The 70,205-nt window shown below is 52.8% G+C and overlaps 3 protein-coding genes across 4 annotated transcripts in view; all 3 read left to right on the forward strand.

Annotated features, from left to right (window-relative positions):
* Positions 1 to 11,675: 11,675 nt before the first annotated feature.
* ESPL1 (extra spindle pole bodies like 1, separase) lies at positions 11,676 to 49,695 on the forward strand. Its single transcript, XM_038752051.1, has 29 exons — positions 11,676 to 11,722; positions 17,013 to 17,104; positions 17,973 to 18,989; positions 24,389 to 24,638; positions 26,271 to 26,407; positions 27,515 to 27,714; positions 27,803 to 28,042; positions 28,131 to 28,287; positions 28,373 to 28,511; positions 32,082 to 32,221; positions 32,309 to 32,443; positions 32,540 to 32,659; positions 32,745 to 32,916; positions 34,056 to 34,184; positions 34,282 to 34,438; positions 35,507 to 35,616; positions 38,081 to 39,057; positions 41,952 to 42,396; positions 45,098 to 45,434; positions 45,536 to 45,747; positions 45,923 to 46,050; positions 46,782 to 46,904; positions 47,217 to 47,372; positions 47,468 to 47,638; positions 47,767 to 47,871; positions 47,945 to 48,060; positions 48,247 to 48,330; positions 48,456 to 48,620; positions 49,485 to 49,695. The coding sequence occupies exons 2-29, from the start codon at positions 17,024 to 17,026 to the stop codon at positions 49,684 to 49,686; spliced, it is 6,405 nt and encodes a 2,134-aa protein (XP_038607979.1). The 5' UTR covers positions 11,676 to 11,722; positions 17,013 to 17,023; the 3' UTR covers positions 49,687 to 49,695.
* Positions 49,696 to 51,481: 1,786 nt separating this feature from the next.
* PFDN5 (prefoldin subunit 5) lies at positions 51,482 to 65,737 on the forward strand. Of its 2 annotated transcripts, none has more exons than XM_038752798.1 (6): positions 51,482 to 51,585; positions 55,388 to 55,440; positions 58,756 to 58,787; positions 61,249 to 61,323; positions 61,412 to 61,517; positions 65,544 to 65,737. In XM_038752798.1, the coding sequence occupies exons 1-6, from the start codon at positions 51,514 to 51,516 to the stop codon at positions 65,671 to 65,673; spliced, it is 468 nt and encodes a 155-aa protein (XP_038608726.1). In that variant the 5' UTR covers positions 51,482 to 51,513; the 3' UTR covers positions 65,674 to 65,737. The 2 variants fall into 2 exon arrangements, with proteins under 2 accessions (XP_038608726.1, XP_038608725.1); XM_038752797.1 differs by having other exon boundaries at positions 55,388 to 55,490; positions 65,544 to 65,736.
* Positions 65,738 to 68,863: 3,126 nt separating this feature from the next.
* MYG1 (MYG1 exonuclease) overlaps positions 68,864 to 70,205 on the forward strand; it is a 10,511-nt gene continuing 9,169 nt past the window's right edge. The window contains exon 1 of the mRNA XM_038752403.1: positions 68,864 to 68,974. Coding sequence (XP_038608331.1) covers positions 68,882 to 68,974 — 93 coding nt within the window. The 5' untranslated portion in view covers positions 68,864 to 68,881. The remainder of the gene's footprint in view (positions 68,975 to 70,205) is intronic.

Here is a 70,205-nt window from a genome sequence, read left to right on the forward strand (position 1 = left end):
TGTGCAGAGCACTGTACTAAGCGCTTGGGAGATGAAAATTCGACAATACGCAGATATATTCTCAAGGCCTCAGCTCGTAGAGGGGAGGCCTGGAGAAATCAGGGGAAGCAGCGTGGCTCAGTGGAAAGAGCCCGGGCTTTGGACTCAAAGGTCATGGGTTCCAATCCTGGCTCCGCCACTTGTCAGCTGTGTGACTTCGGGCAAGTCACTTCACTTCTCTGGGCCTCAGTTACCTCATCTGTAAAATGGGGATTAAGGCTGTGAGCCCGCCGTGGGACAACCTGATCACCTTGTAACCTCCCCAAGCACTAAGAGCAGTGCTTTGCACTTAATAAATGCCATTATTATCTTTTAGACTGTGAGCCCACTGTTGGGTAAGGACTGTCTCTAGATGTTGCCAGCTTGGACTTCCCAAGCGCTTAGTACAGTGCTCTGCACACAGTAAGCGCTCAATAAATACGATTGATGATGATGATGTTTTTTCCCCGTCCCCCAGGTCTCCGGCCCCGATGCCCACCCCCGTGAGGACACGGTGCGAGGGGGACCCCATTTTCCAGCTGGCCCACGAACACCCCGTTTGCTTCTCCGGCCCGCAAGCTTGAGAGTCTCTCACATCACCCCAACGAGTCTCAACACGCTCCCCTCTCCCCCAAGCCTTCCAGGCAGGGAGTGTGTCTACGCAAGGGTATGTGACTCGGCCTGTAGGCTTTTTGTGTGTGTATATGTCTGTGGGTCTGCATCAGTCGCATTTACTAAGCGCTCACTGCCACTGTACTAAGCACTCGGGAGAGCGTGCGCTACAACCACAGAGAGGGCCAATCCCCTTTTAATAATAATAATCATCATCATCATCATCAATCGTATTTATCGAGCGCTTACTATGTGCAGAGCACTGTACTAAGCGCTTGGGAAGTACGAATTGGCAATATATAGAGACAGTCCCTACCCAACAGTGGGCTCACAGTCTATTATTATTATTATTATTAATAATAAGGGCATTTATTAAGCGCTTACTATGTGCCAAGCACTGTTCTAAGCCCTGGGGAGGGTACAAGGTGATCAGGTTGTCCCACGGGGGGGCTCACAGTCTTAATCCTGTGATTATTTATAAATAAAGTTTATTTATTTTACTTGTACGTATCTATTCTATTTATTTTATTTTGTTAGTATGTTTGGTTTGGTTCCCTGTCTCCCCCTTTTAGACTGTGAGCCCGCCGTTGGGTAGGGACCGTCTCTAGATGTTGCCAACTTGGACTTCCCAAGCGCTTAGTACAGTGCTCTGCACAAAGTAAGCGCTCAATAAATACGATTGATTGATTGATTGATTAATCCTCATTTTACAGGTGATTTAACTGAGGCACAGAGAAGTTAAGTGATTTGCCTAAAGTCACACAGCTGACAATTGGCGGAGCCGGGATTTGAACCCATGACCTCTGACTCCAAAGCCCAGGCTCTTTGCACTGAGCCACGCTGCTTTTAGACTGTGAGCCCACTGTTGGGTAGGGACCGTTGCCAACTTGGACTTCCCAAGCGCTTAGTCCAGTGCTCTGCACACAGTAAGCGCTCAATAAATACGATTGAATGAATGGACTGTGAGCCCACTGTTGGGTAGGGACCGTCTCCAGATGTTGCCAACTTGGACTTCCCAAGCGCTTAGTCCAGTGCTCTGCACACAGTAAGCATTCAATAAATATGATTGAATGAATGGACTGTGAGCCCACTGTTGGGTAGGGACCGTCTCTGTATGTTGCCAACTTGGACTTCCCAAGCGCTTAGTCCAGTGCTCTGCACACAGTAAGCGCTCAATAAATACGATTGAATGAATAGACTGTGAGCCTACTGTTGGGTAGGGACCGTCTCTGTATGTTGCCAACTTGGACTTCCCAAGCGCTTAGTACAGTGCTCTGCACACAGTAAGCGCGCAAGAAATACGAATGAATGAATGAATGAATGACCCGATAACAGACACATTCCCTGCCCCGCCTTACCTCCTTCCCCTCCCCACAGCACCTGTATATATATATACATATATATATATATATATGTATATCTTTCCTCTCCCCCTCCTCCCCCTCTCCATCCCCCCAGCCTTACCTCCTTCCCCTCCCCACAGCACCTGTATATTTATATATGCATATATATAAATATATATATACATATATGTATACCTCCTTCCCTTCCCCACAGCACCTGTATATATGTATATATGGTTGTACATATTTATTACTCTATTTATTTATTTATTTTACTTGTACATTTCTATCCTACTTATTTTATTTTGTTGGTATGTTTGGTTCTGTTCTCTGTCTCCCCCTTTTAGACTGTGAGCCCACTGTTGGGTAGGGACTGTCTCTATGTGATGCCAATTTGTACTTCCCAAGCGCTTAGTACAGTGCTCTGCACATAGTGAGCGCTCAATAAATACGATTGATTGATTGATTGATTGATGTGTATATATACATATGTATATCTTTCCTCTCCCCCTCCTCCCCCTCTCCATCCCCCCCGCCTTACCTCCTTCCCCTCCCCACAGCACCTGTATAGATGTATGTACGGATTTATTACTCTATTTATTGATTTATTTTATTTGTCCACATTTATTCTATTTACTTTATTTTGTTAATATGTTTTGTTTTGCTGTCCGTCTCCCCCTTCTCGACTGGGAGCCCGCTGTTGGGTAGGGACCGTCTCTAGACGTTGCCAACGTGTACTATCCAAGCGCTTAGTCCAGCGCTCTGCACACAGTAAGCGCTCAGTAAAGACGATTGAATGAATCACTGAGTCAATCAATCAATCGTATTTATTGAGCGCTTACTATGTGCAGAGCACTGTACTATGCGCTTGGGAAGTACAAATTGGCAACACATAGAGACAGTCCCTACCCAACAGTGGGCTCACAGTCTAAAAGGGGGAGACAGAGAACAAAACCAAACATACCAACAAAATAAAAGAAATAGGATAGAAATGTACAAGTAAAATAAATAGAGTAATAAATATGTACAACCATATATACATATATACAGGTGCTGTGGGGAAGGGAAGGAGGTAAGATGGGGGGGGATGGAGAGGGGCACGAGGGGGAGAGGAAGGAAGGGGCTCAGTCTGGGAAGGCCTCCTGGAGGAGGTGAGCTCTCAGCAGGGCCTTGAAGGGAGGAAGAGAGCGAGCTTGGCGGAGGGGCAGAGGGATTGGGGGCATTCCAGGCCCGGGGATGACGTGGGCCGGGGGTCGACGGCGGGACAGGCGAGCACGGGGCCTAACGGTGAGGAGATTAGCAGCAGAGGAGCGGAGGTTGCGGGCTGGGCTGGAGAAGGAGAGAAGGGAGGTGAGGTAGGAGGGGGCGAGGGGATGGATGGATGGATGGACAGCCTGGAAGCCCAGGGTGAGGAGTTTCTGCCTGATGCGCAGATTGATTGGTAGCCACTGGAGATTTTTGAGGAGGGGAGTAACATGCCCAGAGCGTCTCTGGACAAAGATAATCCGGGCAGCAGCATGAAGTAGGCATCATGCATGAAGAATGAATGAATATATGTGTATATATATATATATATATGTATATGTATATGTGTGTGTACATATTTATTACTCTATTTATTTATTTATTTATTTATTTTACTTGTACATATTCTAGACTGTGAGCCCACCGTTGGGTAGGGACCGTCTCTCTATGTTGCCAACTTGTGCTTCCCAAGCGGTTAGTCCAGTGCTCTGCAGACAGTAAGCGCTCAATAAATACGATTGAATGAATGGATATCTATTATATTTATTTTATTTTGTTAATATGTTTTGTTGTCCGTCTATTTTACGTGGACATATTTATTCTATTTATTTTATTTCGTTAATATGTTTTGTTGTCTGTCTCCCCCTTCTCGACCGTGAGCCCGCTGTGGGGTAGGGACCGTCTGTAGAGGTTGCCAACTTGGACTTCCCAAGCGCTTAGTCCATTCATTCATTCATTCATTCAATCTTATTTATTGAGCGCTTACTGTGTGCAGAGCACTGGACTAAGCGCTTGGGAAGTACAGGTTGGCAACATCTAGAGACGGTCCCTACCCAACAAGGGGCTCACAGTCTAGAAGGGAGAGACAGACGCAGTAAGCGCTCAATAAATACGGTTGAATGAATGAATAAAGACGAATGAATGTGGGAGTGAATGAATGATTGACTGAGGGCGGGGATCCGGGCCAGGGGGCGTGGCCGGCCCGGGGCCCATCACGTGCCGGGGGCCATCATGGCACCGCCCGCAGTGGTCTCAAGCCCCCCCCCCCCCCCAGCAGGGCTCGGGGGAGGGGGCGTGGCCTGGGTTGGGCGCCCCCAGCACGTGACGGGGCCATCGTGGCGCTGCCCGCGGCGGCCTCAGCTCCTCGGCCGGAAGCGGGCGTGGCCTGGGGAGGTGGCACACGCCACGTGTCGGGGGCATCATGGCGCTGCCCGCGGCGGCCTCAGCCCCTCGGCCGGGAGCGGGCGTGGCCTGGGCGGCGGGCCCCACCACGTGATGGGGGCATCATGGCGCTGCCCGCAGCCGCCTCAGCCCCTCGGCCGGAAGTGGGGGGCGGGGTCCCGGAGGAGTGGAGCGTCGTCCGCTGCCCCAATCAGTCATCAATCAATCAATCAATCAATCAATCAATCAATCGTCTTTATTGAGCGCTGACTGGGTGCAGAGCACTGGACTAAGCGCTTGGGGAGTCCAAGTTGGCAACATCTAGAGACGGTCCCTACCCAACAGTGGGCTCACACAGTCTAAAAGGGGGAGACGGAGAACAAAACCAAACATACTCACAAAATAAAATAAATGGAATGGATCTGTACAAGTAAAATAAGTAAATAGAGTAAACCCTCCCGCCCAACCCCGCCGGCCAATAAACCGTTTCGACCACCCGACGGGCCTTCGGCTCTCCCCGCCGTTGCCCTTTTCGCTTACCACAACCCCGGGCCCTGAAGCAGCGTGGCTCGGTGGAAAGAGCCCGGGCTTTGGAGTCAGAGGTCCTGGGTTCGAATCCCGGCTCCACCAACTGTCAGCTGGGTGACTTTGGGCGAGTCACGTCGCTCCTCCGGGCCTCAGTGCCCTCGTCTGTAAAATGGGGGTGAAGACCAGGAGCCCCCCGTGGGACAACCTGATCACAAATCCCGGCTCCGCCAACTGTCAGCTGGGTGACTTTGGGCGAGTCACTTCGCTTCTCTGGGCCTCAGTTCCCTCGTCTGTAAAATGGGGATGAAGACTGGGAGCCCCCCGGGGAACAACTTGATCACAAATCCCGGCTCCGCCAACTGTCAGCTGGGTGACTTTGGGCAAGTCCCTTCGCTCCTCTGGGCCTCAGTTCCCTCGTCTGTAAAATGGGGATGAAGACTGGGAGCCCCCCGTGGGACAACCTGATCACCTTATAATAATAATAATGACATTTATTAAGCGCTTACTATGTGCAAAGCACTGTATCCCCATTTTCCAGTCTCTCCCCCTCGTCCCCCTCTCCATCCCCCCCGTCTTACCTCCTTCCCTTCCCCACAGCACCTGTATATATGGATATGTGTTTGTACAGATTTATTACTCTATTTATTGATTTATTTATTTTACTTGCACATATCTATTCTACTTATTTTATTTTGTTAGTATGTTTGGTTTTGTTCTCTGTCTCCCCCTTTTAGACTGTGAGCCCACTGTTGGGGAGGGACTGTCTCTAGATGTTGCCAACTTGGACTTCCCAAGCGCTTAGTCCAGTGCTCTGCACACAGTAAACGCTCAATCAATACGATTGATTGATTGATTGATTTTCCAGATGAGGTCACTGAGGCCCAGAGACGTGAAGTGACTTGCCCAGAGTCACTCAGCTGACAAGTGGCGGAGCCGGGATTTGAACCCATGACCTCTGACTCCAAAGCCCGGGCTCTTTGCACCGAGCCACGCTGCTTCTCTCGCAACCTCCCCAGCGCTTTTAGAACCGTGCTTCGCACATAGTAAGCGCTTAAAAAAATACCATCATTATTATTATTATTAACTAAGCGCTGGGATAGAAAGCAGCTCATCGGGTTGGACACGGTCCCTGCCCCATCTGGGGCTCGCGGGCCTCATCCCCATTTTCAATCCATCAATCAGTCGTATTGAGCGCTTACTGTGTGCAGAGCGCTGTACTGAGCGCTTGGGAAGTCCAAGTTGGCGACATATAGAGACGGTCCCTACCCAACAGTGGGCTCACAGGGAACCGAGGCCCAGGAAAGCGAAGAGGCTCGCCCGACGTCGCACGGCTGATGGGTGGAGGAGCCCGGGTGAGACTGCGAAGGACGCCCAGGCTCTAACCGTTAGGCCACCCTTGCTTCCTCCATCCTGCTGCGGCCACTATGGGTTCGGGAGACACGGGGGGACAACCGTGGCGAGGGGAACCGTCCCCTCGGGGACCTCGGCCTGATTTGTCCTCTTGTCCTCTCCCTGACTTTCCCAAATTTGTTGACGGCACTACCATCCTTCCCGTCTCACAAGCCCGCAACCTTGGTGTCATCCTCGACTCCGCTCTCTCGTTCACCCCTCACATCCAAGCCGTCACCAAAACCTGCCGGTCTCAGCTCCGCAACATTGCCAAGATCCGCCCTTTCCTCTCCATCCCAACCGCTGCCCTGCTCATTCAAGCTCTCATCCTATCCCGTCTGGACTACTGCACCAGCCTTCTCTCTGATCTCCCATCCTCGTGTCTCTCCCCACTTCAATCCATACTTCATGCTGCTGCCCGGATTATCTTTGTCCAGAAACGCTCTGGGCATATTACTCCCCTCCTCAAAAATCTCCAGTGGCTACCAATCAATCTGCGCATCAGGCAGAAACTCCTCACCTGGGCTTCAAGGCTGTCCATCCCCTCGCCCCCTCCTACCTCCCCTCCCTTCTCTCCTTCTCCATCGCAGCCCGCACCCTCCGCTCCTCCGCCGCTAATCTCCTCCCCGTACCTCGTTCTCACCTGTCCCGCCGTCGACCCCCGGCCCATGTCATCCCCCGGGCCTGGAATGCCCTGCTCCCTCTGCCCACCCGCCAAGCTCGCTCTCTTCCTCCCTTCAAGGCCCTGCTGAGAGCTCCCCTCCTCCAGGAGGCCTTCCCAGACTGAGCCCCTTCCTTCCTCTCCCCCTCGTCCCCCTCTCCATCCCCCCATCTTACCTCCTTCCCTTCCCCACAGCACCTGTATATATGTATATATGGTTGTACATATTTATTACTCTATTGATTGATTTATTTATTTATTTAACTTGTACATTTCTTTCCTATTTATTTCATTTTGTTGGTATGTTTGGTTCTGTTCTCTGTCTCCCCCTTTTAGACTGTGAGCCCACTGTTGGGTAGGGACCGTCTCTATGTGTTGCCAATTTGTACTTCCCAAGCGCTTAGTACAGTGCTCTGCACATAGTAAGCGCTCAATAAATACGATTGATTGATTGATTGATTGATTGATTTTTCTGGGGGGCCGCCCCGTCCCACGGCTTCTCGCCCGCGTGTCTCGCCCGGCCCTGGCGTGTCTCGGCCTGAGAGCGGAGATAAAATCGGGCCCGCGGGGAGAGTGCGAGGGCGGGCAGCCTTCCGCGGGGCGCGGCGGGGGACGGGGGTCCGGCCCAGGGGGGTCTCGGGTGGTGGGGAGGTGGCGAGGCGGAGCCGGATTCCCCCCGGCCCCTGGGCCGAAGCTGAAAACCCACCCGACCCCTTCAATCAATCAATCAATCAGTCGTATTTATTGAGCGCTTACTGTGTGCAGAGCACTGTACTAATCAATCAATCAATCGTATTTATGGAGCGCTTACTGTGTGTAGAGCACTGGCCTAATCAATCAATCATATTTATTGAGCGCTTACTGTGTGCAGAGCACTGGACTAATCAATCAATCAATCAATCGTATTTATTGAGCGCTTACTGTGTGCAGAGCACTGGACTAAGCGCTTGGGAAGTCCAAGTTGGCAACATCCAGAGACGGTCCCTACCCGACGGCGGGCTCACAGTCTAGAAGGGGGAGACAGAGAACAAAACCAAACATATTAACAAAATGAAATAAATGGAATAGATATGGACAAGTGAAATAGAGTAATAAATATGTACAAATGCCAAGGGGCGACGACAAACCGGCGGTTACAGAGGAGACTGTGAGACGTCTAGACTGTGAGCCCGCTGTTGGGTAGGGACCGTCTCTAGATGTTGCCAACTTGGACTTCCCAAGCGCTTAGTCCAGTGCTCTGCACCCAGTAAGCGCTCAATCAATACGATTGAATGAATGAATGAATGAATTTGTACTTCCCAAGCGCTTAGTTCAGTGCTCTGCACCCAGTAAGCGCTCAATCAATACGATTGAATGAATGAATGAATGAACTTGTACTTCCCAAGTGCTTAGTCCAGTGCTCTGCACCCAATAAGCGCTCAATCAATACGATTGAATGAATGAATGAATGAATGAACTTGTACTTCCCAAGCACTTAGTCCAGTGCTCTGCCCCCAGTAATCACTCAATCAATACCATTGAATGAATGAATGAACTTGTACTTCCCAAGCGCTTAGTCCAGCGCTCTGCACCCAGTAAGCACTCAATTAATGTGATTGAATGAATGGATGAATGAACTTGTCCTTCCCAAGCGCTTAGTCCAGTGCTCTGCACCCAGTAAGCGCTCAATCAATACAATTGAATGAATGAATAAACTTGTCCTTCCCAATCGCTTAGTCCAGTTCTCTGCACCCAGTAAGCGCTCAATCAATACGACTGAATGGATGAATGAACTTGTCCTTCCCAAGCGCTTAGTCCAGTGCTCTGCACCCAGTAAGCGCTCAATCAATACAATTGAATGAATGAATGAACTTGTCCTTCCCAATTGCTTAGTCCAGTTCTCTAGACCCAGTAAGTGCTCAATCAATACAATTGAATGAATGAATGAATGAACTTGTCCTTCCCAAGCGCTTATTCCAGTGCTCTGCACCCAGTAAGCGCTCAATCAATACGATTGAATGAATGAATGAACTTGTCCTTGCCAAGCGCTTAGTCCAGTGCTCTGCACCCAGTAAGCGCTCAATCAATACGATTGAATGAATGGATGAACTTGTCCTTCCCAAGCGCTTAGTCCAGTGCTCTGCACCCCAGTAAGCGCTCAATCAATACGATTGAATGAATGAGTGAATGAACTTGTACTTCCCAAGCGCTTAGTACAGTGCTCTGAAACCAGTAAGCGCTCAATACGATTGAGTGAATGAATTTGTCCTTCCCAAGCGCTTAGTCCAGTGCTCCGCACCCAATAAGCGCTCAATCAATACGATTGAGTGAATGAATGAATGCACTTGTCCTTCCCAAGCACTTAGTCCAGTGCTCTGCACCCAGTAAGCGCTCAATCAATATGATTGAATGAATGAATGAATGAACTTGTACTTCACAAGCGCTTAGTCCAGTGCTCTGCACCCAGTAAGCGCTCAATCAATACGATTGAATGAATGAACTTGTACCTCCCAAGCGCTTAGTCCAGTGCTCTGCACCCAGTAAGCGCTCAATCAATACGATTGAATAAATGAATGAACTTGTACCTCCCAAGCGCTTAGTTCAGTGCTCTGCACCCAGTAAGCGCTCAATAAATACGATTGAATGAATGAGTCAACAGGGTGGAACTGGGAAGGCTTCCTGGAGGAGGTTGGGTCCTGAAGTTCAGGAGGCTTCGGAGGGTTGCGTTGCCCTCCCGGATCCTCCCCTCTCGGGAATAATGATAAGTGTGGGATCTGCTAAGCGCTCACTATGTGCCAAGCACTTTTTATAAATAGTAATAATAATAATAATGGCCTTTATTAAGCGCTTACTATGTGCAAAGCACTGTTCTAAGCGCTGGGGAGTTTACAAGGTGATCAGGTTGTCCCGCTTCTAAGCGCTGGGGAGGTTACAAGGTGATCAGGTTGTCCCGCGGGGGGCTCACTCTGGGCCTCAGTTCCCTCATCTGTAAAATGGGGTTGAAGACTGGGAGCCCCACGTGGGACAACCTGATCACCTTGTACCCCCCCATTGCTTAGAACAGTGCTCTGCACATAGTAAACATTTAACAAATACCATTATTATTATTGTAATTATTATTATCTGGGCCTCAGTCCCCTCATCTATAAAATGGGGATGAAGACTGTGAGCCTCCCGTGGGACAACCTGGGCCTCAGTCCCCTCATCTATAAAATGGGGATGAAGACTGTGAGCCTCCCGTGGGACAACCTGATCACCTTGTAACCTCCCCTGTCTTAGAACAGCGCTTTGCACAGAGTAAGCACTTAATAAATAACATTATTATTATTATTTGGAGTCAGAGGTCATGGGTTCAAATCCCAGCTCTGCCAATTGTCAGCTGTGTGACTTTGGGCGAGTCACCTCAATTCTCTGGGCCTCAGTGACCTCATCTGTCAAATGGGGATGAAGACTGTGAGCCCCCTGAGGGGACAACCTGATCACCTTGCAACCTCCCCAGCGCTTAGAACAGTGCTATGCACATAGTAAGTGCTTAATACAGTGTGGCACAGTGGAAAGGGCCCGGGCTTTGGAGTCAGAGGTCACGGGTTCAAATCCCAGCTCCACCGCTTGTCAGCTGTGTGACTTTGGACAAGTCACTTCACTTCTCTGGGCCTCAGTTCCCTCATCTGTAAAATGGGGATGAAGACTGTGAGCCCCCCGTGGGACAACCTGATCACCTTGTAACCTCCCGAGCTTAGAATAGTGCTAGGCACATAGTAAGTGCTTAATAAATGCCATTATTATTATTATTATTATTATCCCTCATCTGTAAAATGGGGATGAAGACTGTGAGCCCCCCGTGGGACAACCTGATCACCTTGTAACCTCCCCCGAGCTTAGAACAGTGCTTTGCACATAGTAAGCGCTTAATAAATGCCATTATTATTATTATCCCTCATCTGTCAAATGGGGATGAAGACTGTGAGCCCCCCGTGGGACAACCTGATCACCTTGTAACCTCCCCAGAGCTTAGAACAGTGCTCTGCACATAGTAAGCGCTTAATAAATGCCATTATTATTATATTATCCCTCATCTGTAAAATGGGGATGAAGACTGTGAGCCCCCCGTGGGACAACCTGATCACCTTGTAACCTCCCCAGAGCTTAGAACAGTGCTTTGCACATAGTAAGCGCTTAATAAATGCCATTATTACTATTATCATCATTATTATTACTTTCTGAGGGAGGAGATGGTGGTGGTGGGGGATATTCCAGGCTGGGGGAGAAGCTCAGACCCTGGAGAGGGGCGGACCAAAAGGGAAGGGGGGGACGGGGACTCTCTCCTAAGGGGCTAAGGAGGACTTAAAGGGGTTTGAAGGGGGCGAGAGTTTAGCACAGGGTGTGAACGCTTTTATTAAAGAGGCGAGTCACTAAATACCAGTGCGGGTGACGGAATCGCCCCTCAAATCCCGCCTCTCTCCCCCTTAGCCCCCCCTCCCCGGGTGAATGGTTCCGTCCAACGGCCCGGGCCCCGCCCCTCCCTCCCTGGTCACGTGACGAGGGAGTGGACTACGTCTCCCGCCGTGCTCCGCGCGTGCTCCGCGCGTGCGCAGAGCGGGATATTAAAAAAAACCGCCGGGTGGGCGCGCATGCGTCGTTTGGGTGGTGCGCATGCGTAGCGTGGCGGCTTCCGATTGGGCGCCGGCGGCTATTTGAAAAGGGCGGGCGCGCGGGAAGCGCGTTTTACGTGCCGGGTTTCGCGCGTGCGCGCGTGGTTGTGCGCGCGCCCTGCTGAGGGAATTGGGTAGGACGCGGGGGTCGTCGTCGTCAGGGAGGGGGCTTTGTGGAAATTTGTGTGGTTTTGTGTGGATTTGTGTGTGTTTGTGAGTGTTTTTGGGTTGTCTTTTGAGGAGGGGGGGCGGTTTGAAGCAGCTCCCTGAGGGGTGGGGGTTGGGGGGGGGGGGGCTTGACGAATAGTCGACGAAGTGCACGCCCCCTAGCGCCTAGTGCAGTGCTCTGCACCCAGGAAGCGCCCACTCAACGTGCTTGAATGAATGAATGAAGGAATGGTACTTTCCCTAGCGCTTAGCGCAGTGTTCTGCACCCAGGAAGCGCTGAGTCAATGTGGTTGAATGAATGAATTGTACTTTTCCAAGCGCTTAGTGCCGGAAGCGCTCAGTCAACGCGGTTGAATGAATGAATTGTACTTTCCCTAGCGCTTAGTGCAGTGCTCTGCACCCAGGAAGCGCTCAGTCAATGTGGCTGGATGAGTGAATGAATTGAACTTTCCAAAGCGTTTAGTACAGTGCTCTGCACCCAGGAAGCGCCCACTCAACGTGCTTGAATGAATGAATGAATGAATTGTACTTTCCCTAGCGCTTAGTGCAGTGCTCTGCACCCGGGAAGCGCCCAGTCAGTGCGGTTGAATGAATGAATTGTACTTTCCCAAGCGTTTAGTACAGTGCTCTGCACCCAGGAAGCGCCCACTCAATGTGCTTGAATGAATGAATGAAGGAATGGTACTTTCCCTAGCGCTTAGCGCAGTGTTCTGCACCCAGGAAGCGCCCAGTCAATGCGGTTGAATGAATGAATTGTACTTTTCCAAGTGCTTAGGGCAGGAAGCGCTCAGTCAACGCGGGTGAATGAATGAATGAATTGTACTTTCCCTAGCGCTTAGTGCAGTGCTCTGCACCCAGGAAGCGCCCAGTCAATGTGGTTGAATGAATGAATGAATTGCACTTTCCCTAGCGCTTAGCGCAGTGCTCTGCACCCAGGAAGCACCCAATCAATGTGGTTGAATGAATGAATGAATTGTACTTTCCCTAGCGCTTAGCGCGGTGCTCTGCACCCAGGAAGCACCCAGTCAATGTGGTTGAATGACTGAATGAGCGAATTGTACTTTCCCTAGCGCTTAGTGCAGTGCTCTGCACCCGGGAAGCGCTCAGTCAATGTGCTTGAATGAATGAATTGTACTTTTCCAAGCGCTTAGTGCAGTGCTCTGCACCCAGAAAGCGATCAGTCAATGCGATTGAATGAATGAATTGTACTTTTCCAAGCGCTTAGTGCAGTGCTCTGCACCCAGGAAGCGCTTAGTCAATATGTGGTTGGATGAGTGAATGAATTGAACTTTCCAAAGCGCTTAGTGCAGTGCTCTGCACCCAGGAAGCGCTCAGTCAATGTGGTTGGATGAGTGAATGAATGAATTGTACTTTCCCTAGCACTTAGTGCAGTGTTCTGCACCCAGGAAGCGCTCAGTCAGTGCGGTTGAATGAGTTAATGAATGAATTGTACTTTTCCAAGTGCTTAGTGCAGGAAGCGCTCAGCCAACGCAGTTGAATGAATGAATGAATTGTACTTTCCCTAGCGCTTAGTGCAGTGCTCTGCACCCAGGAAGTGCTCAGTCAATGTGGCTGGATGAGTGAATGAATTGAACTTTCCAAAGCGTTTAGTACAGTGCTCTGCACCCAGGAAGCGCTCAGTCAATGCGGTTGAATGAATGAAGGAATTGTACTTTCCCTAGCGCTTAGTGCAGTGCTCTGCACCCAGGAAGCGCTCAGTCAATGCGGTTGAATGAGTGAATGAATGAATTGTACTTTCCCCAGCGCTTAGTGCAGTGGTCTGGACCCAGGAAGCGCTCAGTCAATGCGGTTGAATGAATGAAGGAATTGTACTTTTCCAAGTGCTTAGTGCAGGAAGAGCTCAGTCAATGTGGTTGAATGAATGAATGAATTGTACTTTCCCTAGCGCTTAGCGCAGTGCTCTGCACCCAGGAAGCGCTCAGTCAATATGTGGCTGGATGAGTGAATGAATGAATTGAACTTTCCAAGCGCTTAGTACAGTGCTCTGCACCCAGGAAGTGCTCAGTCGATGCGAATGAATGAATGAATTGTACTTTCCTTAGCGCTTAGTGCAGTGTTCTGCACCCAGGAAGCGCTCAGTCAATGTGGTTGAATGAATGAATGAATTGTGCTTTTCCAAGTGCTTAGTGCAGGAAGCGCTCAGTCAATGCGGTTGAATGAGTGAATGAATGAATGGTACTTTTCCAAGCGCTTAGTACAGTGCTCTGCACCCAGGAAGCGCTTGGTTGAATGAATGAATGAATTGTACTTTTCCAAGTGCTTAGTGCAGGAAGCGCTCAGTCAATGCGGTTGAATGAGTGAATGAATTGTACTTTCCCTAGCGCTTAGCGCAGTGCTCTGCACCCGGGAAGTGCTCAGTCAATGCTGTTGAATGAATGAATGAATGAATTGTACTTTCCCTAGCGCTTAGGGCAGTGCTCTGCACCCAGGAAGCACTCAGTCAATGTGGCTGGATGAGTGAATGAATTGAACTTTCCAAAGCGTTTAGTACAGTGCTCTGCACCCAGAAAGCGCTCAGTCAATGCGGTTGAATGAATGAATTGTACTTTCCCTAGCGCTTAGTGCAGTGCTCTGCACCCAGGAAGCGCTCAGTCAATGCGATTGAATGAATGAATTGTACTTTTCCAAGTGCTTAGTGCAGTGCTCTGCACCCAGGAAGCGCTCAGTCAATGTGGTTGGCTGAGTGAATGAATGAATTGTACTTTCCCAAGCGTTTAGTACAGTGCTCTGCACCCAGGAAGCGCTCAGTCAATGCGGTTGAATGAATGAATGAAGGAATTGTACTTTTCCAAGCGCTTAGTGCAGGAAGCGCTCAGTCAACGCGGTTGAATGAATGAATTGTACTTTCCCTAGCGCTTAGTGCAGTGCTCTGCACCCAGGAAGCACCCAGTCAGAGTGGTTGAATGAATGAATTGTACTTTCCCAAGCGTTTAGTACAGTACTCTGCACCCAGGAAGTGCTCAGTCAATGTGGTTGAATGAGTGAATGAATTGTACTTTCCCTAGTGCTTAGCGCAGTGCTCTGCACCCGGGAAGCGCTCAGTCAATGCAGTTGAATGAATGAATGAATGAATTGTACTTTCCCTAGCGCTTAGTGCAGCGCTCTGCACCCAGGAAGCACTTAGTCAATGCGGTTGAATGAATGAATTGTACTTTCCCAAGCGTTTAGTACAGTGCTCTGCACCCAGGAAGCGCTCAGTCAATGCGGTTGAATGAATGAATGAAGGAAGGAATTGTACTTTTCCAAGTGCTTAGTGCAGGAAGCGCTCAGTCAATGCGGTTGAATGAGTGAATGAATTGTACTTTCCCAAGCATTTAGTACAGTGTTCTGCACCCAGGAAGCGCTCAGTCAATGTGGTTGAATGAGTGAATGAATGAATTGTACTTTCCCTAGCACTTAGTGCAGTGCTCTGCACCCAGGAAGCGCTCCGTCAGTGCAGTTGAATGAATGAATTGTATTTTCCCAAGCGCTTAGGACAGTGCTCTGCACCCAGGAAGCGCTCAGTCAGTGCAGTTGAATGAATGAATTGTATTTTCCCAAGCGCTTAGGACAGTGCTCTGCACCCAGGAAGCGCTCAGTCAATGCAGTTGAATGAATGAATTGTATTTTCCCAAGTGCTTAGGACAGTGCTCTGCACCCAGGAAGCGCTCAGTCAATGCAGTTGAATGAATGAATTGTATTTTCCCAAGCGCTTAGGACAGTGCTCTGCACCCAGGAAGCGCTCAGTCAATGCAGTTGAATGAATGAATTGAACTTTCCAAGCGCTTAGGACAGTGCTCTGCACACAGGAAGCGCTTAGTCAATGCGGTTGAATGAGTGAATGAATGAATTGAACTTTCCAAGCGCTTAGTACAGTGCTCTGCACCCAGGAAGTGCTCAGTCAATGCTGTAGAATGAGTGAATGAATGACTTGAACTTTCCAAAGCGCTTAGTACAGTGCTCTGCACACAGGAAGCGCTCAGTCAATGCAGTTGAATGAATGAATTGTATTTTCCCAAGTGCTTAGGACAGTGCTCTGCACCCAGGAAGCGCTCAGTCAATGCAGTTGAATGAATGAATTGTATTTTCCCAAGCGCTTAGGACAGTGCTCTGCACCCAGGAAGCGCTCAGTCAATGCAGTTGAATGAATGAATTGAACTTTCCAAGCGCTTAGGACAGTGCTCTGCACACAGGAAGCGCTTAGTCAATGCGGTTGAATGAGTGAATGAATGAATTGAACTTTCCAAGCACTTAGTACAGTGCTCTGCACCCAGGAAGTGCTCAGTCAATGCTGTAGAATGAGTGAATGAATGACTTGAACTTTCCAAAGCGCTTAGTACAGTGCTCTGCACACAGGAAGCGCTCAGTCAATGCAGCTGAGTGAAGGAATTGAACTTTCCCAAGCGCTTAGTCCAGTGCTCTGCACCCAGGAAGCACTCAGTCAATGCGAATGAATGAATGCATGGATTGAACTTCCCCAGGCGTTTAGTCCAGTGCTCTAATGGTATTTGTTAAGCGCTTACTATGTGCAAAGCACCGTTCTAAGTGCTGGTCACACATCTGACAAATGGCAGAGCCAGGATTAGAACCCATGACCCCGACTCCCAAGCCCGTGCCCTTTCCAGTAAGCCACGCTAGTTGAGCGCCCATCATGTGCTGTGCTCTGTACTAAGTGCTTGGGGGGGGGATACAGTGGAGAGAGCAGTTAGCCAATCAGATGAATTTACTGAGCGCTTACCACGGGTGTAGTAATAATAATAATAATAATGTTGGTATTTGCTAAGCGCTTACTATGTGCGAAGCACTATTCTAAGCGCTGGGGAGGTTACAAGGTGATCAGGCTGTCCCAACGGGGGCTCACGGTCTTTAACCCCCATTTTCCAGTTGAGGTCACTGAGGCCCAGAGAAGTGAAGTGGCTTGCCCACAGTCACCCAGCTGACAGTTGGCGGAGGCGGGATTTGAACCCACGACCTCCGACTCCCAAGCCCGGGCTCTTTCCCCCGAGCCACGCTGCTTCTCCCAAGGCGGGCAAGGGTGGCAGAGGTGGCACATACACTCACCCTCCTCCTCCGATTGGGCAATCCCGCTCAGCACCCCCGACAGTCCCGCGTCGCGCCGGGCGCCGCCGTGTACCGAGCGCTCAGGGGCGCCCAGTAAGTACTGATCGAACGAATCCGTTCGATCGTATTTATTGAGCGCTTTCTGTGTGCGGAGAACCGGGCTTAACGATTCGGGCTGCCCGCTCTTGCCCTCAGCACGTGGCATCATGAAAACCCTGAAGAGAGCGGATTTTGAGAAGAGGACCAGCAGCCGGGAGGAGGTGGCCGCCCTGCTTTTGGACCTGAAGGTAATACTACTAATAATAATGATGCTATTTATTAAGCGCTTACTATGTGCAGAGCACTGTTCTAAGCGCTGGGGGGGATCCAAGGTAATCAGGTTGTCCCACGGGGGGCTCACAGTCTTAATCAGCGTGGCTCACTGGAAAGAGCCCGGGCTTTGGAGTCAGAGGTCATGGGTTCAAATCCCGGCTCCGCCACCGGTCAGCTGTGTGACCTTGGGCGAGTCACTTCACTTCTCTGGGCCTCAGTTCCCTCATCTGTCAAATGGGGATGAAGACTGGGAGCCCCACGTGGGACAATCTGATCGCCTTGTATCTACCCCAGCGCTTAGAACAGTGCTTGGCACATAGTAAGCGCTTAACAAATACCAACATTATTATTATTATTATTAATCCCCATTTTCCAGATGAGGGAACTGAGGCCCAGAGAAGCGAAGCGACTTGCCCCAAGTCACCCAGCGGACAGTTGGCGGAGCCGGGATTTGAAGCCCTGACCTCTGACTCCAGAGCCCGGGCTCTTTCCACTGAGCCACGCTGTGACCGGGCCACCCCCGGGGGGGTCAATCAATCCATCAATCAATCAGTCGTATTTATTGAGCGCTTACTATGTGCAGAGCACTGTCCTAAGCGCTTGGGAAGTCCGAATTGGCAACACACAGAGACAGTCCCGACCCAACGGTGGGCTCCCAGTCTAAAAGGGGGAGACGGAGAACAAAACCAAAGATACCAACAAAATAAAATAAATAGGATAGAAATGTACAAGTAAAATAGAGTGATAAATATGGGGCGGGGCGGGGCGGGGGGGGTCGCCCCGTTCTTCTCCCCGACCCGGGGGGTGACCACCGGCTCCTCTCCCGCCTCCCCCCCGCCGCAGGAGCTGCTGTCCGCCCCCGATGCCCGGGCCCCGGAGCAGCGGCAGGCCTGCGATGCCACCCTGCGGGCCTGCAACCAGCAAGTAGCCACCGGGCCGGGCCCCCCGGCCCACCTGCCCGGCCTCCTGGACCTGGCGGAGCTGGCCACGCGCGGCTACCTGGATGCCACCCCGCGACGGGCACCCCTCTACCTGGAGCGCATCCTGGCCGTCCTGCTGGGCAACGTGGCCGCCCGCGGGGCCCCCGAGGCCGCCCTGCGCGTGGCCGGGCCCCTGCACGCCTGCCTGGCGCGGAGCGGCCCCTCGCCCGCGGACCCCCGGGACCTGGGCGCCGTGGTCCGCACCACGTTCTGCGTCCTGTGGAAGGCGGCGGAGGCCCTCGGGGGGCGGCGGGCCGCCTGCTCCGCCCGCCTGCGGGCCGCGGCTTTCCTGGCCCTCCTGGAGGACCCCGGGCACCCGCCCCCGTTCGCCTCCCCGGCGGCCTGCCAGGCGGCGGCGGCCTGCCGGCTGTTCGACCACCCGCCCGGCGGCCCCCCGACCCGCGAGGACGCCCGCTTCCTCAGCCGGGAGCTGGCGGGCTGCCTGGAGGCGGCGGCGGCGGCAGCGAGCGGGGATGGGGCCCCGCTGTCCCGGCCCCGCGCCCTGTGCCTGCTGGAGCTGACGCTGGAGCGCTGCCACCGACTGTGCCGCGCCGGCTGCTTCCCGGAGGCGGGCGAGGCGGCGGAGGAGCCCCGCGCCCGGCTGGAGGAGGCCGGGCTGGGCGCCGGCGGGCGGCTGTGCCAGCTGGGCGTCGAGCTGCACCGGGACCGGGCGCGGGGCGGCCAGACGCTGGGGCGGGCGGCCGCCGAGCTCCGCGGGGCCCTGGCCGCCCCCGTGCCCCCGCTCTGGGCCCTGGCTGCCAGCGGCCAGTTCCTGCTGTCGGCCCTGGAGGGGGGTGCCCGCCGGGCACCGGACACGGCCGTCGGCCTCTCGGCCTTCCTGGGCCAGTATTGCCCTCTGCTTCGCCGCCTGAGGGGAAGCGTGAGTCCGGGCGGGTGGGCGGGCGGGCACGGGGTGGGCACCGGATGGCCGTTGCCCCCCGGACTGTGAGCTCGTTGAGGGCGGGGGTGAAAACAACGATAATAACTGTGGTATCTGTTAAGCGCTTACTATGTGCCGGGCACTGTACTAAGCATCAGGGTGGGGGATAATAATAACTGGTATTTATTAAGTGCTTACTACGATGAGGTAACTGAGGCACAGAGAAGAATAATAAGGATGGTATTTAAGTGCTTACTATGATGGGGTAACTGAGGCACAGAGAATATCAATCAATCAATCATTCATTGAGCACTTACTGTGTGCAGAGCACTGTACTAAGTGCTTATATAAGGATATAATAATGGTATTTAAGCGCTTACTATGATGAGATAACAGGCACAGGGAAGAAGAAGAATAATGAAGGATGATAATAATAATAATAACTGGTATTTATTAAGCGCTTACTACGATGAGGTAACTGAGGCGCAGAGAATAATAATAAGGGTGGTATTTGTTAAGCGCTTTCTATGATGAGGTAACTGAGGCACAGAGAATATCAATCAATCATTTATTGAGCACTTGCTATGTGCAGAGCACTGTACTAAGCGCTTATATAAGGATATAATAATAATAATAATGGTATTTAAGCGCTTACTATGATGAGCTAACAGGCACAGGGAAGAAGAAGAATAATGAAGGATGATAATAGTAATAATAACTGGTATTTATTAAGCGCTTACTACGATGAGGTAACTGAGGCGCAGAGAATAATAATAAGGGTGGTATTTGTTAAGCGCTTTCTATGATGAGGTAACTGAGGCACAGAGAATATCAATCAATCAATCATTTATTGAGCGCTTACTGTGTGCAGAGCACTGTACTAAGCGCTTATATAAGGATATAATAATAATAATAATGGTATTTAAGCGCTTACTATGATATAACACGCACAGGGAAGAAGAATAATAATGAAGGATAATAATAATAATAACTGGTATTTATTAAGCGCTTACTACGATGAGGTAACTGAGGCGCAGAGAATAATAATAAGGGTGGTATTTGTTAAGCGCTTTCTATGATGAGGTAACTGAGGCACAGAGAATATCAATCAATCAATCATTTATTGAGCGCTTACTGTGTGCAGAGCACTGTACTAAGTGCTTATATAAGGATATAATAATAATAATAATGGTATTTAAGCGCTTACTATGATGAGATAACAGGCACAGGGAAGAAGAAGAATAATGAAAGGATGATAATAATAATAATAACTGGTATTTATTAAGCGCTTACGATGAGGTAACTGAGGCGCAGAGAATAATAATAAGGGTGGTATTTGTTAAGCGCTTTCTATGATGAGGTAACTGAGGCACAGAGAATATCAATCAATCATTTATTGAGCGCTTACTGTGTGCAGAGCACTGTACTAAGCGCTTATATAAGGATATAATAATAATAATGGTATTTAAGCGCTTACTATGATGAGATAACAGGCACAGGGAAGAAGAATAATAATGAAGGATGATAATAATAATAACTGGTATTTATTAAGCGCCTACTACGATGAGGTAACTGAGGCACAGAGAATAATAATAAGGGTGGTATTTGTTAAGTGCTTACTATGATGGGGTAACTGAGGCACAGAGAATATCAATCAATCAATCATTTATTGAGCGCTTACTGTGTGCAGAGCACTGTACTAAGCGCTTATATAAGGATATAATAATAATAATAATGGTATTTAAACGCTTACTATGATATAACAGGCACAGGGAAGAAGAATAATAATGAAGGATAATAATAATAATAACTGGTATTTATTAAGCGCTTACTACGATGAGGTAACTGAGGCGCAGAGAATAATAATAAGGGTGGTATTTGTTAAGCGCTTTCTATGATGAGGTAACTGAGGCACAGAGAATATCAATCAATCAGTCATTTATTGAGCGCTTACTGTGTGCAGAGCACTGTACTAAGCGCTTATATAAGGATATAATAATAATAATAATAATGGTATTTAAGAGCTTACTGTGGTGAGATAGCAGGCACAGGGAAGAAGAATAATAATGAAGGTATTTGTTAAGCACTTACTACGATGAGGTAACAGGCAAAGAAAATCAATCAGTCATTTATTGAGCACTTACTGTGTGCAGAGCACTCTACTAAGCGCTTATATAATATAAGAATATAAGACTAGTAATAACAATGGTGGTATTTACGCAATTACTATGATGAGATAGCGGAGGCACAGGGAAGGAGAATAATAATGATGGTATTTGTTAAGCGCCGTGTTATGATGAGGTAACTGAGGCACAGAGAATATCAATCATTTATTGAGGGCTTACTGTGCAGAGCACTGTGCTAAGCGCTTATATAATATAAGAATATAATAATAATAATGATGGTATTTAAGGGCTTGCTATGATGAGATAACGGAGGCACAGGGAAGAAGAATAATAACGAAGCAATTTGTTAAGCACTTACTATGATGAGGTAACTGAGGCACAGAGAATATCAATCAATCATTTATTGAGCACTTACTGTGTGCAGAGCACTGTACTAAGCGCTTATAGAATATAATAACAATATAATAATAATAATAATAATAATAATAATAATAATGATGGTATTTAAGCGCTTGCTATGATGAGATAACGGAGGCACAGGGAAGAAGAATAATAATGAAGGTATTTGTTAAGCACTTACTACGATGAGGTAACTGAGGCACAGAGAAAATCAATAATTTATTGAGCGCTTACTGTGTGCAGAGCACTGTACTAAGCGCTTATAGAATATAAGAATAATACTAATAATGATGGTATTTAAGCAATTACTATGATGAGATAGAGGCACAGGGAAGAAGAATAATAATGATGGTATTTAAGTGCGTATTATGATGAGGTAACGGAGGCACAGGGAAGAAGAATAATTATGATGGTATTTGTTAAGTGCCGTATTATGATGAGGTAACGGAGACACAGAGAATAGTAATGATAATGATGGTATTTGTTAAGCGCGTACTATGATGAGGTAACTGAGGCACAGAGAATACTAATAATAATGATGGTATTTAAGCACTTACTATGATGAGGTAACGGAGGCACAGAGAATAGTAATAATAATGATGGTATTTAAGCGCGTACTATGTTGAGGTAACTGAGGCACAGAGAATAGTAATAATAATGATGGTATTTAAGCGCTTACTATGATGAGGTAACGGAGGCACAGAGAATAGTAATAATAATGATGGTGTTTGTTAAGCACTTACTATGATGAGGTAACTGAGGCACAGATAATAATAATGGTATTTGTTAAGCGCTCACTCTGAGGTAACTGAGGCACAGAATAATAATAATAATGATGGTATTTGTTATGCGCTTACTATGACGAGGTAACTGAGGCAGAGAGAATAATAATAATATCGATGGTATTTGTTAAAGAGCTTACTATGATGAGGTAACTGAGGCACAGAGAATAATAATAATATTGATGGTATTTAAGCGCTTACTATGAGATAACAGAGGCACAGGGAAGAAGAATAATAATGATGGTATTTGTTAAGTGCTTACTATGGTGAGGTAACTGAGACAGAATAATAATAATAATAATGATGGTATTTGTTAAGCGCATACTATGATGAGGTAACAGAGGCACAGAGAATAGTCATAATGATGGTATTTGTTAAGCACTTACTATGATGGGTAACAGGCACAGAATAAGAATAATAATGATGGTATTTAAGTGCTTACTATGATGAGGTAACTGAGGCACAGAAAATAAGAATAATAATGATGGTATTTGTTAAGCGCTTACTATGATGGGTAACAGGCACAGAATAAGAATAATAATGATGGTATTTGTTGAGTGCTTACTATCATGAGGTAACCGAGGCACAGAAAATAAGAATAATAATGATGGTATTTGTTAAGCGCTTACTTTGACGAGGTAACTGAGGCACAGAGAATAAGAATAATAATGATGGTACTTAAGCGCTTACTATGACAGTGCTTGGCACACAGTAAGCGCTTAATAAATGCCATCATTATTATTTTTTGGAGAAGCAGCATGGCTCAATGGAAAGAGCACGGGCTGTGGCGTCAGAGGTCGTGGGTTCCGATCCCGGCTCCGCCAGTTGTCAGCTGGGTGACCTTGGGCAAGTCGCTTCAGTTCTCTGGGCCTCAGTTCCCTCATCTGGAAAATGGGGATGAAGACTGGGAGCCCCCCGGGGGACAACCTGATCACCTTGTAACCTCCCCAGAGCTTAGAACAGTGCTTTGCACATAGTAAGCGCTTAATAAAATGCCATCATTATTATTATTATTCTCTGAGCCTCAGTTCCCTCATCTGGAAAATGGGGATGAAGACTGGGAGCCCCCCGGGGGGTAACCTGATCACCTTGTAACCTCCCCAGAGCTTAGAACAGTGCTTGGCACATAGTAAGCGCTTAATAAAATGCCGTCATTATTATTATTCATTCATTCATTCAGTTGTATTCATTGAGCGCTTACTGTGTGCAGAGCACTGTACTAAGCGCTTGGGAAGTACAAGTCGGCAACATATAGAGACGGACCCTACCCAACAGTGGGCTCATATTCTCTGGGCCTCAGTTCCCTCATTCGGAAACTGGGGATGAAGACTGGGAGCCCCCCGGGGGGACAACCTGATCACCTTGTCACCTCCCCAGAGCTTAGAACAGGGCTTTGCACATAGTAAGCGCTTAATAAAATGCCATCATTATTATTATTATTATTCTCTGAGCCTCAGTTCCCTCATCCGGAAACTGGGGATGAAGACCGGGAGCCCCCCGGGGGGGGGGGCCAACCTGATCACCTTGTAACCTCCCCAGAGCTTGGAACAGTGCTTGGCACATAGTAAGTGCTTAATAAGTAGACATAAATAACAGATTTATTATAATAGATAATAATATAATAAATAATTATAATAATAGAAATAAATAAATAGAAGCAGCATGGCTCAGTGGAAAGAGCCCGGGCTTTGGAGCCAGAGATCACGGCTCACCTCCTCCAGGAGGCCTTCCCAGAGCGAGCCCCTTCCTTCCTCTCCCCCTCGTCCCCCTCTCCATCCGCCCCATCTCACCTCCTTCCCTTCCCCACAGCACCTGTATATATGTTTGTACGTATTTATTACTCTATTTATTGATTTATTTATTTTACTTGTACCTATCTATTCTATTTATTTTATTTTGTGAGTATGTTTGGTTCGGTTCTCTGCCTCCCCCTCTTAGACTGTGAGCCCGCTGTTGGGTAGGGACCGGCTCTAGATGTTGCCGACTTGGACTTCCCAAGCGCTTAGTCCAGTGCTGTGCACACAGTAAGCGCTCAATAAATACGATTGATGATGATGATGATGATGATGATGATGACCCCTCTCCCTGGCAGGTCGCGGCCGACCTTCCCAGGCAGCGGCAGGCGCTGACCCAGATGCACTTCCACGGGCTCCAGCTGTTCACCAGCGTCGTCTACGACGTGTTCCACGGCGAGGCGGGGGCGTCCGGCCTGGGCCCCGAGCCCGCCCCGGCCGAGCTGGCCGGGCTGGAGGAGCCCTGCCGCCGCGCCGTGCTCTGGATGCTCGAGGCCCTGGAGGGCCTCGCGGGGACCGAGGAGGAGGAGGAGAATCTCACCGTGGCAGGTGAAGGCCGGGTTGGGCACGCCCAGGCCTATTTATTGAGCGCCCACTGCGCGCGCGGAGCGCTGGACTGAAAGTACAGTCCGGCCACGGGGACGATCCCCACCGGACGACGGGGCGGGAAGGGCGCCCGGAGCGCCGGGCGACGGGGAGGCCGAGGGGAGTCGGCGTGGCTCGGCGGAAAGAGCCCGGCCTTGGGAGTCAGAGGTCGTGGGTTCAAATCCCGGCTCCGCCAGCTGGGTGGCTTTGGGCGAGTCACTTCCCTGGGCCTCAGTTCCCTCATCTGGGAAATGGGGATGAAGACTGGGAGCCCCCCGGGGACAACCTGATCACCTTGTATCCTCCCTCGCACAGTGTTTGGTGCATAGTAAACGCTTAATAAATGTCATCACTCCACCCTGGCTGCCGGGTGGGGTTGGGCGGGTGAGAGTGTCTCCCCCTGGGTGTGGGGGAGGGACCCCCCAGTTTCCCACTTTTTTTTTTTTAAATGGTATTTATTAGGCGCTCACTATGTGCAAAGCACTGTTCTAAGCGCTGGGGAGTTTACAGGGTGATCAGGTTGTCCCACGGGGGGCTCCCAGTCTTCACCCCCATTTGCCAGATGAGGTCACTGAGGCACAGAGAAGTGAATGATGATGATGATGGCATTTATTAAGCGCTTACTATGTGCAAAGCACTGTCCTAAGCGCTGGGGAGTTTACAAGGTGATCAGGTTGTCCCACGGCGGGCTCACAGTCTTAATCCCCATTTTACAGATGAGGTCACTGAGGCCCAGAGAATACTACTAATAATAATGATGGCATTTTATTAAGCGCTTACTATGTGCAAAGCACTGTTCTGAGCGCTGGGGAGTTTACAAGGTGATCAGGTTGTCTCATGGGGGGCTTCCAGTCTTAATCCCCATTTTACAGATGAGGGAACTGAGGCACAGAGAAGAAGAATAATAATGATGGCATTTTATTAAGTGCTTACTATGTGCAAAGCACTGTTCTAAGCGCTGGGGAGTTTACAAGGTGATCAGGTTGTCCCACGGGGGGCTCACAGTCTTCATCCCCATTTTACAGATGAGGTAACTGAGGCCCAGAGAATAATAATAATAATAATGGCATTTTATTAAGCGCTTACTCTGTGGAAAGCACTGTTCTGAGCGCTGGGGAGTTTACAAGATGATCAGGTTGTCCCCTGGGGGGCTCACAGTCTTAATCCCCATTTTACAGATGAGGTCACTGAGGCCCAGAGAATACTAATAATAATGATGGCATTTTATTAAGCGCTTACTATGTGCAAAGCACTGTTCTGAGCGCTGGGGAGTTTACAAGGTGATCAGGTTGTCCCCCGGGGGGCTCCCAGTCTTCACCCCCATTTTACAGATGAGGTCACTGAGGCCCAGAGAACACTAATAATAATGATGGCATTTTATTAAGCGCTCACTATATGTGCAAAGCACTGTGAAGTGACTTGCCCAAAGCCACCCAGCTGACAAGCGGCGGAGCCGGGATTTGAACCCATGACCTCTGACTCCAAAGCCCGGGCTCTTTCCGCTGAGCCACGCTGCTTGTTCGCTTGGGGGCCGGGGGTCCGGGGAGGGGAGGGGAGGGAGCGGGCCCTGACGGCCTCCATGTGGCTTCCGCCCAGTGTCCTGCGCCAGCAATCTGGCGTACGGCTTCTACAGCCGCAAGCTGTACGCCCAGGCCGCCGCCATCCTGGAGCCCCTGTGCCAGCGGCTGAGCGCCACGGAGCCCGGCCCGGCCCCCGTGGTGGCAGCGGAGAAGGTGAGGCGGCCCGCCGGCCGACCGTGAGCCCGCCGTTGGGTAGGGACCGTCTCTACGTGTTGCCAACTTGTCCTTCCCAAGCGCTTAGTACAGTGCTCTGCACGCCGTAAGCATTCAATAAGTACGATTGAATGAATGTGAGCCCACTGTTGGGTAGGGACCGTCTCTATATGTTGCCAACTTGTCCTTCCCAAGCACTTAGTACAGTGTTCTGCACACAGTATGCACTTAAATATGATTGAATGAATGAATGTGAGCCCACTGTTAGGTAGGGACCGTCTCTATATGTTGCCAACTTGTCCTTCCCAAGCGCTTAGTACAGTGCTCTGCACACAGTAAGCGCTCAGTAAATACAATTGAGTGAATGTGAGCTCACTGTTGGGTAGGGACCATCTCTATATGTTGCCAACTTGTCCTTCACAAGCGCTTAGTACAGTGCTCTGCACATAGTAAGCGCTCAATAAATACGAATGAATGTGAGCCCACTGTTAGGTAGTTACCATCTCTATATGTTGCCAACTTGTCCTTCCCAAGCGCTTAGTACAGTGCTCTGCACATAGTAAGCGCTCAATAAATACGAATGAATGTGAGCCCACTGTTAGGTAGTTACCATCTCTATATGTTGCCAACTTGTCCTTCCCAAGCGCTTAGTCCAGTGCTCTGCACACAGTAAGCGCTCAATAAAGACGAATGAATGAATGAGTGTGAGCCCACTGTTGGGTAGGGACCGTCTCTATACATTGCCAACTTGTCCTTTCCAGGCGCTTAGTCCAGTGCTCTGCACACAGTAAGCGCTTAATAAATACGATTGAATGAATGAATGAATGTGAGCCCACTGTTGGGTAGGGACAGTCTCTAGATGTTGCCAACTTAGTCCAGTGCTCTGCACACAGTAAGCGCTCAATAAACCCGATTGAATGAATGAATGGGAGCCCGCTGTTGGGTAGGGACCGTCTCTAGACGTTGCCGACTTAGTCCAGTGCTCCGCACACAGTAAGCGCTCAATAAAGACGATTGAATGAATGAATGAATGAATGACCGTGCGGCCCGCGGGCGAGGGGGGGGCACGTGTCCCACCCGGGTCCCTCTCCCCGCCGGCCCCCGCAGCTGCACAGGTGTTTCCGGCTGCAAGTGGAGAGCCTGAGGAAGCTGGAGCGGGGCGGCGTGGGCGCGGCGGCGGAGGCCGTGACCTCGTGGCTGGCGGCCCTGCGGCCCCACGGCCCCGGCCACGCGGCCGAGCCCGTCGCCCTCTGGGCCCGCGTCAAGGTGGACGCCGCCAAGGCCGGCCTGGAGGAGCTGCAGCTGAAGTAGGTGGCCGGGGGGGCGCGGCGGGCGCGGCGGGGCCGGCGGGCGGGCGGGCGGGCGGGCGCGTCCCAACCACCCGCCCCTCCGCAGGACCCTGCGGGACGCCCTGCCCGGCTGGAGCCCCGAGACCCTGGCCGTCCTGCTGGCCGAGGAGCTGCGGGCCTACAAGGGGGTGCGGGCGGACACCGGGCGGGAGCGCTTCAACGTCATCTGCGACCTGCTGGAGCTGTGCCCGGCCGAGGGGCCCGCCGCCCGCCAGGCCCGCGCCGTCCACCTGCTGGAGCTGGCGCAGGTGCTCTGCTACAACCACCTGGCCCGGCAGACCGACTGGTGAGGGGCCGGCTCCGGGGCGGGGGGCCGGGGCGGGCCCGGGGGGCGGCCCGCTCAGCCGCGGCGCCCCGCTTGACCTCCCCCGCAGCACGGCCCTGGACGCGGTGCGGGAAGCCCTGGCACTGCTGGAGGCGGTGGCGGCGGCATCGGCGGCCGTGCCCGCGGACTCGGCCCGACTCCGGGATGACCAGGCCCGGGCCCTCCTCTGGCTCCACATCTGCTCGCTGGAGGCCAAGATGAAGAAGGTGAGGGGCGGCCGCAGAGGGACGTCCCGGGGGTGGGCGCGGGGGCCGTCCCTCTGCGGGGTCCGAGCCGCCGTCCCGCCCTCAGGGCACCGAGCAGGACCGCGGCGCCCGGGGCCGGCCCGGGCTGGACGAGTTCGAAGCCAACGACCTCAACTACGAAGACCGGGTCCAGGACGACTGCTTCCTGCACGGCGGCATCGCCTTCAACCTGCTCGGCGACGCCGGTGAGGGGTGATGATGATGATGATGATGATGATGGCTTACTATGTGCCAAGCACTGTTCTAAGCGCTGGGGGCATACAAGGTGATCAGGTTGTCCTGCGTGGGGCTCACAGTCATCACCCCCGTTTTGCAGATGAGGGAACTGAGGCTCCGAGAAGTGACTTGCCCAAGGTCACGCAGCAGATGTGGCGGAGCTGGGATTCGAACCTGTGACCTCGGACTCCAAAGTTCTTGCTGTTCCCACTGAGCCACGCTGCTCCTCCAAGGGTGGGCGCGGGAGGGGGCACGGGGCGGCGGTGAGCCGGCCTCACCTCCTCTGCCTCGGTTCCCTCATCTGTAAAAATGGGGGGTTAAGACTGTGAGCCCCACGGGGGACAACCTGATTACGTCGCATCTACCCCAGCGCTTAGTAATAACGATGGTGATATTTGTTAATCACTTACTAGGTGCCAAGCACTGTACTAAGCGCTGGGATAGATACGGGGTAATCAGGTTGTCCCCCGGGGGCTCAGATGCCCTTAGTCTTAATAATTACAATAATAATAATAATAGTAATAATGATGATGATGATATTTGTTTAGCGCTTACTAGGTGCCAAGCACCGTACTAAGCGCTGGGGTAGATATGAGATAATCAGGTTGTTCCCCGTGGGGCTCAGATGCCCTTAGTCTTAATTACAATAATAATAGTAATGATGATGATGATATTTGTTAAGCGCTTACTAGGTGCCAAGCACCGTACTAAGCGCTGGGATAAATACGAGATAATCAGGTTGTTCCCCGTGGGGCTCAGATGCCCTAAGTCTTAATTACAATAATAATAGTAATGATGATGATGATATTTGTTAAGCGCTTATTAGGTGCCAAGCACCGTACTAAGCGCTGGGATAGATACGAGGTAATCAGGTCATCCCCCGGGGGGCTCAGATGCCCTTAGTCTTAATAATTACAATAATAATAACAGTAATAGTGATGATGATATTTGTTAAGCGCTTACTAGGTGCCAAGCACCGTACTAAGTGCTGGGATAGATACGAGATAATCAGGTTGTTCCCCGTGGGGCTCAGATGCCCTTAGTCTTAATTACAATAATAATAATAATAGTAATGATGATGATATTTGTTAAGCGCTTACTAGGTGCCAAGCACCGTACTAAGCGCTGGGATAGATATGGGGTAATCAGGTTGTCCCCCGGGGGGCTCAGATGCCCTTAGTCTTAATAATTACAATAATAATAATAATAGTGTTGATGATATTTAAGCGCTTACTAGGTGCCAAGCACCGTACTAAGCCCTTAACAAATATCATTATTATTATGTTATTATTATTAAGACTAATGGCGGCCCGCCTCTGCCTTCCTAGCTCAAAGAGCCTGGATTACCTCGTATAATAATAATGATGGCAATTGTTAAGCGCTTACTATGTGCAAAGCACTATTCTAAGCGCTGGGGAGGATACAAGGTCATCAGGTTGTCCCACAGGGGGCACACAGTCTTCATCCCCATTTTTTTATAGATGAGGTAACTGAGGCCCAGAGAATAATAATAATAATAATAATAATAATAATAATAATAATAATAATAATAATAATAATAATAATGGCATTTGTTTAGCACTTACTATGTGCAAAGCACTGTTCTAAGCGCTGGGGGGATACAAGGTGATCGGGTTGTCCCACGGGGGGCTCACAGTCTTCACCCCCATTTTCCAGATGAGGGAACTGAGGCCCAGAGAAGTGAAGTGACTTGCCCAAAGTCACCCAGCTGACAAGTGGCGGAGCTGGGATTAGAACCCAAGCCCGGGCTCTTTCCACTGAGCCACGCTGCTTCTCTAATATCTATCGTATCTATCCCAGCGCTTAGTGTGGTGCTTGGCACCTAGTAAGTGCTTAACAAATATCATCACCATTATTATTACTATTAGTATTATTATTACTAATGGCGTCTGAGCCTCATGGGGGACAACCTGATTACCTCATATCTATCCCGGCGCTTAGTATGGTGCTTGGCACCTAGTAAGCGCTTAACAAATATCATCATTGTTATAACTATTAGCATTATTATTATTACTAATGGCATCTGAGCCCCTCGGGGGACAACCTGATTACCTCGTATCCATCCCAGCACTTAGTACGGTCCTTGGCACCAAGTAAGCACTTAACAAATATCATCATCATTATTATTACTATTAGTATTATTATTATTAAGGCTAATGGCGTCTGAGCCCCCTGGGGGACAACCTGATTACCTCATATCCATCCCAGCGCTTAGTACGGTGCTTGGCACCTAGTAAGCGCTTAACAAATATCATCATCATTATTATTACTATTATTACTATTATTAAGACTAATGGCATCTGAGCCCCACGGGGAACAACCTGATTACCTCGGATCCATCCCAGCGCTTAGTACGGTGCTTGGCGCCTAGTAAGTGCTTAACAAATATCATCATCATTATTATTACTATTATTATTATTATTAAGACTAATGGCATCTGAGCCCCACGGGGAACAACCTGATTACCTCGGATCCATCCCAGCGCTTAGTACGGTGCTTGGCGCCTAGTAAGCGCTTAACAAATGTCATCATTATTATTACTCTTAGTATTATTATTAAGACTAATGGCATCTGAGCCCCACGGGGGACAACCTGATGACCTCGTATCCATCCCAGCGCTTAGTACGGTCCTTGACACCTAGTAAGCGCTTAACAAATATCGTCATCATTATTATTACTATTATTATTATTAAGACTAATGGCATCTGAGCCCCATGGGGGACAACCTGATTACCTCGTATCTATCCCAGTGCTTAGTATGGTGCTTGGCACCTAGTAGTGCTTAACAAACATCATCATCACTATTATTACTCTTAATATTATTATTATTAAGACTAATGGCGTCTGAGCCCCCTGGGGGACAGCCTGATCACCTTATATCTATCCCAGTGCTTAGTACAGCGCTTGGCACCTAGTAAGCGCTTAACAAATGTAATCATCAGTATTACTCTTAGTATTATTAATAAGACTAATGGCATCTGAGCCCCACGAGGGACAACCTGATGACCTCGTATCCATCCCAGCGCTTAGTACGGTCCTTGGCACCTAGTCAGCGCTTAAGGCCCTGCTGAGAGCTCACCTCCTCCAGGAGGCCTTCCCAGACTGAGCCCCTTCCTTCCTCTCCCCCTCGTCCCCCTCTCCATCCCCCCATCTTACCTCCTTCCCTTCCCCACAGCACCTGTATATATGTATATATGGTTGTACATATTTATTACTCTATTTGTTTATTTATTTATTTTACTTGTACATTTCTATCCTATTTATTTTATTTTGTTGGTATGTTTGGTTCTGTTCTCTGTCTCCCCCTTTTAGGCTGTGAGCCCACTGTTGGGTAGGGACTGTCTCTATGTGTTGCCAATTTGTACTTCCCAAGCGCTTAGTACGGTGCTCTGCACATAGTAAGCGCTCAATAAATACGATTGATTGATTGATTGATTAACAAATATCATCATCGTTATTAGTACCATTATTATTATTATTAATAAGACTAATGGCAACTCCCGCCTCTGCCTTCCCAGCTCAGTCGAAGAGCCTGGACCAGGCCCTGGCCCTGTGGCAGTCGATCCTGAGCGAGCCCGGCCCTCCGGCCGTGCGCTGCCCGAAGCAGACGGCCGGCTCCCTGCAGGTCCTGGGTGCCCTGTACTGCCTGGCCAACAAGGTAGGAGTCGGGGCGGTGCCCGCGGGCGGCGGTGGCGGCGGCGGGCTCCCGTGCCCGCGTGTGACACCTCCCCCGGGGATCCCACAGCCCCTGCGGGCCCTGGAGGCGTTCGGCCTGCTCCGGCGGCTCTCGGAGGCCACGGGAGACCCCGCCGGGGCGGCCGCCGCCTCCTGCCACGCCGCCCGGCTCCTCCTCCTCCTGGACTGCCCCGGCTACGCCCAGGTGGGTACCGCCCCCGCCCCCCGGGCCCGGGCAAGCGTCCGGCTCGCCGGCCCCAGGGGTCCTCAGCGTCCCCCTTCTGCCGCCCACCCCCGCCAGCGCTCCCTGGAAGAGGCGGAGTCGAGCCTGAAGCGCGTCGACCCCGCCGCCGACTGCTCCCTGCTGCTCGCCCAGACCTGCGCCCTGCTCCGCAGCTGGCTCTGCTACGCCACGGGAAAGGTGGGCCCGCGGAGGGGCCGGCCGCGGGGGTGGCGGGGGGGGCCCCGGGCCGGCCCCTCCCTGACGGCCGCCCCGTCCCCTCCAGGTGCCCGAGGGGCAGGCCCTGCTGCTGGGCGTCCTGCGCCACCCGGCCCTGCGGCGCCCGTCGAAGCCGTGGTACCTGCTCCGCGCCCAGACGCTGCAGCTGCTGGCCCGCTACCTGGCCCTCCCGCCCCACGGCCTCGCCGAGGACCTGTGGGAAGAGCTCTGCGCCCAAGGTGGGCCGCGGTGGGCACCGGGCCCGTCGGGTCATCCCCCCCCTCCAAAATTGGATCTCTGAAACGATCATAGGGCACCCAGTCGGGGTTGAGAACCAAAGCAGCGTGGCTCAGTGGAAAGAGCCCGGGCTCTGGAGTCGGAGGTCATGGGTTCAAACCCCGGCTCTGCCAGTTGTCGGCTGGGTGCCTTTGGGCGAGTCGCTTCACTTCTCTGGGCCTCAGTTCCCTCATCTGGAAAACGGGGATTAAGAGTGCGAGCCCCCCGTGGGGCAACCTGATCACCTTGTAACCTTCCCAGGGCTTAGAACGGTGCTCTGCACATAGTAAGCGCTTAATAAATGCCATTATTATTAAAATGGTGGCTTTCCGGTCCCCTTGGGCTTGGGAGGCTGGCTCCTCCCGACCCCCACGGGCCGAGCCCCCCAGGCGGAGCCTCTGTGCTGAGCTCCCCGGCCAACAGATCGGGCGGGCACCCCCCACCACCCCATTTCTGCACACAGTAAGCGCTCAATAAGTACGATTGAATGAAGGAATGAATTTCTGCCTCCTTCCCCCGTGTGGTGAGGCCGTTTGTCCATTCGGTCAATCAATCAATCAGTCAATCAATCGTATTTATTGAGCGCTTACTATGTGCAGAGCACTGTACTAAGCGCTTGGGAAGTACAAATTGGCAACACATAGAGACAGTCCCTACGCAACAGTGGGCTCACAGTCTAAAAGGGGGAGACAGAGAACAGAACCAAACATACCAACAAAATAAAATAAATAGGATAGAAATGTACAAGTAAAATAAATTAATAAATAGAGTAATAAATATGTACAACCATATATACATATATACAGGTGCTGTGGGGAAGGGAAGGAGGTAAGATGGGGGGATGGAGAGGGGGACGAGGGGGAGAGGAAGGAAGGGGCTCAGTCGTATCTACTGAGCACTTACCGCGTGCAAAGCACTGTACTGAGCGCTTGCTCTGCACACAGTAATGGCTCAATAAATACGATTGATTGATTGGCGGGACACAATGAGGAGGGCGTGGGTGCTCTGGGGCACTGGAGGGGAGAGAGGTTGGGGGCGGATGGGCCCGGGGGGGGGGGGGCGGTTCCCCGCCTCAGCAGGACGCCCCCCGCCCCCGCTGCAGGCTGGCAGAGCCCGGAGACCGCCCTGACCGACTCCCACAAGCTCCTCCGCAGCATCGTCGTCCTCCTCGTGGGCAGCGACCCGTTCTCGCCCGGCCGGGGGGCCCCGGAGGCCCCCTTCCTGGACTTCGGTGGGGCCCGGCGGAGGCGGCGGGCGGGACCGGGGGGAGAGGGGGGTCCGGGGCGAGCCGCCGGGGCCCCCTCACCGCCCCGCCGGCCTCCCCGCAGGCGACAACCTGTGGCAGAAGTGGCAGGTCCTGTCGGAGGTGTTGGCCTGCTCCGAGCAACTGGTGGGGCTGCTCACCCGGCTGGGCAGCGCCAGCGAGGCCAAGGCTTTCTGCCTGGAGGCGCTCAAACTGACCATGAAGCTGCAGACCCTACGGTGGTGAGTGGCCGGGGCGGGGCCGGGAGCCGCGCGGCGCAGTGGAAAGAGCCCGGGGTCGTGGGTTCGAATCCTGGCCCCACCACACGTCTGCTGTGTGGCCTTGGGCAAGTCACTTCTCTAAGCCTCAGCTCCCTCACCTGGAAAATGGGGATGAAGACTGGGAGCCCCACGTGGGACAGCCTGATCGTCTTGTATCCCCTCCAGCGCTTAGGACAGTGCATGACCTCATCTGGAAAAGGGGGGATGAAGACTGTGAGCCCCACGTGGGACGACCTGATCACCTTGTAGTTCCCCCAGCGCTTAGAACAGGGCTTGGCACGTAGTAAGCGCTTGACAAATCTCAAAATTATTATTTATACTGCGTTTATCATCGGCATTGTCAAAAGGCCCCGCTGCGGCGGGTCGTTCGGCCTCGGGCCCGGGGGCAGTGCGGTCTAGCGGAAAGAGCCCGATAGCGGGAAAGCTGTGCCGCTGGCCTGCCCTGTGAACCCGGCCACGGCATTTCACCTCCCGGTACTTCAGTTTCTTCATCTGCAAAATGGGGCTAAGATCCCCACTCTCCCTCCCTCTTAGGACTGTGGGACGGTGGGGGGGGGTCCGTCCAATCTCATTACCTGCCGGTCTCACCTCCGCAACATTGCCAAGATCCGCCCTTTCCTCTCCATCCAAACCGTCACCCCGCCTGTTCAATCTCCCATCCTATCCCGACTGGATTACCGCATCAGCCTGTATATATGTAGATATGTTTGTACATACTTATTACTCTATTTTACTTGTACATATCTATTCTATTTATTTTATTTTGTTAGTATGTTTGGTTTTGTTCTCTGTCTCCCCCTTTTAGACTGTGAGCCCACTGTTGGGTAGGGACTGTCGCTATATGATGCCAATTTGGACTTCCCAAGCGCTTAGTCCAGTGCTGTGCACACAGTAAGCGCTCAATAAATACGATTGATGATGAGGATGATGATGATTGCACATAGTAAGCGCTTAATAAATGCCATTATTATCATTATTATTATTATTATTATTATTATCCCCTGACCCTCCCCACCTCCCTCCCTGCAGGTGTGCCCTGTTCCTGGTGCTCAAGGCGGAGCTGGAGCTGACGAGGGGCGACGTCGACCTCGGCCAGGCGGACCTGCAGCAAGTCCTCTTCCTCCTCGAATCCTGCACAGGTCGGCGGCCCCGGGGGTCGACGGGCTGCGGCCGCGGGGACTCGGGGAAGACCGCGGGCGGGCACCGGGATCGGGCCCATGGTGGCGTTTATCGGGCACCGACTGGGGGGAGAGTGGTATTTAGTGAGCGCTGGCCGTGGGCGGACCGCTGTACTGAGCACTGGGGAGAGGACTGGAGAGCGATAAAGAGGCCCATTCCCCGCCCTCGATGAGCTTCGGGTCTAGAATGAAGCAGTGTGGCTCAGTGGAAAGAGCCCGGGCTTTGGAGTAATAATAATTTTATTTGTACATATTTATTCTGTTTATCTTGTTCTCTTTCTCCCCCTTCTCGACTGTGAGCCCACTGTTGGGTAGGGACCGTCTCTATATGTTGCCAACTCGGACTTCCCAAGCGCTTAGTGCAGTGCTCTGCACACAGTAAGCGCTCAATAAATACGATTGATTGATTGATGGAATAATGATGGCATTTATTAAGCGCTTGCTATGTGCAAAGCGCCGTTCTGAGCGCTGGGGAGGTTACAGGGTGATCAGGTTGTCCCACGGTGGGCTCCCAGTCTTAATCCCCATTTTATTGGTGAGGGAACTGAGGCCCAGAGAAGTGAAGTGACTTGCCCAAAGTCATCCAGCTGGCTATTGGCAGAGGCGGGATTCAAACCCACAACCTCTGACTCCAAAGCCCGGGCTCTTTCCACTGAGCCACGCTGCTTCTCTGGAGTATATATGTATACTGTATATATTACCTGTGTGTGTATATGTGTATATATATATATATATGTCTCACATGTATATATGTTTGTACGTATTTATTACTCTATTTGTACATATTTATTCTATTTTTTGTTAATATGGTTTGTTCTCTGTCTCCCCCTTCTAGACTGTGAGCCCACTGTTGGGTAGGGACCGTCTCTGTATGTTGCCAACTTGGACTTCCCAAGCGCTTAGTACAGTGCTGTGCACACAGTAAGCGCTCAATAAATACGATTGAATGAAAGTCAGAGGTCATGGGTTCAAATCCCAGCTCCGCCAGTTGTCAGCTGTGTGACTTTGGGCACACAGTCCCAGATTCGCTTCTCTGGGCCTCAGTGACCTCATCTGTAAAATGGGGATGAAGACTGTGAGCCCCCTGTGGGACAGCCCATTCGCCTTATAATAATAATAGTAATGATAGCATTTATTAAGCGCTTACTGTGTGCAAGGCACTGTTCTAAGCGCTGGGGAGGTTACAAGGTGATCAGATTGTCCCACGGGGGGCTCACAGTCTTAATCCCCATTTTCCAAATGAGGGAACTGAAGCCCAGAGAAGTGAAGTGACTTGCCCAAAGTCACCCAGCTGACAAGTGGCGGAGCTGGGATTTGAACCCATGACCTCTGACTCCAAAGCCCGGGCTCTTCCCACTGACCTCCCCAGTGCTTAGGACAGTGCTTTGCATATAGTAAGCACTTAATAAATGCCGTCATTATTATTAGAGGGGAAGACGGACATGAATAGGAGTAGATAAATGACAGTTGGGGGGATGAATAAAGGGAGCGACTCGGGGCGACGCAGAAGGGAGTGGGAGAAGAGGAAAGGAGGGCTCAGCCAGGGAAGGCCTCTGGGAGGAGGTGAGCCTTCAATCAATCAATCAATTGTATTTATTGAGTGCTTACTGTGTGCAGAGCACTGTACTAAGCGCTCAGGAAGTCCAAGTTGGCAACATCTAGAGACGGTCCCTACCCAACAGTGGGCTCACAGTCTAGAAGGGGGAATAAGGTTTGAATAAGGTTTGAAGCGCTCAATAAGTACGACTGAATGAATGAATGAATGAATGTGAGCTCACTGTTGGGTCGGGACTGTCTCTAGATGTTGCCAACTTGTCCTTCCCAAGCGCTTAGTACAGTGCTCCGCCCACAGTAAGCGCTCAATAAATACGATTGAATGAATGTGAGCCCACTGTTGGGTAGGGACCGTCTCTATACGTTCCCAACTTGTCCTTCCCAAGCGCTTAGTACAGTGCTCCGCCCACAGTAAGCGCTCGATAATAGATACGATTGAATGAATGAATGTGCGCCCACTGTTGGGTGGGGACCGTCTCTATACGTTCCCAACTTGTCCTTCCCAAGCGCTCAGTCCAGTGCTCCGCCCACAGTAAGCGCTCGATAATAGATACGATTGAATGAATGAATGTGCGCCCACTGTTGGGTAGGGGACCGTCTCTATACGTTCCCAACTTGTCCTTCCCAAGCGCTCAGTCCAGTGCTCCGCCCACAGTAAGCGCTCCATAAATGCGATTGAATTGAAGGAATGAGTGAAAGGGCGGGAGAGTCATCGTCTGCGGGGTTTGAGGAGGGAGGACGTGCCAGGCCAGGGGCGGGACGGGGGCGAGGGGTTGGGAGCAGGGGGCTGGACGAGTTGACCCCGAGGTGGGTTCCCAGACTCACGATTCCTCCTTTCTCTCTCTCCTTCTTTCCCTCCCCCGGCACCAAGAGTTCGAAAGGGCAGAGTCGCCGTCGGGCAAGGGGCCGCGGGCCGTCCGCCCCGAGAAGGGGCAGTGGCAGCCCCGGACCCCCGCCGGCCCGCGGCCCCCGCCGGAGGAGGAGCCGCCGTTCCTCACGGGGCCGGCCCTGGACCTGGTGGCCACCGTGGCCGCCCAGCCCTCGTCCTCCCAGCCGTCCTCCCCGGCGCTGAAGGCCCGGCCCCGCGCCCGCCCCGGCTTCCTCTCCCACCCGCCCGCCTGCGGCTGCGCCCTGTGCGGCGACCCCGCGCTCTCCGCCGTCTGCCTGCGCTGGGCCCTGGCGGCGGGCCGGGCCCAGCTGGCCCTCGGCCACCGGACGGAAGGGGCGGCCCTGCTGCGGGGCGGGCTGGAGGGCTGCCCGGCGGCGGCGGGGCGGCTGGGCGAGGCCCTGCGGGCCTCCGTGGGCGCCCCCGCCGACCCCCCGCCCGCCCCCGGGCCGCTGGAGGAGGTGGCGGCGGAGGCCTACGCGCTGCTGGCGCTGGACGGGGCGGGCCGGGCCCCGGGCCCGGAGCTGGGGCGGCTCTTGGAGGCCGGGCTGGACCTCGTGGAGGCGCGGGGCCCCCGGTTGGCACCCTGGCACGCCGCCCTGCTCCTGGCCCGGGCCCTGGCCGCCCTCTCGGCCCGCGGCCGCTCCCCGGCCCGGCTCTTCGCCGCAGCCTGGGCTTGGTGCCCGGCGGCCCCGCGGCCCCCGAAGAGCGGCTCTCACCCTCCCCGGGTCCCCCGAGGCCAGCGAGGGGCGGCGGCCCCTCCCCGGGGAGACCCCCCGCTCCCGGAGGACGCGGAGGGCACCGGCCTCGGGCGGCCCAGCGTGGCCTGCACCCCCCGGGGCCCGGGCCGGACCAGGCCGGGCAGTGCCCGCGCCCCCTTCGCCGTCTTCGACGAGAACAGTCCCCCGGGGCCCCTCCCCGGGGCCCCCCGGCCGGGCCGGAGAGTCCAGTCCCGCCTCAAGGTAAGCGCCAGGCTCCTTCTTTAGCAATGGTAATTTGGTTGGTTTTGTTCTCCGTCTCCCCCTTTTAGACTGTGAGCCCACTGTTGGGTAGGAACTGTATATGTTGCCAACTTGGACTTCCCAAGCGCTTAGTACAGTGCTCTGCACCTCGTCCCCCTCTCCATCCCCCCATCTTCCCTCCTTCCCTTCCCCACAGCACCTGTATATCAATCAATCATATTTGTTGAGCGCTTACTATGTGCAGAGCACTGTACTAAGCGCTTGGGAAGTACAATGTACATATGTATATATGTAGATATGTTTGTACATATTTATTACTCTATTTTACTTGTTCATATCTATTCTATTTATTTTATCTTGTTAGTATGTTTGGTTTTGTCTCCCCCCCTTTTAGACTGTGAGCCCACTGTTGGGTAGGGACTGTCTCTCTATGTTGCCAATTTGTACTTCCCAAGCGCTTAGTCCAGTGCTCTGCACACAGTAAGCGCTCAATAAATACGATTGATGATGATGTTGGGTAGGAACTGTATATGTTGCCAACTTGGACTTCCCAAGCGCTCAGTACAGTGCTCTGCGCCTCGTCCCCCTCTCCATCCCCCCGCCTTACCTCCTTCCCTTCCCCACAGCACCTGTATATATGTAGATATGTTTGTACATATTTATTACTCTATTTATTTATTTTACTTGTACATATCTGTTTATTTTATTTTGTTAGTATGTTTGGCTTTCTCTCCCCCTTTTAGACAGTGAGCCCACTGTTGGGTAGGGACTGTCTCTATCTGTTGCCAACTTGGACTTCCCAAGCGCTTAGTACAGTGCTCTGCACACAGTAAGCGCTCAATAAATACGATTGATGATGATGATGATGTTGAGGGCCACGGGAGGGTGGGGATGATGGGGAGGGGGCTGACACCATTCATTCATTCCTTCCTTCATTCATTCAGTCGTACTTATTGAGCGCTTACTGTGTGCAGAGCACTGTACTAAGCGCTTGGGAAGTCCAAGTCGGCAACGTATAAAGACGGTCCCCCCCCAACGACGGGCACCAGTGATGGGTCCCCCTCTCCCGTCTCCCGTCTTACGGCGTCACCGGCTGACCGCCCTCCCATCTGCTCTCCCGTCCCTCCGCTCCTAACTCAGTTCAATCGCATTTATCGAGCGCTTACTGCGTGCGGAGCGCTGTACTAAGCGCTTGGGGGAGGACAATAAAATAGTTCATCGACAGATTCCCTGCCCACAGCAAGCTGACGGTCCAGAGAGGGGAGACAGGCATGCGTAGAAATAAGTGTGACCGTGGGCTTGGGAGTCGGAGGATGTGGGTTCTACTCCCGGCTCTGCCACTTGTCTGCTGGGTGACCTTGGGCAAGCCACTTCACTTCTCTGGGCCTCAGTTATCTCATCTGCAAAATGGGGATGAAGACTGTGAGCCCCATGTGGGACAACCTGATCACCTTGTATCTACCCCAGCACGTAGAACAGTGCTTGGCGCATAGTAAGTGCTTAACACATACCATCGTTATTATTATTATTATTATTATTATTATTCTCTGGGCCTCAGTTCCCTCATCTGTAAAATGGGGATGAAGACTGTGAGCCCTGATGACCTTGTACCTACTGCCAGTGCTTAGGATAGTGCTTGGTGCATAGTAAGCGCTCAACAAATACCATCATCATTATTATTATTATTCTCTGGGCCTCAGATTCCCTCATCTGTAAAATGGGGATAAAGACTGGGAGCCCCATGGGGGACAACCTGATCACCTTGTATCCTCCCCAGTGCCTAGAACAGTGCTTGGCGCATAGTAAGCGCTTAACAAATACCATCATTATAATTATTAGTAGTAGTATTCTCTGGGCCTCAGTTCTCTCATCTGTAAAATGGGGATGAAGACTGGGAGCCCCACAGGGGACAACCTGATCACCTTCTATCTCCCGCCAGCGCTTAGAACACTCCTTGGCGCATAGTAAGCGCTTAACAAATACCATCATCATCCATATTATTGTTATTGTTATTCGCTGGGCCTCAGTTCCCTTGTCTGTAAAATGGGGATGAAGACTGGGAGCCCCACGGGGGACAACCTGATCACCTTCTATCTCCCGCCAGCGCTTAGAACACTCCTTGGCGCATAGTAAGCGCTTAACAAATACTGTCATCATCCTTATTCTAAGGATTATTCTATTAGAATCCTTATTCTAGAATTCTAGAATAGAATTCTATTAGAATCCTTATTCTAAGGATTCTAAGGTTATTCTAAGCCCTTAGAACAGGGCTGGGTGCATAGTAAGCGCTTAACAAATACCATCATCATCCTTATTATTGTTATTGTTATTCGCTGGGCCTCAGTTCCCTCATCTGTAAAATGGGGATGAAGACTGGGAGCCCCACGGGGGGGGCGGGGGGGGGCAACCTGATCACCTTCTATCTCCCGCCAGCGCTTAGAACACTCCTTGGTGCATAGTAAGCGCTTACCAAGTACCATCATCATCCTTATTGTTATTCGCTGGGCCTCAGTTCCCTCGTCTGTAAAATGGGGATGACTGATTACCTTATATCCGCACCAGGGCCTAGACAGTGCTTGGCACATAGTAAGCGCTTAACAAATATTAAGTAATATTAATTACTTTATATTTACTTAATATTTAGCATTATTAATACTTAACATTAGCAGTTAAGCATTATTAATGCTTAATATCAAAAATTAAGCATTATTAATGCTTAATATTAATAATTAAGCATTATTGATACTTAACATTAATAATTAAGTTTTATTAAGTATTAATTAAGTAATTAAATAATTACTTAAGTAATTAATATTTACTTAATTTTTACTTCTTAAAAATTAAGTAAACGACGGGGCCCTGAGCCCTCTCCTGCTCTCTCCCCCCGACCCCAGGTGATCTTCAGCGACGACAGCGACCTGGAAGACCCGTCCCCGCCGCCCGCGGCCGAAGCCAAGAGATCGGGGGGCCGAGGCCGGGGCGGCGGGGGGGCCCCACGGGCCGGCCGGAAGGCGGCCGGACGAGGTCCCCGGCCCCGCCGCGGCGGGACGGGCCCGGAGCGGCCCACCCCCAGGCCCGCCCGGCGTCGCCCCGGCCCCGCCGTGGAAACGACGCGAAGCTCGCCGCGGCGGCGGGACCTACCGGACCTGAGCCTCGAGACCCTCCGGGCCTCCGACGGGGACGGGGACAGCCCGGGCCCGCCGCGCCGGGGCTCCGCCGCCGCCGCCAGCGGGGGGCTGGAGGTCCTGAGACGCGACCCCGGCCCGGCCCCGGCCCCCCGCCCCGAGAGGCCGAGCCGACGAGACGTCTCCGACCTCCGCCCGGCCCCCGCTACCGTCGGTAAGCGGCCCCCGAGGAGGGAGGTGGGCTGGGGACCCTTCCCCGCTTGGGCCCGGCGGGCCGGCCCGAGAGTCGGGGGACCTGGGTTCTAATCCCGGCTCCGCCGCTTGGCTGCTGGGGGACCTCGGGCTGGTCGCCTCACTTACCGGGCCCTCGGTTCCCGCAGAGACGGGGGTTTAGAGTGAGCCCCGTGTGGGACGGGGACTGCGTCCAACCCGATGACCTTGTGGGGAAGCAGCGTGGCTCAGCAGAAAGAGCCCGGGCTTTGGAGTCGGAGGTCATGGGTTCAAATCCCGGCTGCACTGGGGTGACTTTGGGCAAGTCACCTACTTTTCGGGCCCTCGGTTCCCGCAGAAACGGTGGTTTAGACTGAGCCCCATGTGGGACAGGGACTGCGTCCAACCCGATGACCTTGTGGGGAAGCAGTGTGGCTCAGCAGAAAGAGCCTGGGCTTTGGAGTCAGTCACGGGTTCAAATCCCGGCTCCGCCGCTTGTCAGCTGTGTGACCTCGGGCAAGCCGCCTCACTTTTCAGGCCCTCGGGTCCCTCAGAAACGGGGGTTTAGAGTGAGCCCCGTGTGGGACGGGGACTGCGTCCAACCCGATGGCCCTGTGGGGAAGCAGCGTGGCTCAGCGGAAAGAGCCCGGGCTTTGGAGTCGGAGGTCATGGGTTCAAATCCCGGCTCTGCTGCTTGTCAGCTGTGTGACCTCGGGCAAGTCACCTCACTTTTTGGGCCCTCGGTTCCCTCACCTGTGAAACGGGGGTTTAGACTGAGCCCCGTGTGGGACGGGGACTGCGTCCAACCCGATGACCCTGTGGGGAAGCAGCGTGGCTCAGCAGAAAGAGCCCGGGCTTTGGAGTCGGAGGTCATGGGTTCAAATCCCGGCTGCGCTGGGGTGACTTTGGGCAAGTCACCTCAGTTTTCGGGCCCTCGGTTCCCTCATCAGTGAAACGGGGGTTTAGAGTGAGCCCCATGTGGGACGGGGACTGCGTCCAACCCAGTGACCTTGTGGGGAAGCAGTGTGGCTCAGCGGAAAGAGCCCGGGCTTTGGAGTCAGAGGTCATGGGTTCAAATCCCGGCTGCACTGGGGTGACTTTGGGCAAGTCACTTCACTTTTCAGGCCCTCGGTTCCCTCACCTGTGAAACAGGGGTTTAGACTGAGCCCCATGTGGGACGGGGACTGCGTCCAACCCGTTGACCCTGTGGGGAAGCAGCGTGGCTCAGCGGAAAGAGCCCGGGCTTTGGAGTCGGAGGTCACGGGTTCAAATCCTGGCTCTGCCGCTTGTCTGCTGGGTTACCTCGGGCAAGTCACCTCACTTTTCGGGCCCTCGGTTCCCCCACCTGTGAGCCCTCTAGACTGTGAGCCCACTGTTGGGTAGGGACCGTCTCTATATGCTGCCAGCTTGTACTTCTGAAGCGCTTAGTCCAGTGCTCTGCACACAGTAAGCGCTCAATAAATACGATTGATTGATTGAAACGGGGGTTTAGACTCAGCCCCATGTGGGACGGGGACTGCGTCCAACCCGATGACCCTGTGGGGAATCAGTGTGGCTCAGCGGAAAGAGCCCGGGCTTTGGAGTCAGAGGTCACGGGTTCAAATCCCGGCTCCGCCGCTTGTCAGCCGGGTGACTTTGGTCAAGTCACTTCTGCGCCTCAGTAAAATGGGGATTCAGACTGTGAGCCCCCCGTGGCACAACCTGATCACCTTGTAATCTCCCCAGCGCTTAGAATTAATCAATTGTATTTATTATTTATTAGAACAGTGCTTGGCACATAGAGCTTAATGCTGTCATTATTATTATCACTATCTATCGTGGTGCTTAGAACAGTGCTTGGCACCGAGTAAGCGCTTAACAAATGCCATTATCAAAGGGGGGTTTGGGGAGAAAGGCGGGACCCATCCCCTTCTGTGGGAGGGAGAGCGGGGAGGAGGCTTGCGGGAAGACGAGACGGATCGTGGATGGACTTGGGCTGTTGACCGTGCAGAGGGGGGAATGGACGCAGGGGGAAGCTGGGAAGACTTACTGGAGGAGGTTTTATCATCATCATCATCAATCGTATTTATTGAGCGCTTACTATGTGCAGAGCACTGTACTAAGCGCTTGGGAAGTACAAATTGGCAACATCTAGAGACAGTCCCTACCCAACAGTGGGCTCACAGTCTAAAAGGGGGAGACAGAGAACAAAACCAAATATACTAACAAAATAAAACAAATAGAATAGATATGTACAAGTAAGATAAATAGAGTAATAAATATGTACAAACATATATACATCTATACAGGTGCTGTGGGGAAGGGAAGGAGATAAGATGGGGGGGATGGAGAGGGGGACGAGGGGGAGAGGAAGGAAGGGGCTCAGTCTGGGAAGGCCTCCTGGAGGAGGTGAGCTCTCAGCAGGGCCTTGAAGGGAGGAAGAGAGCGAGCTTGGCGGAGGGGCAGAGGGAGCAGGGCATTCAAGGCCTGGGGGAGGACGGGGGCCGGGGGTCGATGGCGGGACAGGTGAGAACGAGGTACAGTGAGGAGATTAGCGGCGGAGAAGCAAAGGGTGCAGGGTGGGCTAGAGAAGGGAGGTGAGGTAGGAGGGGGCGAGGGGATGGATGGACAGCCTTGAAGCCCAGGGTGAGGAGTTTCTGCCTGATGCACAGATTGATTGGTAGCCACTGGAGATTTTTGAGGAATCAGGCACGGGTCGCGGGAAGGGACCCGTTTCGGGGTCCGGGGGGTGGACTCGGAGGCCCGCCGTCATCACGGGGCGCTGCCCTGGCGAAGGGTCTGGGCCCAGGCCTCCGACCGCCGCCGTTTTCTCCCCCGTCTGGGCCCAGACCTCTCCACCCTGGACTCGGTGGCCGCCTCGCTGGCGGTCGCCTTCCGCTGCGTCAGCCGCTGCCCCCCGAGCGGGCTGTACGGCCACCTGTGCCGCCTGCTGGCCCTCTGCCTGGGCCACCGGGACCCCGCCGTCACCGCCTTCCTGGTGGCCGAGTCCGTGGCGGTCACCCTGCGCCACCAGCTCCTGGTCCACCTGCACCGCCAACTCCAGTAGGCCTCGGGGGGCTCGGGGGGTGGGCTCGGGGGGGCTCCGGGGCCGGGGGCCGCACGGGGGGCCGAGCCCTCACCCCGCCGCCCCTTCCCCCCAGCAGCAAGACCCGGAAGCAGCGGGCGGCGGGCGCGGACGTGGCCGAGCAGCTGAAGGCCCTGAGCCTGCGGGAGGAAGAGGAGGAGGCGGCCGGAGCCGGCCGGCCCCCCCTCGCCCGCCTCCAGCGCCTGTTCGGCTTCGGGCCGGCCGGCCCGCGCCCCTTCCCCGGGCCCGAGGCCGAGGCCTTCCGCCGGCGCCTGGCCCAGATGCCCGCGGGTGAGGCGGCCCGGGCCCCGGGTCCCGGGAGGGAGTCGGGGGTGGGGGCCGCGAGGGCGGGATGGGAGGGGCGCATGGGGGGGGGGGGTGTCACGCCGAAGGGAAGGAGACGGGGCCCCGTGCCCGCCGGCCGCCCACCGTGACGGCCGCCCCCGCCCGCGCCCGCGCCTCCTAGGCGTGACGGTGTGCGTGCTGGCGGCCTGCGGGCTGCAGCCGGGCGCCCCGGGGGACGGCCTGCTCCTCACCCGCCTGGAACGCGACCGGGACCCGCTCACCGTCCACATCCCCACCGACCTGGGCCAGGTGGGCCGCTGGGCTCGGGGGCAGCCGGGGGGGGGGGCCTGCTGAAGGGGCCGGTGTGGGGGAGCTGAGACTCACAGCCTTGCACCCTCCCTCCCTCCCTCCCTCTCTCTCTCCCTCCTTCCTTCCCTCTTTTCCTTTCTCTCACCCTCCCTTCCCTTCCTACCTCCCTCTTCCTCCCTGCCACTTCCTTTCTTCCTCCCTCCCTCTTCCTCCCTCTGTCCTTTCCCTTTTCTTTCCCTCCCTCTCTCCTTTCCTTTCCCTTTTCTTTCCCTCCCTCTCTCCTTTCCTTTCCTCTCTTCCTCCCTTTATCTCCTTTCCTCCCCTCCCTCTCCTTTCCTCCCTCCCTCTCCTTTCCTCCCCTTCCTCTCCTTTCCTCCCCTCCCTCTCCTTTCCTCCCTCTCTCTCCTTTCCTCCCTCTCTCTCCTTTCCTCCCTCCCTCCCTCTCCTCTCCTTTCCTCCCCTCCCTCTCCTTTCCCTCCCCTTCCCTCTCCTTTCCCTCCCCTCTCTCTCCTTTCCCTCCCCTCTCTCTCCTTTCCCTCCCCTCTCTCTCCTTTCCCTCCCCTCTCTCTCCTTGCCTCCCCTCTCTCTCCTTGCCTCCCCTCTCTCTCCTTGCCTCCCCTCCCTCTCCTTTCCCTCCCCTCTCTCTCCTTGCCTCCCCTCTCTCTCCTTGCCTCCCCTCCCTCTCCTTCCCCTCCCTCCCCTTGTCTCCGTCGGGGCGTCCTTGGCTCCAGCTTTCCCTGAGCGCTGCCCTGGCGGAGTTTGAGGCCATCCAGAAGGAGCAGAAGGAGAACAGCACCTGCACCGACAAGTGCCAGTGGTGGACGGGACGCCTGGAGCTCAACCGCAGGATGGAGGTAGGTGCCGGGGGCCGGTGGGGAGGGAGGGCTCCTCCTCGGGCCCCGGTGCCCCCCAACACCCCGGTTCCCTGCCGCCACCGTTTCCCTCACTCTTCCTCGCCCTCCCTGCCTACCGAGGACTACGGGGGTCCCACAAGCGCTCGGTCCAGAGCTCGGCCCCCAGGAAGGGCTCCGGCGTGCAGAGCGCCGGGCCGAGCGTTTGGGAGAGGACAGGGGGAACGAGAACCAGACAGGCCTCCCCTGCCCACGGCGAGTTGACGGGGTGGAGGGGGGCGCTCACTAAGTGCCACCCCGCCTCGCCCGGCCCAGGTCCTGATCGGGTCGCTGGAGAAGCACGTGCTGGGCTGCTGGCGGGGGCTGCTGCTGCCACGCTCTGAGGACCCCGGCCCGGCCCAGGAGGCCGCCGGGCTGCGGGGGCCCCTGCGGGACTGCGGTTGGACCCAGCCGGACGTCGCCCTGCTGCAGGTGGGCGGCGGCGGGGCGGGTGGTGGGCCGGGGGCGGGCGGCGGGGCGGGGGCGGCCCCGGGACTGAGGCGGCCGTGGCTCCGTCCTGCCCGCAGGCCGCGCTGGGCGGTGCCCACGCCCTCACCCCCCCGGACGTGCGCTCCCTGGCCCGGGGCCTCTGCCCGGCCCAGCCCGAGCGGGCGGAGGAGCTGCTGCGGGAGGCCGTGGACCGGCTGCGGGGCCGCACGGCCCCCCGCGCTGGCCACTTAGTGCTCGTGCTGGACAAGGTGAGCCCGGGGCTGGGTAGGGGACCGTCTCTACGGGTTGCCGGCTTGCATTTCCCAAGCACGCAGTGAGCGCTCAGTAAGTAGGATTGAATGAACGTCCCGGTTTGGGCCCACGCCCTGTTCCCCAGCATCTTCAGAAGCTGCCGTGGGAGACCACCCCCAGCCTGCGGGCCCTGCCCGTCACGCGCCTGCCCTCGCTCCGCTTCCTGCTCAGCTACGGGCTCCCGCGAGAGGTGAGGGGGGGGACGGGGGCGGAGCGGGCCCGGGGGGCGGCCGGACCGACCACCCCACCGTCTCCGGCTTCAGGCGCGGGCCCCGTCGGTGCTGGAGGAAGGCGTGGACCCCCGCAGCGCCTACTACGTCCTCAACCCCCACAACAACCTGGCCGGTACCGAGGAGAAGTTCCGGGAGCACTTCCGCAGGTGCTCCCGAGCCCCCGTCCCTCCTCCTTCCTCCCGCGGGGGCGGCCGGTCGCGCGTCCGTGGCCGGGGGGGCCGTTCCCCTGGAGCTTAGCTTAACCACGCGACTCGGTGGTTGCCCGTTGCGGGGGGCGAGGCGGATCCCTCGGCCGGCACCCTGAGTCCTCTGTCGTCGTCCCCCCCCCTCAGCGAGGCAGGCTGGCAGGGGGTAGTGGGGCAGGTCCCCAGCCCGGAGCAGCTGCAGGCGGCCCTGACGGAGCACGACCTGTACATGTGAGCGCCCGGGGGGCATCGGGTGGCGGGGGGGAGACGGCCCTCCGACGCGACCCCTCCTCACCCGCCCCGTGCCCGGGGGCCGGCCGGCCCGCCCTCTGACGCCTCTCGGCCCGGCCCGGCAGCTACGCGGGGCACGGGGCCGGCGCCCGCTTCCTGGACGGGCAGACGATCCTGCGGCTGGACTGCCGCGCCGTGGCCCTGCTCTTCGGCTGCAGCAGCGCGGCCCTGGCCGTACGCGGGGACCTGGACGCCGCCGGCATCCTGCTCAAGTACCTCATGGCCGGATGGTCAGTCGGGGGCGCGGGCCGGCCGGCGGGGCGGGAAGTTGCCCCCCAGATCCCCAGCCCGGGCGGACGACCCGCTCCGTATCCCCTCCCGGCCTCCTTTTAGCCGATCGCCGGCATCCGGGCGTATTTTTTGAGCGCTCACTGCGTGCAGAGCACCGTGCTAAGCGCTTGGGAGGGGACGATAGAACAGACACGTTCCCCGCCCACAATGCGTTTTATAATTCGGAGAAGCAGCGTGGCTCGGTGGGAAGAGCCCGGGCTTTGGAGTCGGGGGGCAGGGGTTCAAATCCCGGCTCCGCCGACTGCCAGCCGGGCGAGTCGGGGCGAGTCGCTTCTCTGGGCCTCAGCTCCCTCATCCGTAAAATGGGGATGAAGACTGGGAGCCCCCCGTGGGACCGCCTGATTACCTTCTAACCTCCCCTTTGGAGTCAGAGGGCAGGGGTTCAAATCCCGGCTCCGCCGACTGCCAGCCGGGCGACTCGGGGCGAGTCGCTTCTCTGGGCCTCAGCTCCCTCATCCGTAAAATGGGGATGAAGACTGGGAGCCCCCCGTGGGACCGCCTGATTACCTTCTAACCTCCCCTTTGGAGTCAGAGGGCAGGGGTTCAAATCCCGGCTCCGCCGACTGCCAGCCGGGCGACTCGGGGCGAGTCGCTTCTCTGGGCCTCAGCTCCCTCATCCATAAAATGGGGATGAGGACTGGGAGGCCCCCCCTGTGGGACCGCCTGATCACCTTGTCACCTCCCTTTGCGCATAGTAAGCTTAACAGTGCCATCGTTATTCTTATTCAAGGGGGAAGCTGGGGAGGGGGGAGGCCCCGTTTCCCGGCCCGGGCCTTCCCACCCGCCCCGTCTCCCCTTCCCAGCCCCCTGTTCCTGGGAAACCTGTGGGACGTGACGGATCGGGATATCGACCGCTACACGGAGGCCTTGCTGCGGGGCTGGCTGGGGGCGGGCGGCGGAGCCCCCCTGCTGCACCACGTGGCCCAGGCCCGCCAGGCCCCCCGCCTCAAGCACCTCATCGGCGCGGCCCCCGTCGTCTACGGACTCCCCGTCTGCCTGCGGTGACCCCCCCGCCCTGCCCCTCTTCGTTTTTCCGCACATATTTAAATCCACGCCCCGTTTTTTAATGTAAATCGTGTCCGGAAGCCAACCGGGCTCCGGTTAATAAAGTTATTAGCCAAACCGGCTCCGGTTAATCAATCAATCGTATTTATGGAGCGCTTACTGTGTGCAGAGCACTGCACTAAGCGCCTGGGAAGTCCAAGTTGGCAACATATAGAGACAGTCCCTACCCAACAGTGGGCTCACAGTCTAAAAGAATAAAGTTATCAGCCAAACCCTCTGCTGCCGGCGAGCTGCTTTGGGACAAGAAGCGGTGTGGCGCAGTGGAAAGAGCCCGGGCTTTGGGGTCAGTCAATCAATCGTATTTATTGAGCGCTTACTGTGTGCAGAGCACTGTACTAAGCGCTTGGGAAGTCCAAGTTGGCAACATATAGAGACAGTCCCTACCCAACAGTGGGCTCACAGTCTAAAAGGGGGAGACAGACAACAAAACCAAACATACTAACAAAATAATAAAATAGAGGGTCAGAGGTCATGGATTCAAATCCCGGCTCCTGGGTGACTTTGGGCAAGTCACTTCTCTGGGCCTCAGTTCCCTCATCTGTAAAATGGGGATGAAGACTGGGAGCCCCCTGTGGGACAACCTGATTGCCTTGTAACCTCCCCAGCGCTTAGAATGGTGCTTTGCACAGAGTAAGCGCTTAATAAATGCCATCAAAAAAAAAGGGGGGGGGCGTCCCCTCCATCCCCCCTCAAACCTCCCGGATGGGGGGCTCAGGCACGGCCAACCTCACTTCGGGGTGGGCGCCCTCGTCCCGGTGGTCTCGGCAGCCCCACCCCGAGACGGGGGTTGTTCAGGTTTGTTTCAATCCCTGTTTCACACGCTTCATCATTCATTCATTCATTCATTCAGTTGTATTTATTGAGCGCTTACTGTGTGCAGAGCACTGTACTAAGCGCTTGGGAAGTCCAAGTCGGCAGCACCTAGAGACGGTCCCTACCCAACAGCGGGCTCACAGTCTGGAGGCCTTCCCAGGCTGAGCCCCCTCCTTCCTCTCCACTCATTAATTCATTCAATCATATTTATTGAGCGCTTCCTGTGTGCAGAGCACTGGACTAAGCACTTGGGAAGTCCAAGTTGGCAACATATAGAGACGGTCCCTACCCAACAGTGGGTTCACAGTCTAGAAGGGGGAGACAGAGAACAAAACCAAACATATATCCTGGCTCTGCCAGTTGTCTACTGTGTGACTTTGGGCAAGTCACTTAACTTCCCTGTGCCTCAGTTCCCTCATCTGGAAAATGGATCCTCAATAAATCTGTACAAACATATATACATCTATACAGGTGATGTGGGGAAGGGAAGGAGGTAAGATGGGGGGGATGGAGAGGGGGGCTCAATCAATCAATCAATTGTATTTATTGAGCGCTTACTATGTGCAGAGCACTGTACTAAGCGCTTGGGAAGTACAAATTGGCAACATATAGAGACAGTCCCTACCCAACAGTGGGCTCACGGTCTAAAAGAGTGGGCTCAGTCTGGGAAGGCCTCCTGGAGGAGGTGAGCTCTCAGCAGAGCACTTCCGGGAGCGCGCACCACCGAGCGGGGAGGGGCTAGAGCGCCTCCGGGTAACTTCCGGGAGCGCGTACTACCGAGCGGGGAGGGGCCAGAGCGCCCCCGGGTAGCTTCCGGTCCTGCGCACTGCCGATTGGGGGGGGAAGAGAGGGCTTTCGGGCCGGCGCACCAGCGAGTGGGGAGGAGGGGCTAGAGCGTCCCCTTCCGGCTTCCGGTCCCGCGCGTCCCCTTCCTCCCGGCGGTTCGGCGGAGCCATGGCGCAGGCGGTGAACATCACTGAGTTGACGCTGCCGCAGCTGGAGCTGCTCAAGGGACAGTTGGACCAGGTCTCGCCCGTCCCCCCCATCCCCCCCCTCCATCCCCCCCTCAGTGCTACTTATTGAGCGCCCACTGGGTGCAGAGCACTGGGCTCAGCCCTTGGGAGAGTCCACTACAACAGGGTAACAATGATAATTAATAACAATAATGATGATGGCATTTATTAAGCGCTGACTATGTGCCAGGTACTCTTCTAAGCGCCGGGGGAGATACAAGGTAATCGCCATCGATCCCTCAGTGCTATTTATTGAGCGCTCACTGGGTGCAGAGCACTGGGCTCAGCCCTTGGGAGAGTCCAGTACAACAGGGTAACAATCATAATTAATAATAATGATGATGGCTTTTATTAAGCGCTTACTATATGCCAAGCACTGTTCTAAGCACCGGGGGAGATACAAGGTAATCGCCATCGATCCCTCAGTGCTATTTATTGAGCGCCCACTGGGTGCAGAGCACTGGGCTCAGCCCTTGGGAGAGTCCACTACAACAGGGTAACAATGACAATTAATAATAATAACAATGATGGCATTTATTAAGCGCTTACTATGTGCCAGGCACTGTTCTAAGCGCCGGGGGAGATACAAGGTAATCGCCAGCGATCCCTCAGTGCTATTTATTGAGCGCTCACTGGGTGCAGAGCACTGGGCTCAGCCCTTGGGAGAGTCCAATACAACAGGGTAATAATAATAATAATAGTAGCAATGATGACTTTTATTAAGCGCTTACTATACACCAAGCACTGTTCTAAGTGCCGGGGGAGATACTGAGTAATCTCCATCGATCACTCAGTGCTATTTATTGAGCGCTCACTGGGTGCTGAGCACTGGGCTCAGCCCTTGGGAGAGTCCACTACAACAGGGTAACAATGACTATTAATAACAGTAATGATGATGGCATTTATTAAGCGCTTACTATGTGCCAGGCACTGTTCTAAGCACCGGGGGAGATACAAGGTAATCGCCATCGATCCCTCAGTGCTATTTATTGAGTGCTCACTGGGTGCAGAGCACTGCGCTCAGCCCTTGGGAGAGTCCAGTACAACAGGGTAATAATAATAATAATGGTAGAAGTGATGATATTTATTAAGTGCTTACTATGCACCAAGCACTGTTCTAAGTGCCCGGGGAGATACGGAATAATCGCCATCGATCACTCAGTGCTATTTATTGAGCGCTCACTGGGTGCAGAGCACTGGGCTTAGCCCTTGGGAGAGTCCAGTACAACAGTGTAACTATGACAATTAATAATAATAATGATGATGGCATTTATTAAGCGCTTACTGTGCGCCAGGCACTGTTCTAAGCGCCGGGGGAGATACAAGGTAATCGCCAGCGATCCCTCAGTGCTGTTTATTGAGCGCTCACTGGGTGCAGAGCACTGCACTCAACCCTTGGGAGAGTCCAATGCAACAGGGTAATAATAATAATAATAGTAGCAATGATGACTTTTATTAAGCGCTTACTATACACCAAGCACTGTTCTAAGTGCCGGGGGAGATACTGAGTAATCTCCATCGATCACTCAGTGCTATTTATTGAGCGCTCACTGGGTGCTGAGCACTGGGCTCAGCCCTTGGGAGAGTCCACTACAACAGGGTAACAATGACAATTAATAATAATAATGATGATGGTTTTTATTAAGCGCTTACTATGTGCCAAGCACTGTTCTGAGCGCCGGGGGGAGATACAAGGTAATCGCCATCGATCCCTCAGTGCCATTTATTGAGCACTCACTGGGTGCAGAGCACTGCACTCAGCCCTTGGGAGAGTCCAATATAGCAGGGTAATAATAGTAGTAGTAATGATGCCATTTATTAAGTGCTTACTATGTGCCAAGCACTGTTCTAAGCGCTGGGGAAGCAAGGAAATCGCCACGGATCACTCAGTGCTATTTATTGAGCGCTCACTTGGTGCAGAGCACTGGGCTCAGTCCTTGGGAGAGTCCAATACAACAGGGTAATAATAATAATAATAATAATAGTAGTAGTAGTAGTAGTAGTAGTAGTAATGATGGCATTTATTAAGTGCTTACTATGTGCCAAGCACTGTTCTGAGTGCCAGGGGAGATACAAGGTAATCGCCATTGATCACTCAGTGCTATTTAATGAGCGCTCACTTGGTGCAGAGCACTGGGCTCAGCCCTTGGGAGAGTCCAATACAACAGGGTAAAAACAATAATAATAGTAGTAGTAATGATGGCATTTATTAAGCACTTACTGTGTGCCAAGCACTGTTCTAAGCGCCGGGGGAGACACAAGGTAACCGCCATCGATGTCGTGTTGCCAACTTGTACTTCCCAAGCGCTTAGTCCAGCGCTCTGCACCCAGTAAGCGCTCAATAAATACGATTGATTGATTGATTGATCGATCGATCGCTCAACATCTAGAGCCGGTCCCTTCCCGACAACGGGCTCGCAGTCTAGAAGGGGGAGACGGACGACACAACGAAACGTGTGGACGGGTGGCAAGTCATCAGAATAAATAGAATTAAAGCTAAGCGCACGTCATTAACACAATAAATAGAATAGTCAATACGGACAAGTCCAATAAATAGAGAAATAAATCCGTCCAAACAGATACAAGTGTATATATTTATTACTCTATTTATCTATTTATTTTACTTGTACATATCTGTTCTATTTATTTTATTTTGTTAGTATGTTTGGTTTTGTTCTCCGTCTCCCCCTTTTAGACTGTGAGCCCACTGTCGGGTAGGGACTGTCTCCGTATGTTGCTCAAGCGCTCAATAAAATATAAGCGCTCAATAAATACTTTTGATTGATTGATTGATCGATCGCTCAACATCTAGAGCCGGTCCCTCCCCGACAGCGGGCTCGCAGTCTAGAAGGGGGAGACGGACGACACAACGAAACGTGTGGACGGGTGGCAAGTCATCAGAATAAATAGAATTAAAGCTAAGCGCACGTCATTAACACAATAAATAGAAGAGTCAATACGGACAAGTCCAATAAATAGAGAAATAAATCCGTCCAAACAGATACAAGTGTATATATTTATTACTCTATTTATTTTACTTGTACATATCTATTCTATTTATTTTATTTTGTTAGTATGTTTGGTTTTGTTCTCCGTCTCCCTCTTTTAGACTGTGAGCCCACTGTCGGGTAGGGACTGTCTCCGTATGTTGCTCAAGCGCTCAATAAAATATAAGCGCTCAATAAATACTTTTGATTGATTGATTGATCGATCGCTCAACATCTAGAGCCAGTCCCTCCCCGACAGCGGGCTCGCAGTCTAGAAGGGGGAGACGGGCGACACAACGAAACGTGTGGACGGGTGGCAAGTCATCAGAATAAATAGAATTAAAGCTAAGCGCTTTAACAAAATAAAGTGCCCGGCACTTAGTACAGTGCCGGGCACACAGTAAGCACTTAATAAATGTCATCATTACTACAAAACAAAACAAAATAACAAAATAAATAGAAGAGTCAATACGGACGAGTCCAATAAATAGAGAAATAAATCCGTCCAAACAGATACAAGTGTATATATTTATTACTCTATTTATCTATTTATTTTACTTGTACATGTCTATCCTATTTATTTTATTTTGTTGGTATGTTTGGTTTTGTTCCCCGTCTCCCCCTTTTAGACTGTGAGCCCACTGTCGGGTAGGGACTGTCTCCGTGTGTTGCTCAAGCGCTCAATAAAATATAAAATATATATAAAATCTAAGCGCTCAATAAATACGATTGATGATGATGATACAAGTGCAGTGGGGAGGGGAAGGAGGCGCCCACTAAAGTGGCGCCGGGCCTCGCCTAACCCCCCGGTCTCCCCTCCGTCCCCAGGAGGTAGAGTTCCTGTCGTCGTCCATCGCCCAACTCAAGGTCGTCCAAACCAAGTACGTGGAGGCCAAGGACTGCCTGAGCGTACTGAACGCCGGCAACAACGGTAACCCCCAAACGACAACACGCCGACACGGTCTCCGAGCGCTCACTACGCGCCGGGCGCCGTGCTAAGCGCCGGGAGCGGATGGGGTCGGACGCGGTCCCCGTCCCGCGTGGGGATGAGGGAACCGAGGCACGGAGAAGTTAATAATAATCGTGGCGTGTATTAAGCGCTCAGTACGTACTCGGGCGCTGTACTCATTTCCTCCCCCCGAAGGCTTTGAGAGCCGGGCCGGGGAGGGGTGATGTCTCATGTGCTTAGAACAGTAATAATAATAATAGTGATGGTATTTGTTAAGCGCTTACTGTGTGCCAAGCGCTGTTCTAAGCGCTGAATAATAATAGCTGTGGTGTTAAGCGCTCACTGTGTGCCAAGCGCTGTTCTAAACACTGAATAATAATAGTTTTGGCATTAAGCGCTTACTGTGTGCCAAGTGCTGTTTAAAGCGCTGAATAATAATAGTTATGGTATTAAGCACCTACTGTGTGCCAAGCGCTGCTCTAAACTCTGAATAATAATAGTCATGGTATTTGTTAAGCGCTTACTATGTGCCAAGCGCTGTTTTAAACTCTGAATAATAATAGTTATGGTATTTGTTAAGCGCTTACTATGTGCCAAGCGCTGTTCTAAGCACTGAATAATAATAGTTATGGTATTTGTTAGGCACTTACTATGTGCCAAGCGCTATTCTAAGCACTGAATAATAATAGTTATGGTATTTGTTAGGCACTTACTATGTGCCAAGCGATGTTCTAAGCACTGAATAATAATAATAATAATGGCATTTATTAAGCGCTTACTATGTGCAAAGCACTGTTCTAAGCGCTGAGGAGGTTACAAGGTGATCAGGTTGTCCCACGGGGGGCTCACAGTCTTCATCCCCATTTTACAGATGAGGGAACTGAGGCACAGAGAAGTTAAGTGATTTGCCCAAAGTCACACAGCTGACAATTGGCGGAGCCAGGATTTGAACCCATGACCTCTGACTCCAAAGCCCATGCTCTTTTCCACTGAGCCACGCCGCTTCTCATAATAGTTATGGTATTAAGTGCTTACTATGTGCCAAGCGCTGTTTTAAGCACTGAATAATAATAGTTATGGTATTAAGCGCTTACTATGTGCCAAGCGCTGTTCTAAACTCTGAACAATAATAGTTATGGTATTTGTTAAGCGCTTACTATGTGCCAAGCGCTGTTCTAAGCGCTGAATAATAATAGTTATGGTATCTGTTAAGCACTTACTATGTGCTAAGTGATGTTCTAAGCACTGAATAATAATAGTTATGGTATTAAGTGCTTCCTATGTGCCAAGCGCGGGTTTAAGCACTGAATAATAATAGTTACAGTATTTGTTAAGCGCTTACTATGTGTCAAGCACTGTTCTAAGCGCTGAATAATAATAGTTATGGTATTTGTTAAGCGCTTACTATGTGCCAAGCGCTGTTCTAAGCGCTGAATAATAATAGTTATGGTATTAAGTGCTTACTATGTGCCAAGCGCTGTTTTAAGCACTGAATAATAATAGTTACGGTATTAAATGCTTACTATGTGCCCAGCGCTGATTTAAGCACTGAATAATAATAGTTATGGTATTTGTTAAGCGCTTACTATGTGCCAAGTGCTGTTCTAAGCACTGAATAATAATAGTTACGGTATTAAGTGCTTACTATGTGCCCAGCGCTGTTTTAAGCACTGAATAATAATAGTTATGGTATTTTTAAGCACTTACTATATGCCAAGCGTTGTGGCTATGGTATTTGTTAGGCACTTACTATGTGCCAAGCGCTGTTTTAAGCGCTGAAAAATAATAGTTATGGTGTTTGTTAAGCACTTACTATGTGCCAAGCGCTGTTCTAAGCACTGAATAATAATAGTTATGGTATTTGTTAGGCACTTACTATGTGCCAAGCACTATTCTAAGCACTGAATAATAATAGTTATGGTATTTGTTAGGCACTATGTGCCAAGCGCTGTTTTAAGCGCAGAAAAATAATAGTTATGGTGTTTGTTAAGCACTTACTATGTGCCAAGCGCTGTTCTAAGCACTGAATAATAATAGTTATGGTATTTGTTAGGCACTTACTATGTGCCAAGCACTATTCTAAGCACTGAATAATAATAGTTATGGTATTTGTTAGGCACTATGTGCCAAGCGCTGTTTTAAGCGCTGAAAAATAATAGTTGTGGTGTTTGTTAAGCACTTACTATGTGCCAAGCGCTGTTCTAAGCACTGAATAATAATAGTTATGGTATTTGTTAAGCGCTTACTATGTGCCAAGCGCTGTTTTAAGCGCTGAAAAATAATAGTTATGGTGTTTGTTAAGCACTTTACTATGTGCCAGGCACTGTTCTAAGCGCTGAATAATAATAGTTATGGTATTAGGCACTTACTATGTGCCAAGCGCTGTTTTAAGCGCTGAAAAATAATAGTTATGGTGTTTGCTAAGCACTTACTATGTGCCAAGCACTGTTCTAAGCACTGAATAATAATAGTTATGGTATTTGTTAGGCGCTTACTATGTGCCAAGCGCTGTTTTAACCGCTGAAAAATAATAGTTATGGTGTTTAAGCACTTACTATGTGCCAAGCGCTGTTTTAAGCGCTGAAAAATAATACTTATGGTGTTTGTTAAGCACTTACTATGTGCCAAGCGCTGTTTTAAGCGCTGAAAAATAATAGTTATGGTGTTTGCTAAGCACTTACTATGTGCCAAGCACTGTTCTAAGCACTGAATAATAATAGTTATGGTATTTGTTAGGCACTTACTATGTGCCAAGCGCTGTTTTAACCGCTGAAAAATAATAGTTATGGTGTTTAAGCACTTACTATGTGCCAAGCGCTGTTTTAAGCGCTGAAAAATAATACTTATGGTGTTTGTTAAGCACTTACTATGTGCCAAGCACTGTTCTAAGCACTGGGGGGGATATGAAGGAATCAGGTTGTCCCAGGAGGGGCTCCCAGTCTTCACCCCCATTTTCCAGATGCGGGAACTGAGGCCCAGAGAAGTGAAGTGACTGGCCCAAAGTCACCCAGCTGACAGGTGGCGGAGCCGGGATTTGAACCCACGACCTCTGACTCCCGAGCCCGGGCTCTTTCCACCAAGTCCCCCCCCCCCCCCCAGTGCCTGGCGGAGGACTGTAAGTCCTGCCCCCAAAATGCCTAAATTGGGGGCCTAAATCGTCTGGGCGCTCCGGGCCGGGCTCGCTTAGAAAGCGCCCATGCCACAGTCCTCACCCCGTCCGCGCGTCCGTCTTTTTCTCTCCCCGCAGGGAAAGAACTCCTCGTTCCGCTGACCAGCTCCGTATCCTTTCCCAGCCCCCCCTCGGCCCCTCCGTTTAGTCATTCGGTCCTATTTAGTGAGCGCTTACTGGGTGCAGAGTATTGGACGCAACGCTTGGGAGAAGACCATAATACAACAGCCGCAGTCCCTGCCTGCAGTGAGCTTTATAGTCTAAGGGCAGGGGGGAGACACGTTAAATAAATATGTTACATTCATTCATTCATGCAGTCGTATTTATTAAGCGCTTACTGTGTGCAGAGCACTGTACTAAGCGCTTGGGGAATCCAAGTCGGCAACATATAGAGACGGTCCCTACCCAACAGTGGGCTCATACATGACAGTTATGGACGTAAGTGGAAAAGTCAGGCTCCCCACCACCAACTACGTGGCCCGGTACTGGGTAGGGACTGTCTCTCTAGGTTAATAATAACAATAATAATAATAATGATGATATTTATTAAGCGCTTACTATGTGCAAAGCGCCGTTCTAAGCACTAGGGAGGTTACAAAGTGATCAGGTTGTCCCACGGGGGGCTCACAGTCTTCATCCCTATTTTACAGATGAGGGAACTGAGGCCCAGAGAAGTGAAGTGACTTGCCCAAAGTCACACAGCTGACAGTTGGCGGAGCCGGGATTTGAACCCCTGACCTCTGGCTCCAAAGTCCGTGCTCTTTCCACTGAGCCATGTGTTTGTTAAGCGCTTACTATGTGCAAAGCACTGTTCTAAGCACTAGGGAGGTTACAAGGTGATCAGGTTGTCCCACGGGGGGCTCACAGTCTTCATCCCCATTTTACAGAGGAGGCAACTGAGGCCCAGAGAAGTGAAGTGACTTGCCCAAAGTCACCCAGCTGACAACTGGCGGAGCCAGGATTTGAACCCCTGACCCCTGGCTCCAAAGTCTGTGCTCTTTCCACTGGGCCACGCATTTGTTAAGCATTTATTATGTGCAAAGCACTGTTCTAAGCACTGGGGGGCATACAAGGTGATCAGGTTGTCCCACGTGGGGCTCACAGTCTTAATCCCCATTTTACAGATGAGGGAACTGAGGCCCAGAGAAGTGAAGTGACTTGCCCAGAGTCACCCAGCTGACAACTGGCGGAGCTGGGATTTGAACCCCTGACCTCTGGCTCCAAAGCCCGTGCTCTTTCCACTGAGCCACGCGTTTGTTAAGCGCTTACTATGTGCCAAGCACTGTTCTAAGCACTAGGGAGGTTACAAGGTGATCAGGTTGTCCCACGGGGGGCTCGCAGTCTTCATCCCCATTTTCAGATGAGGTAACTGAGGCACAGAGAAGTGAAGTGACTTGCCCAGAGTCACCCAGCTGACAACTGGCGGAGCCGGGATTTGAACCCCTGACCTCTGGCTCCAAAGCCCGGGCTCTTCCCACTGAGCCACGTCGCTTGCCAACTTGTACTTCCCAAGCGCTTAGTACAGCGCTCTGCACACAGTAAGTGCTCCATCAGGACGACTGAATGAATGAACCCCCTCACCTAGAGCCAGACGCACATCCACGTTAGAATGAATACTGGATCCTTTTAGACTGTGAGCCCACTGTTGGGTAGGGACCGTCTCTATATGTTGCCAACTTGTACTTCCCAAGCGCTTAGTACAGTGCTCTGCACACAGTAAGCGCTCAATAATTACGATTGATGATGATGATGATCCTGGAGGAAGGGGCAGGGCCGCAGAGGGCGAGAAGGTCCGTGGGGGCGTTCGCTCATTTCTGTCATATTTATTGAGCGCTCACTGTGTGCAGGGCGCGCTGTACTGAGCGCTTGGGAAAGGACAGTTAGCTCTCTTCCTCCCTTCAAGGCCCTGCTGAGCGCTCACCTCCTCCAGGAGGCCTTCCCAGACTGAGCCCCTTCCTTCCTCTCCCCCTCGCCCCCCTCTCCATCCCCCCATCTTACCTCCTTCCCTTCCCCACAGCACCTGTATATATGTATATATGGTTGTACATATTTATTACTCGATTTATTTATTTATTTATTTATTTATTTATTTATTACACTTGTACATGTCTATCCTATTTATTTTATTTTGTTGGTATGTTTGGTTCTGTTCTCTGTCTCCCCCTTTTAGACTGTTAGCCCACTGTTGGGTAGGGACTGTCTCTATGTGTTGCCAATTTGTACTTCCCAAGCGCTTAGTACAGTGCTCTGCACATAGTAAGCGCTCAATAAATACAATTGATTGATTGATTGATTGACAGTACAACGGTAGATACGTTCCCCCCCCCCCCACCCCGCCGCCTTGTAGACTGTGAGCCCGCTGTTGGGTCGGGACCGTCTCTAGACGTTGCCAACTCGGACTCCCCCAGGGCTCCGCACACAGTAAGCGCTCAGTAAATACGGCCGGATGAGTGAATGAGCGGGCAGTGTAGAAGACGAGCGTACGGCCTAGGGGGTCGGAGACGGTGGGGGGGCCCAGGGGGAGGGTCCCGGGCCGGGCCGGCTCCCGCCTTGACGTGGCCGCCCTCCCAGATGTACGTCCCGGGCCGACTGCAGGACGTGGGGCACGTGCTCATCGACGTGGGGACGGGCTACTACGTGGAGAAGGTGAGGGGGGGGCCGGGCTGCGGGAGGCGGGGGGAGCGCCGGGACCCCTGACCCTTGACCCCTGACCCCCGACCCCCCCCCCTCGCAGTCGGCGGGCGACGCCAAGGATTTCTTCAAGAGGAAGATCGACTTCCTCACCAAGCAGATGGAGAAGATCCAGCCCGCGCTCCAGGAGAAGCACACGATGAAGCAGGGTGAGCGGCGCTCCGGGGGGCCGGGGGGGGCTGGTCTGCCGGGTGACCTTGGGTGAGCCACTCCACTTCTCCGGGCCTCGGTTTCCCCCAGCAACGTGGCTCGGCGGGATGAGGCCGGGCTTGGGAGCCGCAGGGCGCGGGTTCTAATCCCGGCTCCGCCACTCGTCGGCTGGGTCACCTTGGGCGAGCCACTTCATCATCATCATCAATCGTATTTATCGAGCGCTTACTGTGTGCAGAGCACTGTACTAAGCGCTTGGGAAGTACAAGTTGGCAACTAATATAGAGACGGTCCCTACCCAACAGTGGGCTCACAGTCTAAAAGGGGGAGACAGAGAACAAAACCAAACATACTAACAAAATAAAATAAATAGAATAGATATGGACACTTCACTTCTCCGGGCCTCGGTTTCCCCAAGCAACGTGGCTCAGCGGGAAGAGGCCGGGCTTGGGAGCCGCAGGGCGTGGGTTCTAATCCCAGCTCCGCCACTCGTCGGCTGGGTCACCTTGGGCGAGCCACTTCATCATCATCATCAATCGTATTTATTGAGCGCTTACTGTGTGCAGAGCACTGGACTAAGCGCTTGGGAAGTGCAAGTTGGCACCATATAGAGACAGTCCCTACCCAACAGTGGGCTCACAGTCTAAATGGGGGAGACAGAGAACAAAACCAAACATACTAACAAAATAAAATAAATAGAATAGATATGGACACTTCACTTCTCCGGGCCTTGGTTTCCTCAAGCAACGTGGCTCAGCGGGAAGAGGCCGGGCTTGGGAGCCGCAGGGTGCGGGTTCTAATCCCGGCTCCGCCACTTGTCGGCTGGGTGACCTTGGGCGAGCCACTTCATCATCATCATCAATCGTATTTATTGAGCGCTTACTGTGTGCAGAGCACTGGACTAAGCGCTTGGGAAGTGCAAGTTGGCAACATCTAGAGACAGTCCCTACCCAACAGTGGGCTCACAGGCTAAAAGGGGGAGACAGAACAAAACCAAACATACTAACAAAATAAAATAAATAGAATAGATATGGACACTTCACTTCTCCGGGCCTCGGTTTCCCCAAGCAACGTGGCTCAGCGGGAAGAGGCCGGGCTTGGGAGCCGCAGGGCGTGGGTTCTAATCCCGGCTCCGCCACTCGTCGGCTGGGTGACCTTGGGCGAGCCACTTCACTTCCCCGGGCCTCGGTTTCCCCAAGCAACGTGGCTCAGCGGAAGGAGGCCGGGCTTGGGAGCCACAGGGCGCGGGTTCTAATCCCGGCTCCGCCACTCGTCGGCTGGGTCACCTTGGGCGAGCCACTTCACTTCTCCGGGCCTCGGTTTCCCCAAGCAACGTGGCTCAGCGGGAAGAGGCCGGGCTTGGGAGCCACAGGGCGCGGGTTCTAATCCCGGCTCCGCCACTTGTCGGCTGGGTGACCTTGGGCGAGCCACTTCACTTCCCCGGGCCTCGGTTTCCCCAAGCAACGTGGCTCAGCGGAAAGAGGCCGGGCTTGGGAGCCACAGGGCGTGGGTTCTAATCCCGGCTCCGCCACTCGTCGGCTGGGTCACCTTGGGCGAGCCACTTCACATCTCTGGGCCTCGGTGACCTCATCTGTCAAATGGGGATGAAGACCGGGAGCCCCCCGTGGGACAGCCCGATGACCACGTCTCTCCCCCAGTGCTTGACACCTGATGATGTGACACCTGTCTCCATGTTTTGTTGGCACATAGTGAGCGCCTAACAAATACCATCATTATTATTATTATCATCATCATTTCGTTCATTCATTCAATCGTATTTATTGAGCGCTTACTGTGCGCAGAGCACTGGACTAAGCGCTTGGGAAGTCCAAGTTGGCAACATCTAGAGACGGTCCCTACCCAACAACGGGCTTACAATCTAGAAGGGGGAGAAAGACAACAAAACAAAACATGTGGACAGGTGTCAAATCATCAGAATAAACAAAAGTAAAGCTAGAGGCAAATCATTAACAAAATAAATAGAATAGTAAATATGTACAAGTAAAATAAATAGAGTAATAAATCTGTACAAACGTATATACAGGTGCTGTGGGGAGGGGAAGGAGGAAAGGAAAAATAATCATTGAGTCTGGAAAATGGGGATTAAGACCGTGAGCCCCTTTCGGGGCAGGGATTGAGTCCAACCTGAAAATTTTGCGTCAGCGCCAACGCTCAGAGCAGTGCTTAGCACTTAGTAATAAAGTCATTCGTTAATTCAGTCGTATTTATTGAGCGCCGACTGTGTGCAGAGCACTGGACTAAGCGCTTGGGAAGTACAAGAGAAGCAGCGTGGTTCAGTGGAAAGAGCCCGGGCTTTGGAGTCAGAGGTCACGGGTTCAAATCCCGGCTCCGCCTCTTGTCAGCCGGGTGACTTTTTTAGACTGTGAGCCCACTGTTGGGTAGAGACCGTCTCTATATGTCGCCAGCTTGTACTTCCCAAGCGCTTAGTACAGTGCTCTGCACACAGTAAGCGCTCAATAGATACGATTGATTGACTTGGGGCCAGGCACTTCACTTCTCTGGGCCTCAGTTCCCTCATCCGGAAAATGGGGATGAAGACTGGGAGCCCCACGTGGGACAACCTCATCACCTTGCAACCTCCCCAGCGCTTAGAACAGTGCTTTGCGTAGAGTAAGCGCTTAATAAATGCCATCGTTATTATTATTACAAGTCAGCAACAGATCGAGCCGGTCCCTACCCAACAGCGGGCTCACGGTCTAGAAGGGGGAGACGGACGACAAAACAACACACGTGGACAGCTGTCACGTCATCAGGTGTCAAGCGCTAATAATAATAATTACGGTAGATAGTAATAGCAGTGCAAGCGCTTAGTCCAGTGCTGTGCACACAGTAAGCGCTCAGTCAATACGATTGATTGATATAAATCACCATCAATCGTATTTATTGAGCGCTTACTATGTGCAGAGTACTGGACTAAGCGCTTGGGAAGTACAAATTGGCAACATCTAGAGACAGTCCCTACCCAACAGTGGGCTCGCAGTCTAAAAGGGGGAGACAGAGAACAGAACCGAACATACTGACAAAATAAAATAAATAGAATAGATATGTACAAATAAAATAAATAGAGTAATAAATATGTACAAACATATATACAGGTGCTGTGGGGAAGGGAAGGAGGTAAGATGGGGGGGAGAGGGGGATGCTATTTAAGCACTTACATCTACTTCTCCCTTGCCTTTTTTTCCTATTTATTTGTCATTATCTGTCACCTGCCTTTCCTCTCCATCCAAACTGCTACCCCATTCCCCCTTCTAGGACTGTGAGCCCGCTGTTGGGGAGGGACCGTCTCTATATGTTGCCAACCTGGACTTCCCAAGCGCTTAGTCCAGTGCCCTGCACACAGTAAGCGCTCAATAAATACGATTGAATGATTGACTGAATGAACGAATGAACCCCATCACATAGCGACAGACACCCACGTTATTAGTATTAGCACTGTCACTATCATTAAAGGGGAGGGGAAGAGACACAGCCCCTGCCCTCGTCTCGTGGGGGGGCACAGTACACTCTCACCCCGTGGTGGTTGAACGGGACGGTCCGTGGTTAATCAATCAATCAATCATATTTATTGAGCGCTTACTGTGTGCAGGGCACTGGACTAAGCCCTTTTAGACTGTGAGCCCACTGTTGGGTAGGGACCGTCTCTATATGGTGCCAACTTGGACTTCCCAAGCGCTTAGTCCAGTGCTCTGCACACAGTAAGCGCTCAATAAATACGATTGATTGATTGGGAAGTCCAAGTTGGCAACGTATAGAGACGGTCCCTACCCAACGGTGGGCTCACCGTCTAGACGTTAAAAAGCAGCGTGGCTCAGTGGAAAGAGCACGGTCCCCCGGGGCTTCACCTTCCTCGCCCTCCCCCTGGGTGCCCCTTGGCCGGACGTCGCCCTTCATCTTGTAACCCCCCCCCCCCAGCGCTTAGAACAGTGCCTGGCACGTAGTAAGCGCTTAATAAATGCCTTCATTATTATTATTATTTTTATTATCCCGCCTTCCCCCCGCAGCCGTCATGGAGATGATGAGCCAGAAGATCCAGCAGCTGACGGCGTTGGGAGCCACGCAGGCCGGCGCTGCCAAGGCCTGACCCCGGCCGCCCGAGGACGGGCAGGAAGAAGACGCGGGCCGGGGGGATGAGGGAGGAGTGGTCCTGGCCGGGTCATTGTGTACAGACGGAATAAAGGTGCCAGCTGCGCCGCCCACGCTTGGCTGCTTCTTGCCTCGGTGGCGTTCACGGGGGGCGGCGGGGAACGGGGCAATTCCACGGAGAAGTGGCGTGGCTAGTTATATTATTATATTATATATAATTATATTATATATAATATTATATTATATTATAATAATAATAATGGCATTTGTTAAGCGCTTACTATATGCAGAGCACTGTTCTGTTTATTTATTTATCTATTTATTTTATTTTGTTACTATGTTTGGTTTATGTTCTCTGTCTCCCCCTTCTAGACTGTGAGCCCGCTGTTGGGTAGGGACCGTCTCTAGACGTGGCCAACTTGGACTTCCCAAGCGCTTAGTACAGTGCTCTCTGCACACAGTAAGCGCTCAATAAATACGATTGAATGAATAGACTGTGAGCCCGCTGTTGGGTAGGGACTGTCTCTCTCTATATTGTCAACTTGGACTTCCCAAGCGCTTAGTACAGCGCTCTGCACACAGTAAGCACTCAATAAATACGGTTGAATGAATGGACTGTGAGCCCACTGTTGGGTAGGGACCGTCTCTAGATGTGGCCAACTTGGAGTTCCCGAGCGCTTAGTACAGTGCTCTGCACACGGTAAGCGCTCAATAAATACGATTGATTGATTGTTCGAAGCGCTGGGGAGGTCTCGAATGAGCCTAGGAGTCAGCAGACCTGAGTTCTCAACCCGGCTCTGCTTTCTTTTTTCTCTTCTTTCCCATATAGTGTTTTTTGAGCGCTTACTATGTGAGAGGCGGCATGGCTCAGTGGAAAGAGCCCGGGTTCGGGAGGCAGAGGTCGTGGGTTCTAATCCCGAGTCCGCCCTGTGGCTGCTGTGTGACCCTGGGCAAGTCACTTCACTTCTCTGAGCCTCAGTTCCCTCATCTGGAAAATGGGGATGAAGACTGTGAGGCCCACGGGGACAACCTGATCACTTTGTATCCCCCCAGCGCTTAGAACAGTGCTTCGTGCATAGTAAGTGCTTAACAGATGCCATTATTATTATTATTCTGTGCCTCAGTTCCCTCATCTGTAAAATGGGGATTAAGATTGTGAGCCCCACATGGCACGATCTGATCACCAGTGCTTAGAACAGTGTTTTGCACTTAGTGTTTAACAAATGTCATTATTATTATTATTCTCTGTGCCTCAGTTCCCTCATCTGTAAAATGGGGATTAAGATTGTGAGCCCCACATGGCACAATCTGATCACCAGCGCTTAGAACAATGCTTTGCACATAGTAAGTGCTTAACAAATGTCATCATTATTATTCTCTGTGCCTCAGTTCCCTCATCTGTAAAATGGGGATGAAGACTGAGAGCCCCACGGGGGACAACCTGATCACCTTGTAACCTCCCCAGCGCTTAGAACAGGGCTTCACATGTACTAAGCGCTTAACAAATGTCATTATTATTATTATTATTATTATTATTATTATTATTCTCTGTGCCACAGTTCCCTCATCTGTAAAATGGAGATGAAGACCGTGAGCCCCCAGTGGGACAACCTGATCACCTTGTAACCTCCCCAGCGCTTAGAACAGTGCTTCGTGCATAGTAAGCGCTTAACAAATGTCGTCATTATTATTATTATTATTCTGTGCCTCAGTTCCCTCATCTGTAAAATGAGGATTAAGAGACAGTGAGCCCCCCGTGGGACAACCTGATCACCTTGTAACCTCCCCAGCGCTTAGAACAGTGCTTCGTGCATAGTAAGCGCTTAACAAATGTCGTCATTATTATTATTATTATTCTGTGCCTCAGTTCCCTCATCTGTAAAATGAGGATTAAGACTGTGAGTCCCCCGGGGGACAACCTGATCACCTTGTAACCTCCCCAGCGCTTAGAACAGTGCTTTGCACATAGTAAGCGCTTAACAAATGTCATTATTATTATTATTATTAATTATTCTCTGTGCCTCAGTTCTCTCATCTGTAAAATGGGGATGAAGACTGCCTGGGCTTTGGAGTCAGAGGTCATGGGTTCAAATCCCGACTCCACCACTTATCAGCTGTGTGATTTTGGGCAAGTCACTTCACTTCTCTGGGCCTCAGTTCCCTCATCTGTATTATGGGGATGAAGACTGTGAGCCCCCCGTGGGGCAACCTGATCACCTTGTTAACCTCCCCAGCGCTTAGAACAGTGCTTGGCACGTAGTAAGCGCTTGATAAATGCTACCATTATTATTATTATTATTAAGACTGGGAGCCCCACGGGGGACAGCCTGATCACCTTGTATCCACCCAGCCCTTAGAACAGTGCTTCGCACCTAGTAAGCGCTTAATAAATGCCGTCATTATTATTATTATTATTATGATTATGATTGAGTGACTGACTGGCTGGCTGTCTGAGGAGGAGGCGGGCTGAGGAGGCGTGGCGGGGCTTTGGCCCCGGCGGCCGTTGCCGGGGGAACGGGCGCGCGCGCGCTGCCGGAAGTGATCCGGGTTCCCCCTTGCCGGAAGTGCGCGTCGACGCTGCGGGTTCCCCCTTACCGGAAGTGCGCATCGGCGTTTCTGGTTCCCCCTTGCCGGAAGTGCGCGTCGGCGCTGCGGGTTCCCCCTTGCCGGAAGTGCGCGCCGGCGTTTCTGGTTCCCCCTTGCCGGAAGTGCGCGACGGCGCTGTGGGGTCCCCCTTACCGGAAGTGCGCGTCGACGCTGCGGGTCTCCCCTACCGGAAGTGCACATCGGCGTGGCCGGGTCTCCCTTACCGGAAGTGCGCGTCGAGGCTGCGGGTTCCCCCTTTCCGGAAGTGCACATCGGCGTTGCCCGTCCCCCCTTACCGGAAGTGCGAGTCGAGGCTGCGGGTTCCCCCTTACCGGAAGTGCTAGTCGAGTCTGCGTGGTCCCCCTTACCGGAAGTGCGCGTGGGCGCTGCGGGTCCCCCCCCCCTTACCGGAAGTGCGCGTCGAGGCGGCGGGTTCCCCCTTAGCGGAAGTGAGCGTCGGCGCTGCGGGTTCCCCCTTGCCGGAAGTGCGCGTCGGCGTGGCCGGGTCCCCCTTACCGGAAGTGCGCGTCGGCGCCGCGGGTTCCCCTTCCGGCCGGCGCGGCGTCCCCCGCCCCGGGGGTTCCGCATGGGCCGCCCCTTCCTGCCCCGCCCGCCCGCCCCGCGTGCCCCCCGTGCCCCCGGTGCCCCCGGTGCCCCCCGGTTCCGTAGGATGGCGCGTCCCCGCATCGGCACCCACAGCGGCACCTTCCACTGCGACGAGGCGCTGGCCTGCGCCCTGCTGCGCCTGCTGCCCGAATACCGGGTACCGGTTACCGGGGGGATGGGATGGGATGGAGGGGGAGGGAGAGGGGGACCCCCCCCCCATTCATTCATTCAATCGGTATTTACTGAGCGCTCACTGTGTGCAGAGCACTGCGCTCGGCTCGGCCATTTGGCGATGATAATAACAACAACGGTGGCTTTTATTACGCGCTCACCATGTGCTTCTAGGCTGTGAGCGCTTAGTCCAGCGCTGTGCACACAGTAGGCGCTCAGTAAATACGATTGATGGATCAGGGCCCGGCTCCAGATGTTGCCAACTTGTCCTTCCCAAGCGGTTGGTCCAGTGCCCCGCACCCGGTCGGCGCTCAATAAAGACGACTGACTGGATGAAAGGCGAGGCCATTCAGGGGTCCGAGCAGGGGGTCTGGGCGAAGATGATCCGCGGAGGAAGGGCCTCTCCAGTCTCTGGGCCTCAGTCACCTCATCTGGAAAATGGGGATGAAGACTGGGAGCGCCTCGTGGGACAACCTGATCACCTTGTAGCCTTCCCAGCGCCTAGAACGGTGCTTTGCACGTAGTAAGCGCTTAATAAATGCCATCATCATCATCATCATCACTGGACTGAGCGCTTGGGAAGGACAAGTTCCCCCTCCCCCCCCGTCCCTCTCCCAACCTCCCTGCTCCTCCCCCCTCTTCCTCTCCCCCCCAACCCTTCATTCATTCATTCATTCATTCATTCATTCAGTGGTACTTATTGAGCGCTTACCCCCTCCCCCCATTCCCTCTCCCAACCTCCCTGCTCCTCCCCTCTCTTCCCCTCCCCCCTGCCCCCCACGAGCCCCTTCCCCCCCTCCCCTTAATAATACTAATAATTGGCATTTGTTAAACGCTTACTACGTGCGAAGCACTGTTCTAAGCGCTGGGGAGGTTACAGGGTGATCAGGTTGGTCCCACGGGGGGCTCACGGTCTTAATCCCCATTTTCCAGATGAGGGAACAGAGGCCCAGAGAAGTGAAGTGACTTGCCCAAGATCACACAGCGGACGTGTGGCGGAGGCGGGATTCGAACCCATGACCTCGGACTCCAAAGCCCGGGCTCTTTCCACTGAGCCACGCTGCTTCTCTTCCCTTCTCTTCCCCTCCCCCGGTCCCCCTAACCCCTCATTCATTCATTCATGAATGAATTCATTCATGAATTCATCCATTCAGGGGTATTTATTGAGCGCTTATCCCCCCCCATCCCTCTCCCAACCTCCCTGCTCCTCCCCCCTT

This window comes from Tachyglossus aculeatus, chromosome 10 (assembly GCF_015852505.1).
Source record: "Tachyglossus aculeatus isolate mTacAcu1 chromosome 10, mTacAcu1.pri, whole genome shotgun sequence".
Taxonomy (NCBI): Eukaryota; Metazoa; Chordata; class Mammalia; order Monotremata; family Tachyglossidae; genus Tachyglossus; species Tachyglossus aculeatus.

Coding starts and splice junctions, on each gene's coding strand:
- PFDN5 (XM_038752798.1), top strand. CDS start 51,514: ATGGCGCAGGCGGTGAACATCACTGAGTTGACGCTGCCGCAGCTGGAG. Junction 61,324..61,411: donor CGGGCTACTACGTGGAGAAG/GTGAGGGGGGGG, acceptor CCCCCCTCGCAG/TCGGCGGGCGACGCCAAGGA. Junction 61,518..65,543: donor GAAGCACACGATGAAGCAGG/GTGAGCGGCGCT, acceptor TTCCCCCCGCAG/CCGTCATGGAGATGATGAGC.
- ESPL1 (XM_038752051.1), top strand. CDS start 17,024: ATGAAAACCCTGAAGAGAGCGGATTTTGAGAAGAGGACCAGCAGCCGG. Junction 32,444..32,539: donor ACTGCCCCGGCTACGCCCAG/GTGGGTACCGCC, acceptor CACCCCCGCCAG/CGCTCCCTGGAAGAGGCGGA. Junction 42,397..45,097: donor CCCGGCCCCCGCTACCGTCG/GTAAGCGGCCCC, acceptor GGTCGCGGGAAG/GGACCCGTTTCGGGGTCCGG.